This window comes from Vigna unguiculata, chromosome 3 (genome assembly GCF_004118075.2).
Source record: "Vigna unguiculata cultivar IT97K-499-35 chromosome 3, ASM411807v1, whole genome shotgun sequence".
NCBI lineage: Eukaryota > Viridiplantae > Streptophyta > Magnoliopsida > Fabales > Fabaceae > Vigna > Vigna unguiculata.
Window position 1 is genome coordinate 39,063,447 of NC_040281.1, and position 72,089 is coordinate 39,135,535.

Sequence of the window (72,089 nt, forward strand, 5' to 3'; positions counted from 1 at the left end):
TCGGGTCTTACATTGTCAAGCAGAAGTAAGAATATACAATTCGCAAGAAAAGAAACTGGATGAAAGAACAATCAGTGGATTTTTCATTGGTTATCTAGAAAAATCAAAAGGGTATATGTTTTATTGTCCTACCCATAGTACAAGAATCGTTGAAACTGGAAATGCTCGGTTCAATGAGAATGGTGAAACCAATGGGAGTGAAACTTCATGAAATGTGGAGATTAAGGAAGTTAGAGTACAAGTTCTTATACCTAGTACTTCTTTATCAAGAGTTGTTGTTCCACATGTTGTAGAAACTCACAACAATCAAGAAGAACAACAAATTAATGATTTCGAGGTTAACAATGAGCCAATAGTAGAACAACCATAAGAAATAGTATTAAGAAGATCTCACAAAGATAGAAAGTCTGCTATTTCGAATGACTATGTGGTTAATCTACAAGAGTTAGAAAATGACTTAAGTATTGATAATGATCCAATTTCTTTTTCAGAAGCCATTAATGGTGATAATTCTGATAAGTGGTTAGATTCCATGATAGATGAGCTTAAATCAGTGGTACATAATAACGTATGGGACCTTGTGGAATTGCCAGAAGGATGCAAGAGAGTTGGGTGTAAATGGGTCTTTAAGACTAAGCCTGACTCTCAAGGCAATATTGAACGTTATAAGGCTCGTCTTGTTGCCAAAGGTTTTACTCATAAAGATGGCATTGACTATAAGGAAACATTTTCGCCTGTTTATAAGAAAGATTCTTTTAGAATTATCATGGCATTAGTAGCTCATTATGATCTTGAGTTGCATCAAATGGATGTTAAAACTGCTTTTCTGAATGGGGATTTAGAAGAGGATGTCTATATGGACCAATCGGTGGGGTTCGCTGAAGAAGGAAAGGAACACATGGTGTGTAAACTTAAGAGATCGATATATGGACTTAAGCAAGCTTCTCGACAATGGTATCTAAAGTTTAATGATACTATTGTGTCCTTTGGATTTAAGGAAAACATTGTTGATCGGTGTATATATCTAAAGGTCAGTGGGAGTAAGTTTATATTTCTGATTTTGTATGTTGATGATATCTTGCTTGCGACTAATGATCTTGGTCTATTAAGTGAGACTAAGAGATTTCTCTCTAATAACTTTGAAATGAAAGATATGGATGAGGCATACTATGTGATAAGAATAGAAATATTTCATGACAGATCACAATGACTGTTAGGTTTGTCTCAGAATGCATATATTAATAAAGTTTTAGAGAGATTCAGAATGAATAAATGTTCAACATCTCCCATTCCAATACAGAAAGGAGACAAGTTCAGTCTCATGCAATGTCCAAAGAATGATTTGGAATGGAAACAGATGGAAAATATCCCTTATGCATCTGTTGTTGGAAGTTTGATGTATGCTCAAACATGTACAAGGCCAGATATTAGCTTTGCAATTGGTATGCCTGGTAAAGACCAAAGTAATCCAGGACTGGAGCATTGGAAAGCTGCAAAGAAAGTTTTAAGATACCTACAAGGAACAAAGAATCACATGCTTACTTATAGAAAATTTGATCACCTTGAGGTGATAGGTTATACAGATTCAGACTTTACCAGTTGTGTGGATACAAGAAAGTCTACATTTGGTTATGTGTATCTTTTAGTCGGAGGAGCGATTTCATGGAAAAGTGCGAAGCAGTCTGTCATTGTTGTATCCACCATGGAAGCTAAATTTGTGGCATGCTTTGAGGCCACAGTTCAAGCTAATTGGTTGCAAAATTTTATTTCAGGACTTGGAGTAGTCGACAGTATTTCCAAGCCACTGAAAATTTATTGTGATAATTCTGCAGCAGTCTTCTTTTCTAAAAACGACAAGTATTCCAAAGGTGCTAAGCATATGGAGTTGAAATACTTTGCCGTTAAAGAAGAAGTTCAGAAACGTATAGTGTCAATAGAATATATTAGCACATATCTTATGATTGTTGACCCTTTAACAAAAGGGTTACCGCCCAAATTGTATGTTGGTCATGTAAAGAATATGGGCATTATGTCTACTAGTGAATGTTAAATGTTGAATGTTAATGTTTTTAATGTTTATGTGACACTCTGAGCTCCCTAATATATAAATTTTTGAAATCTGTGTTTTCTTCTTTATGTTTATGCATGCAAATTATGAGGAAGAAAACAAATTATGTTATATTATTGCTTTGTAAAATGACATTATGTTTGAACCCATTATGGACTTCTCATTTTAAGGTCATATTAAGGAGAAAGGGATGATATAGTAGTACATGGAAGAGATCATGTCGACCGAATGATGTGTGACCGCCATGACTCTTATTATTTCTGTATCTTTAATTATGAATAATGATGGAACCAATTTATAAGGTCTTTTAATGCGCATTATGTTTATGTATTAAATCACATAATGTTATGACATCATATGAGTCAAGTGGGAGAATGCTAAAATTAATTGACGAATTAATTCTATTAGTGACTCATTTGAAATATTATGATGGGCTCAATTGTGATTTAATAAAATTTCAAGACCTATTGATTATTATTATGGGAAGTGATAATATAATAAAATAAAGATAAAGATAAAATAAAAACCAATTTGATGGATGTTGCTTTATAAAAGGGATTGGGATTTTGTCTCTAACCATAAGGTTTTTTTCACAGTAACCCATCAAGAAAGTGTGAGAAGAGAAAGAAAGACAAAGAGATAGATTGGGTAACGGTGGTTGAAGAACACACATGATTATAAATTGAAGAACGCATATTCACATAGGATCTCTCATGGATCAAGGTTAGTGTTCTATCATGTTTATCGTGTAAGAATCCTAAATTCTAAAGATCCTTAATTAATTTTACATTAAATTCTATTAGGACTAGTTATTATCATTTATATTTTAAAAAAAATATTTTCGGAAACAATTTTGAACCGATAATATTTTTTGCAATTGGAAAGGAGAAATTAAATCTCATATATACAAAATCTTAAAATATGTTGTGTTAGGTTTAATAACACATAGAAACTATACAATAATATTCTATCTATTTTATATTTTTTATGGTTAAAAATAATTTATATTGATTATTGATTATCCTAACAATTTACTCTTGTTTGAATAGACTCTATATGGAAACCTCCTATAACATGAGAATTTTCATATATTTTATCAAGTATCAATAACACTTAACTTTTGATTTGATGTTAAAATCTGTATAAACTCTCACTATTTTATATTTTTGGTATAGTGTATAAATGAAACTTGTAATATCACTAAACCTTTTAACTTAATAGTTAATACTTAATTTTACATGATCAACTCAATGCTAGCCATTTCCAGGTAGGGAAGTTATGGCTTACTCATGTTTTTCGTTTTTCCCTTTTGTTCAGCTGTTATTTGAGGTTATGTGGTTGGTGTGATGTTATGATAGCTGTGAACATATGAGCATGTTGGTTTGGACTGGTGTGGGTAACTGTTGCAGGAAAACAGTGGCGAGATCTGATAATCTCGCCCAAGCGAGCCAGTCTCGCCTAGGCGAGATAGGCAGGGGCTCGCCCAGACCCTTTTCACGCGAGGGGTCGCTCAGGCGACCAACTCAGTTTTTGACCGAGCGAGCATCTCGCTCAGGCGAGGAGAGGATCGCCTAAGCGAGAATGCGTGGAGGTTGCTATTTCTGGGTGTCGAACTCTCGCCTAGGCGAAGGGAGCTCGCCTGAGCGAGAGACCCTCTCGCTTGAGCGAGGCCCTTCAGCCTGAGCGAAGAGTTGGGCGAGTGCGCGTTATGGTGTGGTGTTTTACTTCTATTCTTGGATATTTGGCTTGTTTATGAGTGAATTATTATATATTGGTTTGAAGGGAAATGAATATGCATGTTTAGAAGGGTGCATGGGTTGTGAATGATGAATTTGAATGAATTTGACATGTTAAAATCATGAGATGGTTGGTTATGAAAGTGGCATGATAATGAGATGTGCTGGGATTCGGTATCCATGGATGGAGTATGATGAGTTGGTATGGGTTTGATCTGAAACATGAGAAGGACCAGTAACAAAGGTCGACATAATTTTGTACATGTATGATAAAAGCTTTATTGATTGTTTGGATATGATTGGTCTATGTCAGTGCGTAATTCCTTGAAATCTCTAGGTGAGATTTCAGGGGCGTGCTTCAGTGGTCGGGACGTAATTCCATTGCCCCCTGTTAGTGGGTGTCCATGGTGGTGCCCCATCTATATAGTCTGGTAAGGATTCAAGGTAAGGTTGCATCCTGACACTCTGAGGGGTCAGTTAGTCTCACTTAAAGCGGACTGACTCCTGTGATGAGAGTAGCAGGAGGCTTGAAACTCATTAAGCGCTAACCTTGTGTGTAGGGAAACTGATTCATTGTAACACTTATAACACATAGCTCGGGGGTGAGCAGAGGTATACACCACAAGTGCAAGCATCCGTTGAATTCGACCAGATTGTATGTATCCGGATGAGTCGAGTCGAGTCTTAGTGTATTGGTTTGAGAGTCATAACATGCTTGGGTGTTTTGTGTATTGTTGACTGTGAAAGTGTATTAGATTGCATGATGGAATTATTTTGTGCTCTAGCTTACCCTACTTTTATTGTTGTGTGTTCTGCTGTGTGGTACTCTCTTTTGCGATGATCATCAACTTGTTGATGTGAGCAGATGCGAGGAACACCCGTGGTCAACAGGGAGGTGATGGTTTCGCTGCTTAGCCTTTGGATTGGCTTCTGCCTTTGGACTTTTCATTTGGGGCTAAGGCCCATGTATTGTTTCCCCTGGGGATTTGTTTAAGTCTTTATCTCTCTTGCTTTACTTGGTACCTGACATCATGGTGTGCCAATTTTATTCGTCCTTTAAGTATGGGATATATGTATGAGTGACGTCATACTATTTTATTCTCGCTTCTTATATTATTCTATGTGACATATCCTTTATTTATCTTTATTAAATAAATGGGGTGTTATAATTCATCTGTGTGTCTTTGTACATGTTTAAAGCAACATTTCAGATAATGTGTTAAAAAACTAATATAAAAAAAAAAAGATGTAGAAGCTATAAAAAGCTGCTTCTAGTTGTGAAACACGTTACATAAGTAAAATCCAACATGCGCGTAATATTTGTAGGGGTTAGAGTGGTAGGGATGAATTTACATAGCAGCCGGAAAATAATCTAATTCTAATCTTCAAAATCACTTTTTGTTGGGAAAATGGTAAGTTGAACATTTTGGAGAGTGTTGTCACCTAACAAAACGGGAAGAGGCAGGAAATGATCTTGATAACCAAAAGTGCTTCATCCTTATTATTAAAACAAATACCCCATAGCATGGAAAGTGCATCAAAGCCACAGCCAAGTACCTGAAATTGAACCTCATGCATTACGTTAATGACTCTATTTTTCTCATATGTTCAATTTTTTTTAGGGTTAAATATGTTTTTGGTTCTCAAGTTTTAGTAAAATTTGAAATTAGTCACTCTTCAAAATTTTTGATCAATTTAGTCATTCATTGTGAATTTAGTTCTTTTAACTAAATTTTGTTAAGTTTATCTGACGTGTCAAGTGCATTCATGATAGTATTTGAATTGTTTTCCACCGTTTGACACATTTTCGCTTTAATGTTAACTCAAATATTATCATAAAATGTGTTTAAAATGTCAAATAAACTTAACAAAATTTGGTAAAAAGAACTAAATCCATGCATTTCTAAAAATGAAAGACTAAATTGGTATAAAATTTTGAAGAGAGACTAATTCAAAAATTCACTGAAAGTTGAAGGACAAAAACATATTTAACCCTTTTTTTTATTAACTATTTTAAGCTTTATGAAGCAATGAGAATAAAATTATTTGAACAATTGTAAAAAATAGATTTTGAGAACATACAATAAGGGTGCATACGAAGATGATAGATCAAGGAAGGGATAGGGCCACCTGTAACAGAGGTTGTTAAGTTATTATGAAAGGAACAATTAATTCTCTTGGACTAAAAAATGACTCATAAATGTTAACAAAAAGAATGATTCATAAAACAAGGTTTTACCAAAGTGTGACGCAAACATGGATGATCCACTGAAAAATCACAAAACTAGCCGTCCACAACACAAAATATGCAAATCGAAACATTGGAAATCTCTGCACTTGTTAACAATACAATACTTGTGTTATTCTTCAATTATATTTCAAGTTTTAAATCACATATATGTGTAATCAAGCATTACATAAATATATTCCTCATTCATACTCTAACATAAACGAGAGAATGATACAAACAAAAATTGTTTAAATTTTGTCCTAAACAGTATTAATAATTATTTTGGGTGATTAATTAATGGGGGTGGTTGAAAACATATTCAGAATCATTAATATTTACAGAACATTTTTTAAAAAGAGTAAAATTAACTTAATGATTTGATTCAAATAAAAGAAATGTGTATAAACCAAAAACTCACCATGCAATTCAATGATGTGTCACCGAGGAGGAAAAGCGCATTAATTGAGTGCATACAAAAAACCAACTGCAAAATGAGGAAAAAGCAAATTTTTTCAGATGAAAAAAAGACCAACTTAGCAGTTATAATTTAATATTTTATATGTTTGGACCATCTTCTTAATTAAAAAAAAATGAATTTTTGTATAGATAAAATTAATTTATGTATAAGTTAACTTATAAAAATTTCTTTATTTTTAACTTGTATATATGAGAAAACTAATTTCTTGAAAAAAAATCCTGCAAACAAATCCAATATTTATTTACCCTCAAAACCCATCGATTTATGCACCCTAATATGCTATAACATAAATAAAGTATTTCCACTAACACAATCATGGTGATCTTAACAATTAACATGATAAGAAAAGTATAAAAGGAAATTAATAATTAATTTAATTAATATTAAAAAATATCTTTATTTGTTTAGTATTGAAGGAGAAGTAATAATATTTATGTGAAGCAAGGTAAAGTTCAAACAATCTCCAACAATTTTTATGACATTTGAACAATTTGGAAGGAGAAAGGATAAATGAGAGAGAAAGAAGAATGTTGATTATACTTACAAAATCAACACTATAATCTTTGTAGGAGGACAAACGAGGATAAAGGATGAACCAGAACACTGAATCAGTTAACACTACAGCACCTGCACAAGTCTATATATTTAAAAGAAAATGAAAAACAAAATCAAATTAACCACACAACAAAACCAAATTTTGTTTCAGCATTCATAACTCATCCCCAGTTAAAGAAAAACAAGAAACAAATATTCTAAATTCTCCTCTGATATACAGTTTCCAAACTAATTTTCTGCCTGTAAAAGAATAAAAAGAAACATTTTTTAATTTTTGAGATATTATGTTTCTTTCATTTTTTCTTTTCTTTTTAGGTGTATTAATGATTAAAGAAAAATATAACTTTACCCTCAAACACATATGAGTTAAGCATTTCTTACCTACTATGGAGAAAAAAGGGAAAGAAAGGAAAATGAATATAAAATAAAGTGTTTTCATAATTTGTTTGATAAGGAAAAAAAAGATGAAAAAAAGGTTAAATATCAGTCCCCATTACCTGAAATATAATTTGAAAAACGTAACCCCATAAAGAAGCAATCTTTCTATCATGAGTACCAATGCCAACTTCTGCATCTAAAGAAGGACCATTCACTCTGATTTTTTCTTGTTTCAGGGAACATCCATATAAGGAGAAATATGATCCAAGCTGAAAATCAATTTCAGATAACAAATAACCCAATCACATAAGATATGAATTAAAGAGAAAAAAAAAAAAAAACAACTACATGCATTTTCAATTTTTCCTGCTAAAATTTTCTGCTACAATTTATCGGAGCCGAAAATGTAAAGCTTTACCCCAAAGTAAATAGTGACCAATGTAAAGGTCCATCTGCTCAGCACAAGAAATAAAAAAGATACCATTAGAATATTTATAAAAGCAACAGTTTATTACAACTAACAATAGTTTAATCCTTCTGGGTTCGAAAAAATTTAAATTTGGTTTTGGTTCTCTAAAGGGTATTTTGTAATAGTTTATAACCACTGTTAAATGTTAACTATGATTATTTTTAAACATAAAAAGTTACATCTTTTTTAAACCAGAGATGACAGATTTTGTGAGGAACATTTTCATGTTAAGAGATAAAATTAAAGTAGCTTACTGAGTGTAGAAGTAAAATATGCCTGCTCCATCAGAAGCAACACTGGCAATGATCAAAGCCAAAAGCACAATAAAGCAAATTACTCTATAAATTAGCAGCCATGAAGGATCAATTCCTATGAGACAAGTGTTCCATGCCTCATCTTCATGTAACAATCCAGCTTCTTCTCCTTCACTTTCTTCTCCACTGTTTGATCTTGATTTGTTGAATCCTTCATACTTGAATATCAAGAAAAATGCTAGAGCCATGGATCCTAAAATCCATAGAGCACAAAGTAAGAACCTCCAATTCAACCAGTAACTTAAGGCAGTGGTGTCTCTACTCATGGTGGGTTGCCATGAGTGGCTAGAAGGCCAGGATAAGAAACTCATTAGATATGTTCAATTGCTTCAGAAATAAATGTTTCTTCTTGATGAGTTTCTTAGAACACTAGGCACAGTGGTGGAGGCTCGTGCATTGGATCACCCTTTTCAACTATAACATTCAGTTCTAACTGCAACACTGCAACAACATTATAAAATGGATGAGAACTTCAAAAATTCTACAAAGAAATAAAAAAGATAATGATAGAGGACTAAAACTCATACATAAAGAATTCAAGGAGTCTATGTGTATCAGATAAAGCAGCATTGAACATGCATGCATGCAAACAGAAAATGGGAAATAAAAAACATGGATTGTGTACCTCTAGCACATTGTTAGAAAAGAATGTAGTATCAGGTACTTCACAAAGTAATGCTATGAGAACTGAAGCAGAAGTTTGACATGAGTATTGTTGTTGAGAAATTTGAAAGTGAGGTGGGATGAGAAAGAATGAGTGTAAGCTAAGGTGAGATAGATAAGAAGATTGATGATGAATTTTTTTGAAGGCAATAAAATGTAGATTCCTTACTTGAGATGGGTTCATCCCGGTGTCCCAAAAGTTCATTACTTGATCCAATTGAAGAAAGAACAAAATAAAATAGGTGTGGCACTCACTGTTTACAAGTAAAATTTGGAGGGCAGAAGATGCTTTGCTTTATTCTTTTATCTGAGTGCAGAAGGAATTTGATGACTGTGTAAGAAGAGCATATTACTTAACAGAGGAAGGGAAATAGAGCAGACAAAAACAATATACGCTTTTCATAGCATTTCCTACTTTTTCTTAAAGCTAAATTAAGTTTGAAGCTTCAGGTTTTTGTATTGAATCTTTGAGTCATTCATTGCGTATTTGTGAATGTGATGTGCCTATTTTATTCGTTTACGTGTGTTTGAGTTTGGTCAGTCTTTCATTCGGAACGAGTAAAGTTCTCGTGAAGAGAATAAACTGGTTAGTTTAGAACATCAATTTTGAATGACACAGTACAATTTTTTAACTAAAACTTCCTATGGGTTGAAATTCTTTCAAAGCCTTTGGGAATTAAAAGTTATTTACAAGTCTATTACAGCTACATAGTATTTTCTGGCCACTATTTCAGTGTATATAAAATTACTTGTTTCATCTTACCGAAATAAAAAAAAAAAAAATCATTTCGTTAGCTAAGAGCTTACTCAAATATTTAACACAATAAAAGTTTAAATAACTAATAAAGAAAAAAATTCATTTATATTTATACCCTCACATTTAAAATTTGAAATGCGTAGAAATATTGTTTTATAACGTTTTAATGCGCTCTCGTGTGGATTTTTTTGAGAAAAAGCCTTTTAATTTTTTAACCAGTATTCTTGAAGTATGGCGTATTGAGAAAAAAAAAAAAATATATATATATATATATATATATATATATATATATATATATATATATATATATATATATACTAACATAAACACAGGCGCTATCGTGCCTGTGTGTATATTTTTTAAATATACATGATATTATATTAGTAAGTGATAATATTGAAATATTATTAAGTTGTTATATAAACTAAAATGATATTTATTAAAACTAAAGTGAAATATATCATAACAGATGAAAGAATAACTATTGATAAATAAAAAAGAAAAAAAGAAGCAAAGATAACCAAATTTATAAAAAGCTTATGAAAATAACGGTCAATTTTTAAAAATTTAATAAATTATTATATTTAAAGGATAAAATTGGTATTTTAAAACGTGGACACAAAAAAGAAAATCTTCTTTATATATATATATATATATATATATATATATATATATATATATATATATATATATATATATATATATATATATATATATATATATATATATATATATATATATATATAGATGGCAAATAAACCCGTGCCCGTGGGTATCACCCGAACCCGTCCCCGTTTTGACGGGGAATCCCCGCTTTGACTGGTATGGGTATGGGTATGGGTAATACCCGAAGTTTTCAACTGGGGATGGGGATATATATATACCCGCCCAAATACCCATCCCCGCTTAAATTACTAAACTATTTATAATTTATTAAATAATCTAAAAAATATATATAAATAAATAATATATTTACACATAAAATATAATATAATATAATATAATATAATATAATATATATACATATAAATAAAATATACTTTATATATATATATATATATATATATATATATATATATATATATATATATATATATATATTTACACATATACATGTAATATAATATAATATAATATAATATAATATAATATATATACATAATAATATAATATAATATATATAATATATACGTATAAAACAAATTAATCATTTAACTAGTGAGATCTTTTATAAACAAATTTATAACATTACAAATTTATAAAAATTTAAAAGAAATATATATATATATATATATATATATATATATATATATATATATATAAAAGCATAAAATATCTACACATATACATGTAATATAATATAATATAATATAATATAATATAATATAATATACATATAATATATATACATAATAATATAATATAATATATATAATATATACGTATAAAACAAATTAATCATTTAACTAGTGAGATCTTTTATAAACAAATTTATAACATTACAAATTTATAAAAATTTAAAAGAAATATATATATATATATATATATATATATATATATATAAAAGCATAAAATATCTACGCATATACATATAATATATATACATAATAATATAATATATATTATTATATTTATATTATATATAATATAATATAATATATACTTAAAATAAATATATATCTATAAATATATATATATATATATATATATATATATATATATATATATATAAAAACATAAGATATCCACACATATAATATATATACATAGTAATAATAATATAATATATAATATAATATAATATATATAAATAATTATATATATATATATATATATATAAACATAAGATATCCACACATATAATATATATATACATAGTAATATAATATATAATATAATATAATATAATATAATATATATATATATATATATATATATATATAACATATTTCTCATTCTCTTTGTTTTTTGTTATACACTTTGTTTACTCTCTCAATTGTCTGGTTTGTTTTTCAAGATTTAATTTTGAAGGTAATTTTTCTTCTTCTTATTACATAATTTTTACTCTTTGTACATGGTTATGTTCAAATAGGTGTTCCTCAATTTCATTCTATGAAATAATTTTTAGGTTACACATTTGATTATCTTTATTTATTTATTTATTTTCATGAAAATGTTTGACTCTTATTTTGTAGCTCTTCTTTTTGTTACTTTGGTTATACACTTTTTTACTCTCTTTTAATTGTTTGGCTTGTTCTCTAAGGTTTAAGCAGATCTTCAAGGTACTTTTCTTTTTATCATAATCTTAATTATACATTTTTTTTTCCGTTATGTTATGTTCAAATGGATATTCTCAAATTTGGGTCACACATTTAATTATCTTTACTCCTTTATGATAATTTTATTTATTATTTATTTTTTGTTTCATGATAATGTTTAATTCTCAATTTTAAGTGCTCAATTGCATAAATCCTTAATTTAATTCAAGATCAAAAGATGAAGAATCTATGTTTAAATTTGAATTATTATTAATTTAATTTTGTTATTTGTGCTATTTCGTTTAAGTGGTATAATATAAATTTTTAATAGTATAAAAAATATTTGAAATATTTTTAAACTTGATTATTGTTTTTCCTTTTATATTTTGTTAAAAAAGAAATTAACCTTTTTACTTTGTTTGATTTTTTTTGTTACGTATGTTAGTTTCTAGAGAAAATGAGCACAGGAGATCAAGATTTGCAGGTACCAAGTCCACCACAGTGTTCACAACAACCAACTCCCTTTCAAAGTTCCAATAATGACAGTCAATCTCCATTGAATCCATCTACTCAAATTTATTAATATTTTTGTTAGTATTTTTTGTGAATTCTCATCTAATATTCTACATTTGGTGTTTGTAGGTGTTAAAAAATTAAAAGGAAAAGATGTTCTCATGAGTGAAAATGAATCTGATGAAGAAGGTACATTATATTCTAGTAATTAAAATTTTCAATTTCAATTATTATATCATATCTAATTTTTCATTTTTTTTCTATGTGTAGGTGGATCGAATGCAAATGAAACCACTGATCATTTGTAAAATTAATAAATATTTTGGTTATTATAAAATTTTAGTAATGTGTAATTTTTTAGCTTTTATATAATTATTTGAATTTTATTTAGTTGTTATTTGATACTTTAATTTGAGATTTATACTATTATAATATTTTTCTTAATATTTGACATCATGAAAATCAAAAAGAGTATGTTATTTTAATATTGAATATTTTGATAGTATCATGATTCCGTTGGTGTGATTTTTAAATTTTTTTATAAAAAATATTTAATTGATATATGGAACAATAAAAAAATGGGTATGGGTATAAGAAAATACCCGTTACCCGGTGGGGATGGGTCAAAAGTTGTATACCCGTTGGGTTTGGGGATGAATTTTTATTATGGGGATGAGATCATGATACCCGTACCCGCCCCGTTGCCATCCCTATATATATATATACCTATATATATATATAACCTTTTAATTAAAAGAATTTTAGAAATGATTAGATTTAAATGAATTAAACCACAGTATATCGTTTAATAAATTTAATCAAATTGAACTGCTCTGAATTGATATTTAATCACTTAAATTATCTAAATCATTCAAATTATTACAAAATAAATGTATTATTTTAAAATATATATTCAATTTCGTAAATTATAGTAAAACTTGAAAATTTCATTTAAGAACAACTCAGTTTTTTTAAAACAAAATCTAAATAACATTTTTTTTTCATGCAATTGCTTTTTTTAACAAAGCTAGTTTTTTTTTTTTCAGCAATAAAAGAACAAACCTAGTTATTTAGGGATAAGATAACTGATTTCTTTTTTTTACTCAATTTCATATTTCAAGCCTGCTATTTTTCTCAATACAAATGCTCTTGAAATTGCCATTTTTTTTATGTTGAATTAAGTATTTACTCAAATGGTCTTTGTTTTAGCTTTTTGACAATCATATCAATGCCTAATGATTCGGGTTCAGCTGACGTGTCCACTACATACGAGTTATCGTCTTCTTCATCATGGTAGTCATCATAGTCTTCTTCATCCTCCTCTTCAGCAGGAAATTCGTCACTAGAATAACTATTTTCAAAGTTTGCAGTTGAAGCTTCTTGGTCATTTTCTCTAAATGACAAACTAAATGCTGGATGGGAGTGATCCAACGCCTGTGAAGCAATCTCAAATTCCTCTACCTTCTCCAACAGACAATCAGGACCAAGATTAAATTCATCCAGCAACAAAGCTTTGCTTGACTCAATTGCACGTTTCCACAGAGACAACATTTTTGGGCTTGTGTTCACCACATTGTTGTCAACATGATTAGTTTGGTTGTCATCAGTCTCACCTGATTAACATTGTCAAAACATTACCATGTTGCTCAGCGCATATGTTCAACTGATATTTTACCAATATCAAACAAAGAGACAAAAATATTATATATAATTCATATATGCCACAAGATAGAACTTAACAATTCTTGAAGGCTGATATAATAGACAGCAGTTGAATAATTAACGAGCGGTAAGGAAAAGACCACCGAACATAGTATGTTTATCATCAAAGCTTCTTAGGAAAATGGTTATTGGGGTCATCACATTTGTAACTTAGAGGACAAAGAGAGAGAGAACTTAATCTCAATGCAATGAAAAATCATCCGGGTAAAATGAGTTACCTTCTCATATAAAATAACATAACAAAGGTAATTATAGAAGGAATTTCAAAGAACTTCAATAGAAAGATCGGAGGTGCCCAAGCATCCCATCCCTATAACATAAAATCTACTAAACTCGAGGTTAATTAAACTATACCCAAAACAAGCAATTAGCTCGACAAAATTCATGAAACCTCGAAGCAATGCCTTTCTAATATGTTTCTGTTAATAGTCATTCCTGAAATTTGCATAATAAACTCCATCGAAATACATAGAGAGAGAGAGAGAGAGAGATTTGAGTGCTTGTTGGAATATTATCAGCCGGGGAATTGCATTAAATGCATGCCCTAAACACATAATCTGTTTTAAGAACAACCCATTTCTTTCCAAGAGTCAGGATTGCTTACAATAACCCTACGTTTTATGTATCTATTTTAGGATTATATTGAAAACTCCCATTTTTGAACGTTTCTTACACTTCCCATTATAATTATACACAAACATGTCTTCATGTGGTTATTGATTACACAAGAGTTCAATTGGGACAGAACATCACAAAAATAATGGTTGAATTCAACCGAATTTACTTTCCGTAACACGTACCTGAATTTTCTGAATTCCCTGTAAAACCAGCTTTTGAAGGTGTAAAAACTGGAACAGGTTGCAGGTACCTTGATTTCCAATCTTTGCCCCTCCACATCAATATCTGTTCATCATCAAAAGACAACAGCACACAAGGTACCAAATCCTGCCAACACAAGACTATCAAAATGCATGCAGCACAGGATTCTACTTCAAATTATTGTGGCAACACCTAAACTGGACTTGACCTTGTATTATTATGAACAAATATATCAAAGACTTTAAAGAAAGTCCAACGCATAATTTATTGCAGTAACAAATCGTTATAAGACCCCTCATTCAGCCCAGAGCTGACACTGAAGGATGGGCCTGAACCCCAATTGAAAAAAAGATTAAATGACTGAGATTTTATCGGACTTGCCTAAGAAATTATCTTTTAATATTATTTAATTTCATTTTAAATTTCTTAAAATTAGTTGAAGGGACTTGTAAGGTTGTCATTCATTAAGTTATTGTATTTAATATATAAGATTTGTTGAAGATATAACTGTTGGAAATAATTAACAAATAGAATATATTAGATTTTCATGTTGTTTTATTTTAAATAAAAGTCATGTTGACTAATAGGATAAATCTGTTTTATCCCATATAGGTACTATCTTTCATCAGTTTATCAACTGATAGTTTCTGTTTTGCTCATGTTCTATAAATACGTTGATTTACACATGAATAAAAGTATGTCTTCTTCACATACAATTCCTGTGACCAGCTCGAACAGGTACAATGTGGAGTGGGTGAAAATGCTCTGCATACCTCAACAGATTGTTGAAGCAGCTCATTCAGGTATCTGTGACAGTCTGTTTAAAGAGGTTGTCCAGGATGCAATTGCATCAGGCGCTGATGGATATGATGCTGAAATCCAGAAAGCAGTAAGAAAAGCCACACATGGCCAGCAACCTACTAGGGAAGTTGCTATGTCTATTGCAAACAGGGCAGTGGTGAAGATATTTATTAATTACATAAAACGTGCCTGAGCAGCTGGAAATCGTAGAGTCTGTAAAAGAACAAAAGAATATGCTAGCTTTCAATACCTTAGTTGTAACTAAGTTGGCGGAGGACATTACAGGGTAGCCAAGTTAGATTTCAACTGAAAAACCCGTGAAAGAAGAGGACATTACAGAACTTCAGACACTCAAGAAAATAAGACCAATTGAAGATCTTACGGAAAAGTTGGGCAAACATGGTTAGATAGAAATTACTCTTAAAGATGATCTTCCTGAAAGGGATAGGCCTGACCTTTACAAAAAATACTTTTATGTATAACTGGGGAAGTGACAAAGGGTTCCCTTTGGTGCTCAGATCACTAAAAAGGATGATTCTGAGTATCTTCTTCCAAATCAGTTTGCTGGGATTCTGGGATTGAGTGATAATGAAAGTGTAAGTGCACAGAGGTCTAGCTGAGCAAGCTTTTAGGCGACAAGCTAAGTCATTTTAGTTATGGAAGATAGAAAAAGGCCAGGTTGGAGCAGCTCTGTAAACTCCAGAAGCAAGTAGGCTACCTCCAGAGTATGTTCAGAAAATGATCAAGATAAGACTGCTATAACTCAAGGTAGGCTCAATATGAACCAGATAAGTGAACTCAAGGATGCGGATGTTGATTTAGACAGTATGGTATCTGAGAACTTGAGAGAGATCCTCTTCGAAAGAACTGTTGATGATATTTTCCCATCTGGTACTGGAGAGTTTGGTGACGAGGAGTACGTGAAAAAATCCCATCAGATCTTAACATCAACAATCCGAAGCAAGATGGGTTGTTCACGAGCTTGCAAAAAGTAGACTGTCCAACTTGCTCGTTCAGGCAAGTGTCTCTACTGAGACAGAAATCACAAGGGAGTGGTTTCTTCACTGACTTGCTGGCTAGTCAAAATCATGGGAAGTGCCAGAATAGCTTACTGATACACTACATACATGGATAGCAATCCGGTTCCTGAGAATCTGTCTCGCTTGCAGTATCTGATGCGAATAATGATTCCGCAGCTGCTACTCTCGAGGAGATTTGGGACATTTAAGTCATGAACAAATGAGATTATGATACTACTTTCAACTCAAAACTTAACGCAATAAATATATGGATCTTTTCTTTTTATATGTTGTTTTTCTTGTCTAATTTTACCCAATGTGGACTCCAACTCTCACTCTCAGCATTTATCACTTCCTTCAACACTTTGAATTCATTTTATTGACTCGATACCCAGAAAAGATATCAATATTGTTTCTTATGAGCATAGCTAGTAAGGCACAAAAAGAACAAAGCAAGGCACCACAGCAAACAGGGAGGAACATGTTGATACCTTGAGTTTGGCACCAATTTTCTTGTAATCACTAGGGTCCAATCCCTTGCAGTTAACTTTCACCAAAATACTTCCTTCAAAAGCATCTCTGACATCCTTTACAAGGGATGTATACACTCCATTTTTTGCTGTAACATTATAGAAGTAAATTAGAAGTATAAATTTAGAAATAAAAGCCATAACTCATGCCTTAAATTAATGTGTAATCAGCTAATATCAAGAATGTAATATCAATAAAATCTCAAAATTGGAGAAAGTTGTTGAATAAATATACAGATCAGAAAAAAAAATCAAACATAATGACAGCTTATCCATTTTACTTTACTAGATTTTAATTGTCTTTCCTTCACTATGAGATTTTGGACTAATTCTATCTTCAACATCTTACATATTTACTCTACTGACCAGGAATATTTCATATTCAAAAGCCCATAGCATCCCATAGTCAAATATTTTATTTGAACATTGTGTGAACCGATGAAAGAGAAGAGAGAATTTAGAAATGCATTTATTGAACGACAACAAGAGAAAGAATTATCCTACAAGGATTTTCCCTTCTCGGAGAGTTGTTTCTTCTCCTAAAACTTTTTAATTATCTGAATAATTCCTTTCACACTTAATCATTTCCTCCGTACTTTACCTAACTGATTCCCACTAACCAAATGCTCTAACCGTCTCTAACTACTTTTCTTCCCCTATGTCCTAACAAGACCATGTTCTTTTTAAATTCAGCAATCATTATGGTTCAAATCCTGGAAAATGGAAATGAAATAGATACACGTCCAACAGATGTCCCACTGCCTTCTTCAGATGGAAGACACGAAAAACATAGTGAATCCAGGCTTGTTCTAGGGGCCAAAGCTGGACAGTAAATGTATCTATCTTTTGAGCCTGAAACAGAGACCATAAACTATTTTGTTTTCTTCTTTTTTTTGGTAATAAAACGTTTTGAGCAAGGAGATGGTGCCGCAACCCAAGCCAGAATATGTTCCTAAGCACAAAGCACTTACATTGAATTCATATTTTCCCCACTCAGAAAGGTGACGACTCAAACCTGCCACAAGTCAGATTTTTATTGTCAAATAATGTTTTGCCGATTCCGAGAGTCCAGGAAGGATTTGCGCATTATTCAAAAAATGACCTGAATGGACAGATTTGCAATGTCTCTATCTACTTTCTAAAGAATACAAATCCTAAGCGAAGCTTGGGCTAGGCCAATTTGGCAAAAAAGCTGCCCATTTTCTTGAATTCCATTATTGCACGTGTCCATAATAGAGTGCCACTGTTCTAATCCATATCTCATTTCAAGCAAATGTGGGCGAGTAATCCACAACACAACATACCCATTGTCTTTAAAATGCTGCTGAAGCAATCAATATGTTTGCATAAGAAATGAAAATTTAATGGATTTGAATTTGAACTAGTTTCTATAATTCTTCTATAGTCACAAAATCCAAGATTTGAGGACCCAGATTAAGTGTTGCATCTACCTATTCAACTTCTACTTCTATCACCTCTGCCACTGGTTCATTCTCTGTTCTGTCACTTATCCACATCTGCTTTTGTTTCTTGTTTTTCCAACAACCATTCCATTTTTGGTTTTGTTTCTTGCTGTTCTGACATCCAACTCAATGATACACCACTTCCGCTGAAACTAGGACCGTCTTCAACCAAAAACAACTTCGTCATTGGCAAACTCTGAACACCCTTCTTCCACATTTTCCCTCTTCTTGTTCAATTGTGATGAAGTAAAGCCCTAACCACGTTTGTGCTTTCCCACGTTCCTCCTTCAAGACCAATTCCATAATTCTTCAATTCCAGCAATACTCTTCTTAATCTTCGAAATTCTAGATGCTAATGAAAGAGGTTGTGGGCTTGATCTGTGGTAATTTCTTCGAGAGATCAAATTTTCCATTTATTCGCAATGAGGTCCAGAAGGTTGGACAAATTGTTAAAGAGCCATGAATGATTGATAGATATAAACAAAGAAAAAGAAAAAAAATTGCAGAACAGAGAAGAGGAGAAAGAGTTATCTTCAAAGTGTTTCCCCTACACATGCTCTAGTACTCTGGATAATCTTTTAATCTTCGTTCTCCATATTTACTTTACTGGTTCCCTTAACTAAGCAGTTGCACTAACCCTAATTACGTTCGCTTCTTTTTAGTCCTAATACGTAGTGTAGTGATACTCCAATATTATTGATAAATACACTTTATTAGTTTGTTACGTGTCTCTTAGGGAGTCAGTTAGGGTAGTTGGATGGGCTGAGATAGTAGAAGAAATATCACATGTTGCCTATAAATAAAGAGGGAAGGTTGATAGGGAAGTCATCTTATGATTTTGAAAAAGGATGAGAAGATTAAAGAATGGGGACCGGGGAAGAACCCTGAACTCTTGCATATCTAGGTAAATCATTCATTTGTTTTATCTTTTTATCCTAGCCAAAGGCTGCTACCACACTGGCACAACAATAAGGATCTGGGCTCAAAAAATTATTCTTTACTTTAGATTCTGAAGCATTGCTATCAATTATTAATCCTAATGAACTCTGAATTGCAGAACTCAGACAAATATTAATGGCACCAACTTATTCCATGACCATTAAAACATACATCAAAATAAAGACTTCAAGTTTAGACAAAGTCTTGCCTCGAGTTCTGTGACTTCAGTTGCTCCAGGCAAGAAAAATAAAAACAAAAGGGTACACTAAAATGTCAAATTTGTTCACGCTATGTGTGCATGTGCATGAGAAAGACAGAAATGAAACCCATTAGATGGTTACCTAATTTACAAATTGGCAAAAGGCTTTTTCCCTTCATCCGTAATTCATCAGCTTCAGCTTTTGTTAGTCCTCCTGGGGCATCTTCTATAAGTTTTGGGTAAACAGGAGCAGCTGGCTTCCAGAGCATCACTGGATACTGTGGACGAGTTCTATAGTTGTAATTTCTGCCACGGAAAAGGTACACTACACCACCAGTTCGATGAATTATTTTCCCCCCTGTTTTCTCCTGTTATGGCATACAAAGTTTGACTCAGAATAGACAAAGCATTGATGAAATTATTCTCAATATAACTATGAATAGAAGACTTTATTGAAGACAAGAAAATGCCTCAACTATGAAACAGAACCTGACAGAACAATTCAACTGAATATTGTTACCTTATTATTACTAAGATAAAAATTAAAAACAAGAATGTGAAGAGAGAAGAAAGGCCATAACAACTTTTAAAGCCAGTCGCCCTGTAAATGTAATCTCCTACTCACTCAAGTACAGCCAAATCATATGTACACCAGTGCTAAAAACAGTTATTTGCCATTGGTGAATTTTAAAAAACTATCTAAGATAACAATTTCAAAACCACTGAAAAAATATTTACAGCTAAGAGCATCCACAACGCAATGAGTGCATAAATGAGTTGCATATGTTAATTTTGTAGGCTCATGGATTTAAACACTTTATATAATAATTCACTCAGGTTGAGGTTGCTAAAGTAAGAGTTAACTTAATCATGTAAGTCTTACAATTGACCTCCTATTAATAGATAAAATATTTTCCCATTGATTTCTCTCTTTCAAAGCATATTTTTTCCTTAAGTAATGTCATGTCAATTACTCCAATTGCAAAGTTAGTATAAGCAATCTTTGTAAGCAATTGTGCATGTCACATGTGCATTGGAAACAGTCTTAAAGTTTTCTATCTAAGAGCATATTTCGATAACCTTATACAAGAATACCTGAAGGAGAAGAAAAAGCGAAAGCTTGTACCTAAGTTAAAATAATAAAAAATAATCTTTTGGAGAAACAGGCCATAACGTGTTGTCATTTCTTGGTCATAATCCATGTGAACATGCCCAGGAGGTGCAAATGTTGGTACTTGGTACCAATATGCTCAGAGATTAATCGGAAATACATTCTGGTGTAAGAAATTTGCACTCACAAAAATATGAATCAATCTTAAAGAAAAGAAAAGGGACACTGTACCTCAATATGATGACATACATTATCCATATCAACAGTTGGAACACCTAAACAACGAACTTTACAGACACGGCTACGCTTCCAATGTGAATGTACCAATTCCAGCATGTTATGCGTTAATCCATCCCTTCCAAGATTAACCTGGCGATTATCCGACATCATCGGCTTAACAAGCATTTGTATCTCCCACCTCTTCAGAGGCTCCCCGAGAATCTCTTCCCTCGTCTTACCCTCCTTCGGGAACTGCCCCAAGGGAAACGGCCCCGGCATTTCCACGTGCTTCACGCCCTTCGTGCCAGGCGGTGGAGGATTGAACGAGTCGAACAACGGAATCTTCTTCTTTTTGCTCTTCAGCGGCGCCTTCCCCGTCCAGGGCCGGGGCATAGTAGGCGGCGCGAACGGAAGAAACGCCGGCTCTCGAATCGCGATCGGCTTTGCCTTCGGCGTCTCCGAGTAGCTAAACTGGAACTCGAACGGCGCACCGGGGAGCAGGTATGACACGCCGGACTCACCAATAATGACGGACCGGTCCGCGTTGTCGGAGGCGAGTACACCATCATGTGGCACGCGTTTGTGATACTTGGAGTGGCGGTGGTATCTGAGGCCGGGATTCGGGGTCGGGGATTGAGGAGGAGGGTTTTGGGATTTGCGGGGCGGGGGATACTTGGGGACGGGGATTGGCGGCGGCGGAGTGGCGGAGACCGCAGGAGTGCGATCGGCGGGTGGCGGCGTTGATGGTAAGGAAGAGAAGAGGTTTCTCCCGACGGGAAGAGAGGAGGATAATGCAACTACGACCATTGGAGGTTGGGACTTGAAAGCGAGAAATTTTGAAAGTGTGATTTCGCAGTGTGGTAGAAATTGATTCGTTTCGTCAGTTGCACTAAGATTTTTCCATTGTCCACGTAGATGAGTTCCGTGCTATTCCCACCTCATTGCTTTCTGAAAATATCTAAGAGAAATAAAATTAATATATGCGTATGTCTATTAAAATACTCGTTCGTCCTATTTTTTCTCGTAAAATTTTAATTTGGTCTTCGTAATTTTATTAGTTTTAAGTAAGTTTTTATTTTTATAAATTAATATTAATTAGATTTTTTCTATTAGTAAAGAACTAAAACTGTTAAATAAAATAATTAAAAATAGAATCTAATTGATACTAATTTATAAAAATAAAACTTAATTGAGATTAATAAAAATATGAAAAGAATTAAATTGAAATTTTGCTAAAAAACAAAATTAATATAAATATTCAATTTAATATATATCTATATATATATATACACACGTATGAGTGTAATTAAAACTAATATTAAATATTTTATTTAATCTATTAAAATAAGATAATATAAGAAATTTATCATCATCAACAATGATAAAAGTTCAAAATATAAATGTGATGAAGTTAATAGGAAGATTTATTTGCCACTTTCAAATATTAGTAAAATAAATACTGATAAAAGATTTAAACTGATAATTAGATAAAATAAATTGCAAAATCTATTAATCAAGTTAATTGTTAAAAAAGTTAAATTGGATAATAAGATATCCATTTATTGTATTTAGATTCAATATATTACGTAACCTACTAAATCGGTAAATAAAATTAAAAATATTGAAAATTTTATTTTGCTAGCAAAACATTAAACGGGTAAATAAGATAAAATAGATTGTAAAGTTTATTAATATTCATATTCAGTAAAAAGAATTAGTAAAAGTATTAAATTGACTAATAAGATAAACCATCTATTTATATCACATTCAGATTAAATAAAAATAATATTAAAGTTAAATTGGAACATGATATAAAATATCTAAAAATATTATTTTGTTGTCCTGAGTAAGTAAAACAATATTTATAAAATTAAATTAGTAAATAAGCTAATATAAGTAGTGAATATATATTAATTATAGTTAGATATAATAAAATAAAATAAAAAGATTTAGTAAAAATATAAATATTAATTTAGTAAAGAGAAAAAATACACAAAAAATTTATTTATCATATTCAGATTCAATAACATAATATTGATTTTATGAAATTCGTACATAAGTTAAAATAAATTACACGGTCTATTTATTATTACTTCAAAAATTAATAAGATAATATTATAAAAAGATTAATTTGATAAATAAGATTAAATGGATACCAATATTTGGCTAGTGTTATATAGAATTCATGAAAATAAGCAATAACCTTGATTTTGAAATAGATAATATCTCATTTTATGTTTAGCAAAATAATATTTATATCTTTCTTATTTTTTAATAACCACACACATAATTACTATATTTGAAATATATAAGATTAGTAAAATAGTATATTAATAAATAAGATAAAGCAAAACTATAATCATATTTAGAGTAAATAAAATAAATTTGGTAAAGATTAAATTGGTTAAAAAGAAAAGATATATTGAGCATATATCTATCATATCTATTGATATATAAAATATTTCATATAAGTATTCTAACACATAATAAGACCTTTATATATATCACACACAATTAAATATTTTTCATCCTTAATCACATACAAATTTTGATTTTCAGCATTCATACTCAATATCACACAAAAATGGTTACTTCAGAATTGGTGAAGAAGACACGATATAACAAGAGGCTACACGACGAAAATAATGAATTTGTTTCTTTGATTCCAATGGAAGAATCACTTCACATAGACAACAAGAGGCAACGCATTGAACATGACAAATCTACTATGATTCCAATAAAATCACTTCCCACAGACTTGTTGGTCAATATGATTGCAAGGGTAAGTTCTGAATCTTGCATTGATCATTACAACATGAAAGTATGTTGTAGAGATTTTTTGGATGCTTCAAAAGATAACTATATGTGGCAACAAGTTTTTTTAGAAAAGTTCCCTTTACATTCATGGTTATCTAAAGAAAAAAGATTGGTGTTTGACTCTTTCATCAAAAGTTGTAAAGAAGGTGGCAATATTGAAGCTTTGTATAGGGAGGGATTGCAAGAAATAATTAGATATATGGGAAATGTAAAAAAAGGCATCAAAGACTTGAAGATGGCTGCTGAAATGGGTCACCTAGAAGGAAGATATGTGTACGGTTTGATCTTATTATGCTCCTATGAAGATGATTTGAGAAGAAAAGGAGTTGAATACATGCAATTTTTGAGAAATGCAAAGTGTGTTGTAAGTTGTAGAAATAAGGTAATAGCTTTATTGGGTAATATATGGAGAAGACCTTATGGAACGCTAGTGCGTAATCCAACTCCTTTATGTCGTGATAAGTTATGCAATGGATGGAGTATGAAGAAAAATCATTCTTGGAAAATGGTAAATAATGAAGATGATGATGTTACTATTAAGAATTCATGTGAATATTGTAGGTGGGATGTTGAACTTGATTTCCTTTATAATGTACTAGCGTAACACAGGCGCTATCGCGCCTGTATGTATGTATTTTTTAAAATGCGTGATATTATATTAGTAGGTGATAATATTATAATATTATTAAGTTAATATATATTTTAAAATTATATTTATTAAAAATAAAGTAAAATATATCAAAACAGATAAAAGAATAACCATTGATAAATAAAGAAGAAGAGAAGAAACAGAGACATCTGATTTTATAAAAAGTTTGTAAAAGTAACGGTCAATTTTTTAAAATTTAATAAATTGTTATATTTAAAGGGTAAAATCGGTATTTTGAAAAGTGGACACAAAAAGGGGAATCTCCTTTATATATTGTTATAGATTATTTCATCCTGTTTAGTTTAAATTATATTCAAATCATACAAATTATCAATTTTCTTAGGGTATGTATTTGTTATAGTTTGTTTTACATTGTATAAACGGGCCTTTGGAATATATACCTTAAATGAACATTTGAAAATCTAATTGTTAACTTTCTTGAACAAAAAAATTATTTAAATGAAAAAAATCAAGTTGATGTTGTTAAATCATTTTTTAATAAATTATTTGTCATAATCACAAACATATTTCTCAACCAATACAAACACACACATAAGAGAGAAGTGCAGATACATTATATTATATTTTTACTTTGATGGCGGGATACTATGTTTTCAAAGAAAAAGAAAATAAAAGAAAAAAATAATGAAAGAATGAAATTTGTTTCTTTTACTTTTAAACATAATCACTCTAATATATATATATATATATATATATATATATATATATATATATATATATATTGTAAAGCTCACTTCTATCTGTAAAAATTGTTTGGTCTGACTTTATTAGAGGGTCCAAGGTCAGTCCACTTGTTTTCTAGGACCCCTTTCAGCTGCTCATATACCCCTATTTTGCCTCCTCACCTAACAACAACTTACTCACCTTTTCTCCTTTTCTGAAACAAAAGCTCTGTTAGGGCTTGAGCTACGACCTCCTTCGATCTTACTTAACACTCTTCCTCCGTGTAATTGTAAGTTGAACAAAACCTTTGTCCCTTCTTTCGTTTTGTTTTTGTTTTGAAGTTTTTGCTTGATTTTGTTTGTGGTCATGGCCTCATTGTTCCTTTCTTGCTCTTGGTTGTCAGCTCCTTAAGTAGTAGTCTTGTTGTGGTGCTCTTTTGTTGGAGCTTGTTTGGTTGAGTTAATCTATGTCTAAGGTAAGGGAAGATAGAGTCTAAAGCTTTTAAGAGTATTGCATGTCTGTTGGTTACTGAATCATTTTTCTTAAATGCTTGTTGGTCGTTTGTGTTGATTGAAAATATGTTGGGTGATGTTGTGTTTGGGTTTCTGGATTTGCATGTGTGAGAGTAGGTGGGGATTTGTTGTTCTCGCTTAGGCGAATGATTTCTCGCCCAAACGAGATGCTCTCACCTAAGCAAGAATAGCATAAACTCGTCCTTGCTCTTTGTTTCAAGTTGTTGCCTGAGCGAGGGCCTTTCGCTTGAGTGAGAGTAATCTCTCGCAAAATGGGTTAGCTTAAGCAAGGACTCGTGGGTGATTCCAATGCTCACTGTTTGCAATCTCGCCCAGACAAGGATTTTTAGCTTGAGCGAGAGACTCTTGTCGCTTGAGCGAGAGCTTTGTAGCTTGAGCGAGATTGACAGCAAAATTATTGTAACTACTTGATTGCTTCCTTGGTTGAGTGATTTACCCTTAATAGCACCATGAATGATACCATGTATGTTTTATGTGATGTAATGAGACTGAAATTGATGTGTTTGGTATGAAATGAAACATGACTTGGTTAGCTAGTTGTGCATTGTCAAGAGATTATAATGTTATGAGATAACATGTGAATTTGGTGTGAGAACATGTATATGGTATGAGCTAGACGTAATTATATGAGTCTCTTGGGAAGATCTTATGGTGGTGGTGTAGTGTATGTGATTTGATAAGGCTTCAAGCAAGGTTGTATCCTGACAGTCTAAAGAATCAGTCAGACTCACATAGAGCATACTGATTCAAGTGGTAAGAGTAGCAGGAAGTCCTAGTCTTTGGCAGAATAATGGCCTTAGATGATCATGGACTAGCTTTGAGCGTGGTAGAGTGAAACCCATTGGCAATGGCTATGTCGAGCAGTAGAGGTCACCACAAGTGCAGACATTCAGTGAATCTGATCTCTTTACGTGTATTTGGATAATTGAGTTAGAGAGTCATGTATTGTTTGCTATCACATGCCTTGTTTACTGATTCATCTGTTTACAATTTGCTTACTCATTCCTATGTTAAAAAGGATTTTTCTCTAGCTTACTGTGTTAGCTAATGTTCCTTTGAGCACCTTTTCGTTGAACTGTTTTATTTTGTAATTTCTTGCTCTGCGACTAATCTTTTTGAAAAATTGTTTCATGTCTAATTTAAGTTTATGGCATTCATTTTGTGCCTTAGTTTTCCTTTCCAGTATACTTTGGTATAATTGTAATGGCTAATCCTTTATATTTTTGTTGTGTGCTCTATTTTATATTATAATATGTGATATTTTTATCTATTAAATGAGATGTCACACACATAATTAATATATATATATATATATATATATATTTCTTGTATATTTTCAAAGAAACTGATATTGTTTTATAATCTATCTATTTACAATAATTATTATGATAATTGATGATCAATATTTTATAATCCTTGTAAGAGAGAGTTTTAAAAAAGTGTATATATAGGCGGAAACACATTTGAAGTATAAGATAAACTCTAGATAATGGACAAACAAAGTGTTATGACTTTTTCTCATAAATTGCTAAATCATCTAATAATACAAAATAATACAACAAATTTATATTGGTTCATTCATAGTTCTTGAGATAAGGATAGTTCTTTCATAAGTTAAAATTTAAGAAGTTTCACTAATTACAACTTGATTACAAATAAGCATACAAGTCACTCTTAATTATCACAAGTGCATAAATAACTCATGGTAATCTTTTTCTAATATGCTCTTAAGATTAAAAACTCAATATTCTAATTGCAGCTTCTAGTTACAAAACAAAGAGTGTTCGGTCAAAGAAAAATAACTCTCCAAGAGAGAATAAGAAAATGGTCTCACACTCCCATAGAAAATTGATTAAAATGATTGTTGTTTTGTAGTTTTCGAGAGAAGATAATCTATTTATGTTTGTTAGTGTAATTCTTTGAATCTCAGTATAAATATCTCTTTATTTACTCTTTTTGAGAGGTTAGTCGATGTAAAAATGAAAATATTACAAGTATTTTTAGGAAATTTATTTTATTTTATTTTTTAATTATGTTGCTCGCACTTCTGATTGATTTTATGACCGATATCACCTTTATATATAACTTTTTGTGAATGATAATAAAATCAATATATATATATATATATATATATATATATATATATATATTAGGTATTTTTTAATTTTTTAAATATATATTGAAAATTAATAGAAATTAAATTAGGTATATTTTAATTTATTATATGTTAATAAATAATAAAACATAAAATCAAATGTAACGAAGAATAAAAATATTTATTAAAATATCTTTTATTTTCTTTTTATTGTGTTTTTGAGTTTTTCACAATTTATACATTTTTTTTTGTTTTAGAAAAAAAAAGTTAAATATCAACTCATTATTTTCGGTTTCATTTCTCAATTGTTCCATTCATTAAAAAAAGGTATCTCTCTCGTCCACTTGATATGAGAATATTTGTTTAATAGTTAACATTATTTTTTATCTCATGAACCTTATATTCATTTTGTATGGATATGGAAGTAAAAATATTGTAGTATGGGTTTATTCATAAACATATTTTCATTGGGACTTGATTATTATAGATTTTTCTTTTAATAATTCTTAATTTTTTATTTTTGATTAAATTATGATAAATTATTTTTCCATCTTAAACTTAAAAAAAGTATCTTGATAAAGAATAAAAAAATATATTCATTTTTTTTTAAAAGTGATAAAAAGGAACAATGAAAATAAGACAAAATCAACTTTATGTCCTTGGAAGCATGATACAAATGATCATATTGTTCAATTAGATGAACACTTTCTTAAGAAAGTTCAACGAATTACATGTTAGGAGTTTCATATTAAATTTTAGTTCTGATACAACTATTGATAAGTTAAAAGATCTAAAGGAAGGAAGGAGAATTGTTTTTATATGTGTGATTCTTTTTGTAGTTACAGTTCTATTAAATTATATATTCATTTTTATTGTGTTAGTGACAATAATTAAATATATAAATTTTGAATATATTATTTTGACTCTCTCAAGATTATTGGTCAAGATCCGTCACTGATTATGGTGTTATTTATTTTAAAGGATTGAGAGGTGAGAGTGAATGGATTTGAAGAGAAAATTTCAAAAATATTTGATGAATGTAATAAATGACAGAAAGTTATAATAGATAAAAATAGAAAATTACACAATTGTCTTTATGATTAAAAGTAATATAAAATAAAGATTTGATGAGTTAAAATTAATTCTAAAAATACTTTAATATATTAATTTAAAATTAAATGTTGAAATTAAATTAAAATAAAATTTTAACGATTAGTTTTGTAACTAAAAAATTATTAAAAAAAAAAGACAAATATATGCTTTGCTTAGCTGCACACAGGCACGAATCTATACTTAGAAATCCAAGCAGCGTAAAAAGGAAGAGAATGCAGTTTGTAATTACGAAAAAGTTGTAGCACATTTAAGTAAAAACATCTAATATGAACAATGATTTTTCACAAATCTCCTCTCCACACGGGAGATTCCGTGTCTCGCAAATCCTTGCTTTCAAATACTCCTAATTGAATGAAACGAGCACGCATGACCCTTGTCATTACATTCGCATGAATAGGAAATATGTTGAAGCGAACACTGAATTTTTTTGTTTGATAAATTTATTGTTCATGTAAAATGGGAAGAGAAGATTAACGGGTGATATTTTAACTTTTTGGAGGTAATAGAAAATGATGTCAAGGATTAAAGAAATTAATTCCAAATGCAATCTATTTATACATAGTGAGATTAGAGGAGGACAAATTCTAATTTATGAAATTATTTCTCATATTTCAATTTTTCTGCATGTAATTTATTTATTTCTCCTTTTTATAAAAATACCATAACAAAAATTAATAACACAAATAAAAAATTATTATGGCTATAATAAAAATTTATTATTTCTAAAATTACTATTAAAAATAAAACAAAATCTTCATATAAATAAATTATTTATCACCTTATATATTAAATTTATTTTCATACCAAATATATTGTATTATTCATTTCTTTATAAATAGTTTTTCTTATAATTTCAATAATTCAATAAAATTTGTAAAAATAATTCTAAATCATTTATATATCGTTTTATACTATTTTTAATAATAGAGACATTTTGGTAATCTAACTTTTTTATCTATTAAATTTTTTTTATATGTCACATCAGTCAATTCAGTCACAAACTTCACTTTCTAATTCACTTCAAAATCATTTCCAAATCCCTTCAAAGAAACAACACCAATTTCATTCTCTAATCCTTTCAATCTCTTCCTCTCCCTCAAATTATTCATTCCAAAAGAGCACAATCAAGAGAAACCTTTATGTTGTGTTTGGATCTACATGAGTACTATTCATGCAGATGAAAAGTGAGTTGTGGATATGTTTGGTTCCACTGATTTGCACTGATTTGAGAAGACGGAATTGTACATGAATTGCAGATTTTACCACTTTCTAAGATGAAGATAAATATGAGGAAAGACAACTCATCACGTTTAAATTACTTCATTGTCCTTGTGTTTAACAATTTAATTTCCTTATATTTATTATTTTCTTTTATATTTATAAATAAATACACACACACACACACACACACACACATATATATATATATATATATATATATATATATATATATATATATATATATATATATATATATATATATATATATATATACACACACACAATGGCGGAACTAGGTGATCATTTTTTTTTGAATTTTTTTATATATATTTATATATTTTTTAAAATTATATTATATATTATTTATATTAAGATTATATTATGAAAAATTATAATAAAAGATAAAATAAAAATTTTAATAGAGACATTAATTTATAAAAGAGATTAAGGTTTTTTTTTCTGACTATAAGATCTTTTCAGCATGTAAATTATCATGAAAGTGTGTGAAGAGAGATAAATACAAAGAGATAGATTGGAAAATAGAGGTTGGAAACACATAGATTGAGATTGATGTATACATTCTTGCATGATCTCTCACAAATCAAGTCAAGGTTAGTATCTTATTATGATTTATGTATGTTAGTTTATGATTCTTTTTAGGATGTTTCTTCTAAATTAAGTTTATCCCAAATTAATATAAACCCTAATTATGATTTTAGGGACTCTTTTATGAAATTGGTATGAATCCTAATTATAATTTTTCCTAAATTATTATAACCCTTAATTATGAAATTTAGGGATTTTGTATTTTTCGCTACCTATGATAATTTTTTTTTTTAAGTTTTGAATTTATACAGTATTGCTTATTTAATTAAAGTAGTATGAGTTTTGTTATGTTTTGCATTGTGATAATTGTGATTTGTGAATATAAATTTTATTTTTTCTAAATAGGTGAGAGGTGATAAATTTATATTAGAAAGATTATGATAAAAAGTAAAAAAATTGATTTGTTTCTTTCAAAGAGGAAGGTTTGTGATAAAGATGAAAAAGAAATGCATTTAGTTAACTAAACTTGAGAAATTTATTAAGAACCAAGAATTTAAGACAATATAAAACAAATATCTAAAGTTTTCAGAGTTACATATAATGAATTTAAAAATTCATTAGAACGTGATATAGGAAAAACGACATCAAATTTGACAATACCACCAAATCAAATTGATGAGATACGAATGACTTATCTAAAATGGTATTCATGAATTGGTATCATGATATAATAACATGATATAATAGCGAATGGTAGTAATATTTTTTTGAATTCTACTATTATGTGTGTTTATTTTAAGGAGAGGAAATAAAGAAAAAAATGAATAGTTTTTCTTCTAAAGAAAAATTATATATAACAAATCTAATTTGGCCCCCTACATTTTTAGTTCAAGTTCTGTCACTATATATATATATATATATATATATATATATATATATATATATATATATATTAATAAATACTATAGTTATAATTATTATAATAATTAGTATTATGTAATAGAATATGTATAATAATTATATATTAATGACTTTTTTTTAAATATTAATAATAATAATTATTATAATAATATAATAATTATTATAATAATAAAAATAATTAGTATTATATAGTAATAATATTATTATCATTCAAATAAATATCTTTTTTAAATGAATTAATTATATAAAATAAAATAAATTTAAATGGAGATATAAATTGAATAGTTTATATTATAAATTATTTCAAGTTATCATTGAGAATAATAATTTATTTTAATTTATTAATGATAATATCAATAAATTATATTTTTCTAATTTTAAATAATATTTAACATTTTATTTTAATATATTTCTTCTATTTATTTACATTGAATGGTAAAATGGTAATCATACAATTTATATTAAAAAAATATAATTTATTAATCAAATCATACACAAATTTTCATAAAATTTCCATTTATATCCACTGAAATCACATTATCTTTCCCTTAATCCAAACAAACCCATTTTTACTTGCAAATCAACTCAAATCAACACAAATTCACTCTCTCAAATCTATAACTCAATCCAAACACAATATTAGGAAACATGGATAGATCTTCATGTAATTTTTTTTCTATAATATAAGGCAAATTATTTATAGAAATTATTATCTACTTTGAATTATGAAATTTGTTATATATTTTTCATAGCATTAGTTTTTATGTACACCCAATTGAAAATAGGAATTACTAATTAATTAAAAGAATCTTAAAAAGTACTCCAACTTAACTTTGTTCCCAATTAATTAGTACACCTAATTAATTATGTGAATTTATTATTTCCAAACTAAAATATAATCTTCAATTAATTACCAGAATTTTCATTCAATACTCGTGTATTGAAGATACTTTAATCATAGTACCGAAATTTTATTCTGTTTTTTGAAAATCCAATATTAGGAATTATGATTTAACTCTTGGAAGATAATTTTACCAAAAATAATTTTTGGAGAGAATTTTTTTGTTATGATTTTCACAAAATTATTTTCATGGAGATAAAATTGAAACTTTTCCAATCCAAATTAAATAGAAGCTATTCACACAAATGATTGAATTCCATCCACTTGAATTCGCATTAAAGAGTACCTACCATTCGTAGTTTGTGTGCAATTTTGGTTATAGGATATGGTTTTGAGGCACCTATAAAATGTATATTCTAGCGACCAAATTCAAACACGCACTTCCATTGCATTTCACATCTTTTACCTCTTTTATATATATTTTCAATACATGATTTTCCCTTAATTGTAGTAGCATGAGAGGTCAGGTAATCATATTCCTCAAACTTTTTTCTTTTGTTTTGTTGTTTTCCACTCTGACGTTGATTTGAATCTAGCGTTTCCACTTTTTTCTTTTGTTTTTTTCCCTTTTGTCGTGATTTGCATCTCTATTGTTTCATTCACGCCGAAGCAAGTGGCATCTATGCATGAGAAGAGGACCACATATTTCAAGATCGTAGGACCTTCAAATGTTGCCGCAACAAATGAGGCATTTACTTTCACTCTTAATCTGTTTTTCTTTTTCTGTCACCAGTTTTTTCAGCTTATTACTGCATAATATATGTTAGTCTCACTTCTAATTCTGGTTCAATGAGTTCTTATATATAACAGGGTGAGCATAGAACATGAGATTCTTCTTTAAATAGAAAATGGAGACATCATTATATACAATATACATGTTTGGTCACTACTTCAATAATCGAATTTTGAGGTTGGGAGTTTAAGTGGTGATTGGCATGTACACATTTTTGTCGTAAATAGCACACATTTCACTATTCACTCTTTTAAGAAAAAAAGAAGAAAAGAGAGAAAAAGAGTGGAAGACGGGGGAACACCACTCCTCTTATCCCTTTAAAGATGAGGTAGGATTTCTCGAGCTATTTTGGCCCTTCACTCAAGATATGTGTGGATAAGACAATGTTACACTAATTTGAATGTTCTCCACTATATAAAACCACCCCTCAAAATATCTTAACTCTTGTGTACTTTTGCCCTTTGTTTTCTTTCTTCTATTCCTTTCTTTATTCTCTTTGTTTTTTCCACAACTAGCTACAATGCATCACAGTCACCGATACCCGCTTCCTTGTTTGTATTGCCACCCACATAGCTATATTAGGATGGTAATATATTCATACCTGCTTCCCTTTTGCGATATAATATTATATATAGAACTGACAAAGTTTACTTTAAAGACTATTATTGCCTTGATTGCTTATTTATATTATTATAAGCTACATGTAATAACCTTCGTGCATGAAAAATAATGCAGGTTCAGAATCTCATCGAGAGGTGCATGCTGTTTCACATGAGTCAAGAACAGTGCATAAGGGCTCTGGCAGAACATGCAGGGATTAAACCACTTGTTACTGTTACAGGTCATTCATTATCTTCACTTGAGTTTGTTTGAGGATCGGTGGCTCTCAATACAGAAGAAAGTAGCACTTGTGTATTGAAGTCTGTGTTACACTTGGTGTTTCTTCTACAACTTGATCATGTGGATTAAACTGTGTTATTTTGTGCAGTGTGGAAAGAGTTGCAAAAGGAGAACAGGGAATTCTTTAGAGCATATTTGCAGGTTGTCACTCCCAGACCATTCATAAGTAAGATCCTTTGAACTAAGATGTGTTTGATCTTTTGAACTGAGACGTGTAAGAACATATGATTAGGCTGCAATAGTTATCACCAGTATAATGATATCAGTTCTGGTTTTTTTCCTTTCAGATAGATATTTTCAAAGGGCATCAAGATTGGCTAGAAGAAAACACTGGAAACGATAAAGTGAATTGAGGCTCATGAGTAATCCTACAAGGGAAAAGTGTGCTGGATTTCTCTGTTACCATTTAGTGAAAGATGGATCATGGAAATATTAGCAATGACTAATCATTGCAATAAAGTTACTACTTAGCCTAATTTTGTGGGCTTCCTTCTCTAATGGTTTGTGGGTGCAGACTCTCCTTCCTGCCACATATAGCGTGTAGTTCTTTAATACAAGATGCTTTTCTGGGAAGCATTAAAGAATAAAAATTGTACCATAGTCGCATTAGCTTTAAATTTTGGTGTGTAAGAATGCAATATGTGATTAAAGTCTTTTAGATTTATTTTTGTGTAATTTTCCAATTTCAGGTTAGATTTCTTTGTTTTATTGTTTCTTTTTTTGGTGTCTGTGTTATCCTTATTTCTAGCATTTTGATTACCAGAAAGCTGTTATTGCTACTTGTATAAATTTGACAGTTAATTCAGATGTACCAAACTTAAGGATAAGACCTTTATAGCTGACTTGGTAAAAGTTGGAAGTAATATTTTTCGTGCTTTTCTGCCAGTTTTGCACTCAAACAAACCAGCTGATTGTGTTACTGCAGATTTGGTAACACTGTTGACATCACAGTGATTTTCTAAAGCAACAAATACTTGTTTTTATGGTAATCTCACCTTAATTTTATTCTCAGACAGATTCAAACCACCAATCCAAATACTATTAGAATGGAGAAATTTTCAATTGACCAATAAATAAACATTGTATGATCCTGAAAAATAATGAAGCCGATATGTTGGATCACAAAAGGGTGTCAGTCAAAACTATCAATCAGTACTCCAAGACACTTTGTAAAGGTTAAAGTCTCAAAGATAATGAATGTTTTATATTCACACTCTTTTGGGAACTATACTCCATCATTTACACCCATGTAAATGAGTTAAATGTAAAGTCACAATAAGATACGCAATGGGAAAGAAAGAGAGATAGGCAAAGGTGTAAAGTGAGTTTGAAATTTAGAGTGAAAAGAAAAATAATTGAAGTTTCAGGTTTCAAATTGTTAGCTATGTAGATTACTCAACTCGTTTTCATTGGCAAGAGCTGTCTTTTTTGAGAAGGCAAACGATGCAGTGGAAACTTCAGAGTTAAGACAGAAAACAGATTGTTGTGATGTGTGCTGAGCCTTCACTTGAAAGGTGTCCTTGATCAGACAGAATTCCTTGGAACCTTTCTTCCACGGAAACCTTGGCCTTCTTTGTGTACCTTAAAGTTTCATAAATGAAGTTAAGTCATATACACTCTGCCAAAGTACTGTATTATAAACAGGGTAGGCTTACATTACCTTAGAAATTCACTACATTTCATATACAACACAGTGTGGGGACAGTGTCTAGTCACAGTACGAAAATGGCAGTTTTTTTATTTACAATATTGCTATTCTTTTTTAGCTAGCAAAAGTTATTATTTCTTGGTTGAAGATTTTCTTTCAGTACTAAGATAAGCATTGTAAATCAATTGCGTGCATAAATCTTTTTAATAATAATATTGGTAAAAACATGTTTTTGTTGCCTGTACTTTCACTTAAATTGGTCTTAAATATTAAATATTGAGTAAGAAAGTAATACTTAAAGAACTCAACTAAAATAAAAAGATGAAGAGAGAGAAGAAAATGCAATAGACTATAATATAGACTATAATGTAATTTTATTAAAAGAAAGAAAATTATTATATATTTCTCTCTAACTCCAAAAAGAAAACATTAACCTTTTCTCTTGAAATTAGAAAAAACAATTATAAGAAAACATTTAATGGGAAAACTTATTTTGGTAAAATTAGTCTATCTTGATACCATGTTTTATTTTTGTCATTATGCTGTTTATTTTTTCGATACACCATGATAGGATCGAACTTATAAAGTTGTTGATGTTAATTACTTTGTCATAACATCTGGTAGGTTTTTATTAGTGTGAATCTTTTGCATATCCACACTTCACTCGTCTACTACTTTTCAAATAAAGTAGTAATGTATACATGTGTTTTATTCTAGAATACAAGTATTCCGGAATACAAGCTAGGATTTCTTGTAATGTGCAAGACACTCCAACTATCACAATATACACCAAGTTTTTGTTGCTAGTGCTTGAGTTCCTCCTTTAACATTTGAATCCATATAACTTTCTTGCATTCTTGAGTAGTTGCCATGTACCAAACTTCTGTAATAGACAAAGCTACCACATCCTATAAAGTGGATAGTCAACTTATTGTCCCTTCTATAAGTGTAAACACATAGCCAATAGTAGATCTCCTTTTATCAAGGTCACTTGCAAAATCTAAATCAACATAGCATTTGACAACTAATTTTGACCATTCGAAACATAATGCAACACTTGAGGTTCCTTTGACGTATATAAGGACTCTCTTAATAGCACTCCAATGCTCTCTAGTAAGATTTGCAATGAACTTACCAACCACTCTCACTATAGCACTCCAACATCGTTCCACTTGATCATTGTTATCTTGTTCGATCTTATATGCCCATTTGCAACTAATAACTTTTCAACCTTTTGGAAGCTTAATAAGCTTCCCTGTCTTGTTTCCATAAAGAGACTCTATGAAGAGCCTAAATTTTTTTCTTGCATCATTGTCAATAGTAAATAAGCACATGAACCACTTACACCTCTTTAAAAGTTAAAGACTCTCATTCATTTAGAAGACAATACAAATCATAGCTTGTTATAACATATTGTGAGTGCTAAGATAGTTTAACCTTTCCTCTGGTTGATCATCAAAATCCTCCATTACTAACCTCATCTGAGTCTTTTTCTTCATGCTCTTGTTCCGATAAGAAGAATCATCCAAAGGCTTATTCCTTGTATATGCTATGGTGGGGTCCTTTTTAAAGATGTAATTTATTTGCTTATTTTGCAATTTATTTTATCAAAAACTACATCTTTAACAACCACCTTAAGGGTAGTGGATCCTATAGGTGATACTCCTTTGTATTGTCATCATAGTCCAAAAATATACGTTTTCTAGATTTTGGGTCCAACTTTGCTCTTTCTTGCGAGTTATACATCACATACACAAGAAAACCTAATACATGTAAGGAGGAACAATTAGTTGGTTTGCCATTTGAGCTTTCCATCAGTGATTTCAAAATTATGGATAGTTATCAATTTATTACGTAATAAATAGTTTTAACTACCTATAAAGAATTAGCCACTAATGTTGTTGTCAATATAATTCTTATTCTAGCATTAAAAGTTTTGTTCATATGCTCTACCACACCGTTTCTTTGAGGTGTATATGAAATAAAAAATGGTCTTGTAATACCTTTTTGTTTCTAGAATGCTAAAAAATCTCCATCTACGTATTTTCCTCCATTATTTTTCCTCAAGCACTTAATTATTTTCTCAATTTCAAGCTTTACTCATGCTTTGAATTCCTTAAATATTATAGACACATCGAACTTCCTCTTGATAGGGTACATCCAAAATCTCATAGAGTAATAATCAATAAATGATACAAAATATTTTTCTCCTTCAAGGGATTTTGCACCAATGATTTCCAAATATCAATGAATTAAGTATGATATGTATTTGCTTTTGGTATCCATGCTAGCAAGCTTTAATCTACGTTGCTTGCTTATCACACAATGCTCGCAAGAGGGTAAAACAACCTTTTTTTGCCTAGTTAAGACATTATGTTCTACAAGTATTTTCATACCTCGCTCTAACATATGACAAAGTCTATAATGTCACATCATCACCACTTCCTTTTGACTTGTTGATATAATTGGTTGTATTTGCTTCTTAAAATGGTTCTCTCAAAAGCACATGCAAATTTGTTATGATCTTCTCTTCTTTCAACACTATCAATTAAGATCTCACCTTTAGTATGGATCTTACGCTTGAGGTTATCTAATTGCCAATAAATAATATATTCTTCTTAAAGTTCATCACATGGCATACCCCTTAAACTGTGTGTACAATATCATCTTACCATTTTTATTTTGACAGCATTGACTTAGTGGGTTCTAAGGCATGATCATCTTCCATGGACACCGATCCACCTGAGATTGGTTTATAAGTGTAAAACCAATATCAATGTGAAGTCATATGCCAAGTTGCACCTAAATCCATATCCATCTATCATGTAATTGTTTTCCACTATTAGAACTAATTACTACATCACTCACTAAAATATCTCCATCTTCTGAGGTACTTACAACACAACCTTGTGAACTTGATGCTTCAGAGTTCTTTTCTCCATTCTTCATATGGCAACAATCTTCCTCTACAAGTTCTCTTTTGCCATAATTCTAGCATTTGGTATACTTCTTACTTAGAGACTTTGATTTATCATAAGTAAGACTCCCACTAATCACATTTTGTTGATCTACCTTGAATCATCGTCAAAGCCTTTGCTTGCTTTGAACTCTCTTTCCCTTCTTCCTTACTTTTTCACTTGGATTCTTTTTCAAGAATAGTTCTGGCAACATCTTCAAAGTGTAGTGAGTTAATCATATGACTATGGTAAATTTTGAAGTAGAAGTTATGCATGTTCATTTAAATAACGTATTCAAATTGTTGATGTGATAGAGTTTCATGAGAGTATATAGCATAAAGTTTTTTCTTCTAGAATATTCTTATGTGAAGTAACTTAACCTCATAGAAATTGATGAGAGTGTCCATAATCTCCTTTGTATTAGTCTTCTTCACAATACTAGATAAAATTGTAACCCATAAGAGATCACTATGTCACTGACCTCATTCTTCCTCTCCCATTTCCCCTCCAATCACGAAGAATACGAGATGTGGCGAATCTTTCAGAGGTGGGGGAAGGTTCAAGAGGTATTCATATCAAAGAGACTAAATCAGAAAGGCCAGAGATTTGGGTTTGTAAGATTTTTCGGAATTTCTAATCCGGAGGCTCTTGAAAAGCAGCTGGATAACATTTGGATTGGCAATATGAAGATTCATGTAAACATGCAAAAGTATCGAAGAAACACAAATCTATCAAAACCAGTAGGAAACACAACCAGAGAAGCTGACCAACCTAAAAGAAGGGAGCAACTGAGATATAAGAAAATGTGAGTAAAGAAAATTGATAAAACATATGCTCAAGTGGTAAAAGGGAGAGCAGTTAGCGAGCATTGTAAGCAAATATGGAAGGGTATGGAAATCCAAGTGAAGGAAGAGGCAAAGGAATGGCTTCAACGAAGTTATGTTGGGAGGCTCAACAAATTTTGTAACATAGAGGATATAAAAGAAAGCTTCATTCTTAATGATTTGAATTTCATTAGGTTGAGGTATTTGGGTGACAATGTTATGCTCTTAACTGCCAAAGGGGAACAAAGTATTGAAAAGGCTATTATTGATAATCAGGAGCGACTCTCAAATACATTCGAATCACTTTTAGCCTGGACCAATCAAACCAGTATTGGGTATAGAAGAGCATGGGTTAGATGCAGGGGAATCCCAATATATCTTTGGGGTTGGGAATGCTTTGAAAAAGTTTCCGCTGCCATTGACACATTGATATCAATCGATAAAGCAACTGAGGAATGGGACGAAATAGAGTATGCCAGACTAAACGTACGCCTGCCAATTGAAACAATAGCAACAAAGGGATTTCAGATGAAAATCAATGGTAAAATCTATCAGATTTCATTTGAAGAAGAATCAACTTTATTCACGATCCCGAAGTGCAGTTGTGAGTCCTGGGAGAAGCTGGAAGAGGATCACTCCTACTCACAATCATGCATAGGAGATGACCCACAACAATCTTCTGATTCAGAGTGTGGGAGCATTAATGAGTATATCCGTTCACAATCAAATATGGTTGGCCGAGCGATTTTCTCTTCAGAGGTGGTGCCGGTGGGGGAGGATTTGCCGGAGGGGCTGGATTGTACACATCATCAATCGTCGGATTGGCTTGGAGCAGCTACACATCACAAAATCGGTAAGCAATCATGAGAGAAATTGGAGATCAATGACGTTCACCATGATGTTACACGAGAACGGGAAGCCTGTCAGTACGACATCAATGAAGGCAGAAAAGGGGTTCAGATTAATAAAACTATGGTTTTGGAAGTGTCAGGGAAGGTACAGTGTTCAACGTTGGAACCAAATGGTCAAGGGGTAACGGCTATATCACACGTCAGTGATTCACTTGAGACATGTCAATCAATCACTAACAGTGTGGACCAACACTTGGGCTCATTCCCCATCACAGAACATTTGGGCCTAGCCCAATTTTACAATTTGGATTATAATCCATACCCCCCGATTGTGACCAATTCCTTAGCTCTGAATGGTATAACCCATTCTGATGTTCACCAACAGGGGCTAGGGATTCAGCATGCAATGGAAGTAGCTTTTGTGGCCTTGCATAGTGACAACACAAATTGCAACCTTCATAATGGTTTGGAAGAATATCTCGAAAGCAACACACACCATGCCGAAAAAGGAACCATTCAAAACAAAAATATGGCAAAGGAAAAACAACAACTTCTTGAACGACCAAATATGACTCTGGTTAAATCAACGTGAATCAACCCCAACATTATGCTGAGACGTTTTAATCTGTTAATTGGGGAATCCAGCCTCAATAGGAAGAAGAAACAAAGCGAATACCCTTTAACCAATTTATCCATGAATTCTAATAAAAGGCTACAGTTCAGGTTAGTATCTCATTCTTCTAGCAGTTCTGTATCTGATTCTGATATTATTAACTGCAATAGACTGTTTTGGCTTAGAAATAACTCTACTGAGGCTATTAATATGTGGAATATATGTAAAAGCGTAGGATTCTCTTATTCTGGTGAAGAACAAGATATAATACAACGTATAAATGATTTGGAAGAAAGGGATAATAATAGGAGAGGAAACAAAGAAGGGAATAACAATAATGATAAATGAGGATCTTATCTTTTAATAGTAGAGGATTGGGAGGCCCGGAGAAAGGAAGATATCTAAGGGATATAATCGCAAAGGAATCGATAGATATGGCATGTATTCAAGAGACAAAAATGGTAAACATAACTAATGAGAAATGTATATCTATATGGGGCGATAATAATATAGAATGGGTGCATTACGGGGCAGAGAATGGAGCGGGAGGTATTCTTAGTGTTTGGAGTAAAAGTAAATTCTCAATGTTGAAATCAAAAACAGGTAGAGGCTTTATTTTATTGGATGGGATATGGGGGGACAAGAAACAACAAGTAACAATGGTGAATTTATATTCTTCATGTGCGCATAATGATAAGAAGGAAATGTGGGAAGAATTAACTAAGTGTAGGAGGGACTGTGTTAATAAGGTCTGGTGCATGGTTGGAGATTTTAATGCTATCAGGAACAAAGAGGAAAGGAGAGGTGTGTCTCTAAGAGGATGTCAAACAAATGATATAAGAGAATTTAATGCTTTCATACAGAATGTAGACCTCTTAAACATACCTATGGTAGGTAGAAAGTTCACTTGGTATAAAGCTAATGGGACTGCTAAAAGTAGATTGGACAGAATTCTTGTTTCACAAGAGTGGCTAGATTTATGACCAGAAAGCAAATTATACATCCTAGATAGAACTGTTTCTGATCATTGTGCTATGATTGTTAAACATTCTTCTTTAGATTGGGGACCCAAACCATTTAGGTATATGGATGTGTGGCACACAGAAAATAGTTTTAAGGAATTTGTGAAGAATTGTTGGGAAAAGTATAATGTGCACGGAAACGAAATTTGGATTATGAAAGAAAAGTTAAAAGCTTTAAAACATGATCTAAAGGTCTGGAACATGGATGTTTTTGGTCAACTGTATAGATGCAAAGAAGGGTTAGTTTCTAAAATATCTGATTTGGACAAAAAGGATGAAGTGTATAGGTTGAATGATGAAGGTAGGATAGAGAGAAAACAAATTTTTGCAGATTTGAAAAAGGTTAACTTTAGGATATAGGCATTAGAAAGTCAAAAGTCCAGATGTAGATGGTTGAAGGCTGGTGATCTGAACTTTAAATTTTTTCACAGGACAATCAGATGGAGAAGAATGAAAAATACATTTAATGGTGTTAAAGTTGGAAACGAATGGTGTGAAGAACCAAGTAAGGTCAAAGAGGTGGTTAAGGATTTTTTCGAAAACAGATTTACTGGAGGCACAAATGTGAATCTTAGATTGGATAATGTTGTCTTTCCAACTATTAATAGGGAGGATAATGATTTACTTATCAATCATTTTTCTGATGAGGAGATTAAGGCTGCAGTATGGGACTGTGAAAATAGTAAAAGTCCGGGCCCAAATGGTTTCAATTTTAATTTCTTTAAACAATTCTGGGATATTATCAAAACAGATTTAATAAAGGTTGTTAAATGCTTTCATAGTTGTGGGAGGTGGCCTAAAGGTTGTAATGCTTCTTTTATTAGCCTAATTCCTAAGGTTGACAATCCACAAGGTTTAGAAGAATATAGGCCAATATCTCTAGTGGAGAGTTTGTACAAGATAATATCCAAAATCTTATCAAAAAGAATGCAGAAAGTTCTTCATAAAATTATAGATAAAAAGCAATCTGCATTTATCAAGGATAGGAGTATTTTGGATAGTGTGGTAGTGATTAATGAAGTCATTGAGGAAGTAAGGAGGAAAAAAGGAAAATGTATTATCATAAAGGCAGATTTTGAGAAAGCTTATGATTCAGTTAATTGGGAATTTTTGCTGTATATGTTGGAAAGGATGGGATTTTGTCCTAAATGGGTTAAATGGATTAGGAGTTGTTTAGAATCGTTTGACATTTCTATCCTCATAAATGGTAGTCCAACAGGGCAATTTACACCAACCAAGGGGCTAAGGCAAGGTGATCCCTTAGTCCCGTTTTTGTTTCTTATTGTAGCACAAGGGTTAGCAGGAGTGGTTACACAGGCTGAGTCTATGGGGCTGATCAAAGGCATTAGGGTGGGTCATAAACAAATTCCGATTAGTATGTTGCAATTTGTAGATGATACTATTTTTGTATGCAATGAGGAAATTCAAAACATAATGGTCATAAAGAGCATTCTTAGATGTTTTGAAATTGCATCTGGTTTAAAAGTTAATTTTCATAAAAGCAAGATAGGAAGCATAGGAATCCACCTTAGGAAGGTTGAAAGGTTCTCAGCCATTCTGAATTGCAGCATCATGAAGGTACCTTTCAAATACTTGGGTATTCCGGTGGGGGCAAATCATAGAAGAATAGAATTTTGGCAAGATATGATCCAAAAAATACAGAAAAGTCTTGCACTGTGGAAAGGAAAGTATCTATCTTTTGCAGGTAGGGTAACCTTAATAAAATCTGTCTTATCCACAATCCCACTATATTATTTATCATTGTTTAAATTGCCTATATGTGTGGAGAAAATGATAAGGAAAATTCAAAGTGACTTTTTATGGGGTTGGGGTCATGATGGAAGAAAAATTGCATGGATAAAATGGGATCATATTGTAAAACTAAGGAAGATGGTGGTTTAGGCGTTAAGGACTTGAATCTTTTTAACATGGCCCTTTTAGGCAAGTGGAAGTGGAGACTTGGAAAGGAGGATCCTAGATTATGGAAAGAGATTCTTGATTCAAAGTATGGATCATGGAGAGCTTTAGATGAGGCAAAAGGCTCAAAACTTGAGTCTTGGTGGTGGAGGGATATCAAGAAACTTTGTGGGAAAGGACAAAAAATAACTGGTTTAATAAGAACTTAAGATGGAACAAGGGCAAAGGAAATAAAATAAAGTTTTGGGATGATATCTGGCTTGGCGAAATGTCATTAAAGGAAAGATTCCCGAGGTTGTATACAAATGCAATTCTTAAGGAATGAACTTTAGGGGAATATGGTTTTTGGAACGGTGATCAGTGGCAATGATGTCTACCTTGGAGAAGAAGTTGGTTTGAGTGGGAAAAAACAATGGTAAATGTTCTGATGAACGAGATAGAGGGTATATCTTTAAGTAGAGAAATGGAGGATGAGTGGCAATGGAGGGATGATAAAACACAAGTTTATACTGTCAACTCTGCTTATACAAAGCTTAAAAACGATAACTTTGTTCAAGATGGCTTTAGCTATAGTGAATTTTGGAAAATCAAAGCACTTCCTTCTGCTCAATTTTTTGCATGGCAAGTTATTATAAATGAAGTAGCCACACGAGACAATTTGGAAAGGAGGGGAATAGATGTTGGTAGCATAGAAATGGTGTTATATTTAAAAATACATTAATAGACATGGAGGAAGTTTTTATGTTGGCTCAAACTAAAGCATGGACTTGGATCACCAATAAGTATCCATCAGCAACATTCTCTTATTCTGACTGGTGTTTGAGTCCAATTACATGTCTCCTCGCGATCTAAAAGTTTCATTTTTTTTTTGTGGTTTATCATCTTTTGGCTCATCATGATATACCTTCTGTGATTGTTGCATGTAGTTTCCATTCACTGTTATTTGTAGTCTTGGTTTGGTTTACATCAAAAGTCTTGTGAAATTAGCTCTTTGCATTGTCTCTGTGTGTATTTGTGGCTTCATATTTTGCAGGATAATTGATGTTATTGGGGGAGGACGTTTAAACTTTCTATTCAAGGCAAAGTCATGAAGGATATGCTTTTTACTTGTAATCTTTGTGTCTTTTCTTTTGTGATGATTGTGAGATACTATGCTATGTGAAGAATGATGAAGGAAAGTCATAGTTTTTTATTTTTTTTATTTTTTTATTTTTATTGTTTATGGGTTGAGGTAACCCAATTACCTCCTATTAATATATGTGTTCTTGCTGATAAAAAAAAAAATTAGATAAAATTGTATATGCAATGTTTAAGTGAAAATTTGCTATAACATTATCATTAATTTTTTTTTTACCTTTGATCTATGATATTCAAAAAATTTTCTTTAATTGCATACGCACAATTGTCCTTTCTCAAATTTGTCTTTATGTTTAGTTTCCATAACAAATAAATTATCCCCGGTTAAACTTTTCTATCTCATATTTTACTATCATGGCTTTAAAACTAACTTATGTCCTTCTCATTATGAATTATATTGTCTACTGGAACAATGACAATACATAATGAACCGATTCATCATTAAATTTCCAACAAAGATAAATGAGTCACTAATTAGATACCAAAATCTTTATTTAGACAAAACCTTCCTAGAAATATGCATGGTTACACTGTCACACTAGGAATGTCAAAAAAATCTGTACCCGCGGGTATCTGCAGACAAAACCCGCAACGAGTAAGAAATGGATATTGTAAATGGATATCCACGGGTAACGGGTACAAGTATTTTTTATATCTATACCGCATGTTAATAGGACATATACGGGTATCATAATATCCGTACCTGTGGATACCCGTATCCGCTATACTCTAATTTAAATTAAAAAAAGGTAAAAAAATGATTAAAATATTAACATTATTGATTTTAAATGAGTTATTTTTTATCAATTTCTTCAAAAATAAAATCATTTCTTTATAAACTGTCATTCAATACTATTTAAATGAGTTATTTGTACTTTGTTTGAGATTTATGAAAGTTATGTATTATATTTTATTTGAATTTATCATTAAAATATGTTGTTAAATATTTATTTTTACTTTTTTTGTAAATACCTGCGGGTACCCGTGGATATTCGTGGATATTAAAAAATTATACGGGTACCCGCATGATGGATACCTGACAGATATAAGTACATGTATGAGGCGAATATTTATCCAGCATGTAAGGTATAGAAGAACTACTATCCGTATTCTATCCGCCACATTGACATCCATATGTAACACTCTGTATCTAGTAAAAAAATCATTATATTTTTTTATTGTAAAAATCAAATTGTAAAAATAAAAAAATCACATAATATATTCATATTTTTCTACAACACTTTTTTTTTTCTGTAATGTAATAACCATGTAGAATGCTTTTGTAATAAATAAACGGTTCCATGTGACGTTGATACATGAGTTTGAGGAGGATAAGTCTTTTCTACTGAAATAATTAAGAAGTCTTGTTGAGTAATTGTACTATTTCACTGTTGGATAAATTGACACTACGATACCACCTAAACAAATCAGTTCCTACTCAAACACACTCAGCATGCATTTGGACCGAATGAAAAAAAGAAGTCATTTGAATAAGAAAAAAATAAAGAAAATTAGAAAAATGCATTTTTATTTACATATTATATTTTACTTAATAATTATAGACATATATACACCTTTATTTTACCTACATTTATTAAATACTTACATTCTTTTATCTCTCTTTTCCTATCGCATATATATCTTATAAATTTATAACTTCTCTTCCTTTTATATATATATATATATATATATATATATAGAGGATGTCAAAAAAATTCGTACCCGCAGGTATTCACGAATAAAATTCGCAACAGGTAGGAAATGGATATTGTAAATTGATACCCACGGATAACGGGTACGGGTATTTGTAATACCTGCATGTTAACGGAGCGGATATGGATATTATAGTATTCGTACCCGTGGATACCGTATCCGCTGTACTCTAATTTAAATTAAAAAAACATGATTAAAATATTAACATATTGATTTTGAATGAGTTATTTCTTTATCAATTAGTTTAAAAAAAATTATTTGTAAATTGTCATTCAACACTATTTAAACGAGTTATTTGGACTTTATTTAAAATTTATGAATGTTATGTCTTGTATTTTATTTGAATTTACGATTAAAATATGTTGATAAATATTTATTTTTATTATTTTTTTATTCTTTTTGTAAATACCTGCAAGTATCCATAGATATTAAAAAATTATGTGGGTACCTACATAACGAATACTCAACGGATATGGGTACGGATACGGAATGAATGTTTATCCAGCAAGTATGATACGAGGAAATTACTACCTGTAACCTATCCACCCTGTTAACATCCCTATATATATATATATATATATATATATATATATATATATATATATGATTTTCATGAATATTTTTCCTTTTTATTATCACTAAACTGCATGTTAACAAACAAAACAAAAAAATCACTTAGTTTTTATTACCTGGGAAGCATCGGGAGACTCTACATGGCAATCCAGATCCACAATTTTACAGCTGGTTGCTTCTCCTTTGCAGTGAGAAGGGGGGAAATTGGCCCACTAAAAATCACCAAAAACAAACATAAAAAAAAAGAAGTACCTTTCTTCACCACAAGTTACTATGCACTTCAAAAGCCTTACATTTTTTGCAGCAGTGCTGAAAGCTTCTCTGTGGGCCATTTTAGGGTTTTCAGCTTTTAGCCTTTTAATCTCTTCTCTGCATTTAACTAATATTAGCGTTAGAATTATCCAAAGTTTTAAATTTATGGTTTCTTTTGTAGTCTATGCACACAACTTTGTGCTGTTAAAACATTACTTGATGAAGCGGTTATAAGCAGATGGTGTCCTCTGTCTCTTCTCTGGGGCTGAAAACATTCAACCATGAAAAATCAATAAATTTAAGAGGGAACACAACAAAACTTGCTTCAAGTTTAGTGATATTATAAAACTTTTTACTCTACGTTTATTCACAACACTGGAAATTTGAGTCATGTTCTCTTCCTCACAATCAGAACTGGTTACTATGGATGCACTATAGCTCTTCAAAGTCTTGTCTGCACCATCTTCTGAACTAACTTCGTTTGGCTGCAGAATGAGGATATTCACATGTCATGGCATTATTTGACAACGTTTTTTGAAGTTAAAAAAGTAAATATGTGGGTCAATGGAGTCACCAAAAGTGGTAGTAGTAGAAATAAAGAATTGAGAGAGAGTTGAAAGGGAACGAAGATGACCTCAAGATGAGAAAGAGAAGCAAGAAGGTGAAAAGGGAGAAATGAAGCTTTGTTCATATTAACAGAGAGAAGGCTTGTGCAGTGGCCGCATCTGACTGTCACCACCATTGATAAACTGCTGCATGGGACGCTTACCTGCACCTCACAACATTGAATTGGAAACAGAAATATGATAAAGAAGAATTAAAAGCAACACATGAATCATGCAGCAAGTTCTTTAGAGAACTCGTTACCATTAATATTGTGGTACAGAATCCACATTCTACATAACATATCTGTTCTGGAAGATCCAAAAGATGGTTCAGTGTTGACATGGCTTTCAAGTTTATGACAGAGAGAGAGAGAGAGAGATTGAAGATGTAGCTCATTGTACACAAGAATTTATAGCTGAAAGTGATAATTTCTCTCTCCCTTTAATGATTGGAGGTAGGGGTGCTTAACGGTGATTTTTATTGCCGGAATGCACTCCAACATTGATGCTAAGAACCACGTTTACGTTTTTCAACCCTTTCGTGATATTTAGATCCCTTAAGATGGTTAATGAATTTACCTTTTGCCAATTTTAATTTAAAGCTGATATTTAAATTTGAAAATTATATATTTATTGAAAGGTGGATTGAATAATCAATTCAAAACAAGGTTAACCAACTCTAAAACCCATTAAAGAACGATGATAATTTGTACCTCGTCTTTTAGACATGAATATGAAATTTGTCTCCCTTTTAAATTTTGACATTTTAATCTTCAAACTTTAAAAATTAATACATACAGTCTTTTTATGCTAACTAGGTTAACTTGTTTGAATTTGTCAAACATCATCTTAAAACACAATTTACATTTCAAATACAAATGGATTAGGAACACTATATTTGTTCATTTTTAAAATTTAAAAACCAAACTATCAAAATTTGAAATAAAAATGAATTTTAATTTTGTATCAAAATTTATGGAATAAAAATATATTTAATTTTAAAATATATGTACGATAAAAAGAGTAGTCACTTGAATAAACTCGTACAAATAAGAATTAATACAATAATTTTATACTCTCAAGATATTCAAGAAAATCTATATATAAATAATATTTCTTTCTTTCGGATGTACCTTACGAGAGAGACATGATCATCCTTTTAAAGACTGGTTTGAGCAAAGGTAGATTAAAAATGAGATTCAGACAATATGAATACAGGAAAATATATTCTAAGTGTGAATACAAAGTAATAAAGACACCTAGTATGAACACATTCCAAATAATGTCTCACTAATTCTATGGTACAATACAAAGTTGTCTCCTTAATTTTGGTTTAGCACATGAATGACCTTTAAAAGGTAGAAAGGCACATGGGCATCAGGGAAAGACACATGAAGGAATTTCAACCTTCACATACACTTAAAAGTGACATCTACGTCTCATGTAATCTTTTAAAGTTTGTATTGTATTCTTTGATTTTCTCAGGATATTATATAACTTTTAAACAACTTACATTTTATTTTGTCACTTATTTCTTTCTGCATTTCGTTAAGTTTTTTTTTTTTCATGTAAATCTTTTTTGAAACTTTTTTTTTTATCATTCTTCTCTTTGAAACTTTGATTATTCTTTAACTTTATTTTTACTTCTTCATTTGATTCTTCTCTTCTTCTAATTACCCAAAGTGAAAAGTGAGTATTTCACTGAAAAGAGAAATATTTCCAACATCACTCATATTTGGCTGCGTGAATGTGATCATTTGTAGCCAATCTCTCTTATGTTTAGTTTTTTACATTGGTGCTTGATTTGCATTCCTTCCAAGCAATAAAAAGTAACTAATTTTGTATATCTTTCGTCAGATAAAGTTTTTAACGTTATTATTTTTGTTATATAGTTGTTTTGTAAGTATGTAGAGTCATGTTTATCATTGGGTAAAAAGTATATAAATACTCTCATTTATTCAAGAGGTAATAATGTTGGTAAAAGAAAATGCAGAGAAATAAAGAGTAAATTATAGGTATTCTATCAGAAATAACTTCTTAGTTTCATTAAATGGTTTGATTTGTTGTAATAGCTACTAAAATATATTCAATTTTAGTTGTAGGTTGAGAAATTACATATTGCACTTTTAGTACTCATAGAAAATTCCTCTCTCAAGTGAAAGGACAGTGGTAGTTTGACACCAATACTAACATTTGACACTCATATAAATTAATATTTTATTCAAATAATAATATTTTATTAAGAAAAGTGAGTGTCAAATGGTAGTTATTTGGGAATGGTAGTGTCAAAGTAACTTTTTCCCAAAATAAAAATATATACCTTGTTGTACTTTCTCATTTGAGTTTCCTATCCTATCACTGTTAGAGTAGTCTTGAAAATTGTTTGTTTCACTTTCCGTGAACTTGACTTGGAAAATACATGAATCTTGATATCAAGATCACAAGCACAGTATTTGGTCTATTACAAATAGATACAACAAACTTTCTAGTGTTGCATTCTTTTGACTTTATTCCCTTTTTATCATGAACATACTGCTTTGCATTGTTCAATTTTTACCTTATGCACACCACCCATACTCTTCTTCATCCTTCAATATTTTGTGGAGCATTCATCATCTTTATCATGGTTTCAAGAAATTATTTTTCACTTATACTAGGATGTTTTTCCACCACGCATTGCTTAACAAAACAATTTGACATAACAACCAATGAAAGTTGATTAGTAAACTCTTCGATTAATTCATTGTCCTTTATTATGCATTCTCTACATTTTATCACTTCCTTGGTAGTTTCTAAGGTAACAATGTTGATGAAATATCATACAAATTTACTTGTACAATAATAAGTGTTTTTTCCTTTGTCGTAATTTCATTATTGTAACTTTTTATAGTTGTGCTACTCTATAGTATTTAAACCGAGTTTGAATACTACAATTTTCCACATCACACATTTTGAGCTCTTAAATAATTTCCCATCTTTGCAATGCAAAAATGAATTATCACCGGAAAAAAAAATGAGAGTTTTTTGTGTGATTTTTTTTTCACTGCTCTTCTCTCTTATTTTTCTCTTACAATCCACAAAGGAATACTTAAACTTTTGGTACCCAGTCAAAGTGTTAACAACGAAGGAAATTATAAATGTAGGTTGTCGGAACACATATATGGTAAAAATGGGAAAGAAATATCTAAGAAAAATCTAAGACGGTAACTTCATCTTCATGGTAGTGAAGAAATATTTTACGTATAAAAGTAATGACTATGGTTGATTTTCCCATCATTTGCTCCTTAAAATGTGAGTCAAATGCACGGATTATTACCACTGGTAAATTACTCCTTATTGCATTTGGCCCAAAGTTCTACGTTGCTGAGTGACTTAAAATAACTTGTTTGTTTCATGTGTTGTTTTCTCTTTTATTCATCCTCGTACCTCGAGCCCTCTCCCTGTCCTAGATCAAATTCAAAGTGTAGAAAGATCTCCCCAAGGAGGAAAGGAAAGGTTTCAGAAGGGTACATGTCAAACAGTACAAGGTAAATAGACATCTTAGGATTTGTCTTTCGTGAAACACAGATAAAATAATTGACCATTCGAAAAGGTATCTCCTCGCTTTCGGTGCTCTCAACCATTTATCTGTTCTTTCTTTCTTATGTTTTTGCTTCACAGTGGTGGAGTTTATTACCAACTTGTCACTATTTCTTAACAAAATGAAAAACTGGTGCAAACACAGTACGTAGGTATGAAAACAGCAACGTGTATTATGGGAAAGCTTGATATCAGGGATTTGATGAAGATCTTAGTGACAACATATTTGAAATGCTTAGCTTTCGTTTCATGAACTTGATACACATTACAGAGAAAATTCAATACGAAAGTTGGCCTTGTTTTCTTTACTGCAGACAAGGCTCATGGACATAACCCTGTTGAAGGAAGCGCATTCCCATGATCCAGAATGCATGGGACCATGTTGTTATCAGAAAAGAGAAAATTATGTAAAAGGAATCTTTATGAGTCGTGTTAATGGCCACTTCCAACAAATAAAATGAATGAAAGGTGCATGGTTGGTGGGAATCAAGAGCCGCTATTTGCTTCTCTTGTTGATTTGTTTGGTAAGTGTATCTTATCTGACTAACACACATGTATCTTATCTTTGTTATTTCTAAGTACTGCATGCCTTCAAAAGTTTCTTCGTTTCACTTTTTTCCAATTTGACGATTTTGGCTTTACACTGAAGGCTGGTCCCTCTATTTACCTGTTCATTTATTGCATGTGCTTGTATCGATCCCAATCTTGTAAAAGCCGCGTGTCCCAGAGAAAAAGAAAGAAAAGAACAACCTTGTAAGCGCCAAAAGACAGGTCTCTTTTTCTACTTTCGTGGTCATTCAGAACTCACGCGGTGTGAAATCACCTATTTTATGGAAATGAAAAGAATCCACGTTGAAATTAAAAACAAAATTTATGAACGTGTCTGATACACTGATTTTAAACAATATACACTACAATATTATATATATATATATATATATATATATATATATATATATATATATATATATTCATGGCAATTGTTTAATGTTTCAGCAGTTCGAAGAAACAATTCTCGACAAAAATTGTGTCCTTTCAACACTTCTGATAGAATTTCACTAAAAAAATACTTTTTGGAAGCTACTTTATTTTTAGAGGTTATAATAAATCGTTAAAAATGTTATAGTTTCTGATTTTTTTAATTATCATAATTTTTTATATTTTTAATAATTTTAAATTTAGTTGAGATTTAAATGTTTTATAGCTCATCAGACTTCTACTTGAAAGAAAAAGGTGATTTAGGTTATGTATTAATTGATGAACTTGATGAATGAGATTGGTGTGTAAGGAATATAGATACATTGAATAGAAAGAGAAAATGAACTTATATATAAGAAAGTAATATCCATAAAATCTTAAGATTTTATGTTGAAATTGGTATCAAATTTTCAAATTTTTATACAAGAGTTCATATTTTAGAGGTGATGATCAATATCCACTAGTGTAAAATAGGCTTTTTATACCGGTTAAAAAAGGCTTTTTATCATCAGCACTGTAACGTGCATGGCAACGGAAAATTGAGTTTAATCTTTTACAACTAGAAAAGAAGAATCACCAGCACCATCTTTGTTCTGAAATGGGAAAGAAAAGCTACATGTCTTATTCACTTACTATAAGAAATATCACATTCTAAGTGAACCATGAAACAAGATTCTCTACTGATAATTGATACTTACCTTCTCATACACACTACAAATTACCACCAGAATGAGAAACAACGACAAGACCATCACCTCCAGGGACACAAGCAATGCATGTACAACTACTGTTCAATTCAAAATACACCAATTAAGAGTTTCAATCGGCATCTTTGGCATAACGTTCCAACACATTAAATTAAAGCTCTAGAAGTTAGCCATATACTTATAAAAACACACAATTCATATATCTAACTTCTCTGCCACTCAATGTAAAGCATTACAACCACTGATAACAACATTCACATAATTTACCGAGTTAATGAATAGATTTAACACAAATCTCAAGCAACAGAATTCCAATTTCGATCGACCAGCAGCATTCAGTACCCTAACCATCACATTAACAACCATCCATTAAAATTCTACCGTGGTTTCCTAGGGTTTTGAGGCAGAGAGAATTGTGAACTGAAAACCTAAACTTAAACCTAATGACAAATCTTGATAGAGGTACTAATCCGTTGTGACTGGGCTGTTTTTCTGCACGGTAATCGGTGAATCTCAAAAAGGGCGTTGAAGTAAATGATAGATTGGTCGGGCTCAAGCGCATCAATGACAACGAAGCTCGTGACGACGAAGTCGCAAGGCGCGATTATGGAGAACAGGGGAGTCGTCATCATCATCCTTGAGAAGAAAAGGAAATGTCATCGTCGTCCTTGAGAAAAAAGAGACGAAGCGCCAGGCATCATTGTCGTTGAGAGAAGGGAAGCATCATCATCGTAATAGAATTGAATTTGGGTCGATGTTATCTTAAAATCAACTTAACCTTTCTAGCGGTTAAGAAAATTAACACAAAGTAGAATTATTTCTAGCGGCTTACTTTAACCGCTAAAAAGTCATAATCACTAAAAAATATTTTTTTTAGTGTATAATATTTCTTTTAAAAATTAAAAAAGAAATATATATATATATATATATATATATACGAAATTTATACCAATTCTAGCTATAATTGGTATAAAAAGTTGTTTTCAATATTGTAAAAAATGTTATCGCATTAATTTTTATACCTATTGAAAGTATAATTGGGATAAAAGATCTCACATTATTTACAAAATTATCATCCGTCTCTTATTTTATACCTGGTGGATTTGAACAGGTATAATAATGTAGGTATAAAAAGCTTATTTTGCACTAGTGATCACAAGTTTATCCCAAAAAAAAAAAAATTCTAATTGCCTAATAAAAGTTGATGGTTTGGTAAGACATCTTTACTGAAAAAGTTTTACCAACGAAAATAAAATCATCGGTATAACAATAATCACCGAGTTATTTTATCGATGAAAATAAATTTATTTTCAAAATCTATGGATAAATTAGTTTTTGAAATACTGATACAAATATTTGTCGATAAACATTTTTCAATAAATTTTGTTAATAAAATTTGCAGAAAATCTAGAATTTTTATTGCTGGCGGATTTATCCGTTAATAAAATATACCAGTAAAATGGTGCTATATTTTTACTTTTAGCTTTAACTATTTTGCGATAAAATTCGTTGATAAAATAGAATTTTGACTATTGATGAAAATAAATTGAAAATTTGAATGTTAAATTTCTCGTTCAATCTAACGAAATACGTTTATAAATTAATTACATATGTGTGAAAAAAAAAGGAATAGAAAGAATAGAAGTAGAAAAATCTTAAGGATTTTGGAAGAAAAATACCCACCACTTTTTACTTTTAAAAATTATTTAAATATTTAAAACATATTTAATTATATAAATATTTTTTAAATTTTTAATTGATTAATAAAAGTTGTAGTTAAATAAATTAAAATAATTATTACATTTACATATTAAATTACTTTATAGTTAATAATTATAGTTTAATTTGTAAGTGTTAATAATTTAAATTATAATAATATTATATATTATCATATTTATAAAAATTTAGTATAAAAGATTTAATCTTTTAATTATTTTAATTTTGATTTTTGAATTTAAAAATAAAAACAAAAAAATAAAAAACAAAATGTCTAGACAGATTAAAAATTACACGATAAATTGTTATTGTTATTATAAAACAATATAATATAACCTCTATATGTGTAATTGTCTATTTGGTCACTTAACATAAAAACCTATTCAATCAATTTTGTATGAGTAAAACACTATCAATTTATTTAATTTTACCGTTACTTTCTTATGATTTTTAATCTGATCGAAACATGTGACATCCTTAATTTGATTTTTATAAATGAAACCTTTTGAATTTAGGTGTGATGGCTCATCATGCGAAAAAGGTGGGTGGGGAAGTGGATTTGTTCGCCAAGATCAGAGACAAGATGGGGAACGCTGCGAAGGGTGAGGGATAATCGCAGGCTCCGAATCTTGCAGGCCCCGTTGTGAATACTTACCGGCCTCCGGTTGCGAAGAGGCCGACACCCTCGAAAATGAAGGGTGTCGGGAAGGACCGCAAAAGGTTAAGGGCCCTTGCGAAAACTGGTGGGGTTGGGTCCAGCGGGTCGAGTAATCTTGACCTTGGTGGTTTCGAAAAGTCGAAAATCCAGATGAGGAAAGGCTTGGAGCTTAAACTGAGCGATGAGGAGGTGGTTGTTGTGGAGGCTGCGGATCCGGGGCTGACTATGCGGGCCATGAGTGAGTACTTGGCTCGTGGCATGGTATTGAGCAGGCGAGTTGCTACGATGTTGCAGGAGGAGTTGGCTGCAGGTGATAAGAAGAAGTTATCCGAGGAGATTGCTGCGTTAAAGGGCTAGAGGGACCGTGAACAGGCCGCTTAGGCGGATGAGAAGAAGAAATTGGAGGCCGAGGTGAAGAGGTTAAAAGGGAGTGTTGTGGGATAGAAAGAAATTGAAGGCGAAGCAAGCGGAGTTGGATGGGGTGAATGTTGCCAAAGATGTTGCGGCTGAAGAGGCTGCCAGTGAAGTTTTTGGTCTTCAACAGGCCGTGTACAACGAGCATGTTAACGACTTTCAGAAGGCTCTTAGGCAAGCCGAGTTTCTGTACAGGGAAGTTTCCGTGACCGATTGTCATTTTAATATTAACTTGGATGTGTATGACAATCGCATGTTGGACGTCGCGGAGATTAGCCGACTCAAGGCCGAGCAGGAGACGGCTGCCGTAGTGAATGAAGATACCGTGGTGGCGACTCCACCGGCCACTATTAATGGGGTGGCGGGGGAGGGTGAGGATGTCGATGAGGAGGCTGACGGGGCAGAGGAAGTCGTGGTTGGTGAGGAGGCGAATGACGCTGAAGAGTAATTTAGTGTAGGTATTAGGGGCGAGGATGCCGAAACTTTTCCTTTTCTATGTAAATGGGGGACTGGAATTTTTTTTGTTTGGGTATGCCTGTCTGTTTCCGGCTTCTTTTGGGGGCGAGTGTGCCTTTAGTTTTTTGGTGCTGGGGTGTCGTTGTATTGTGAAAAATTTGTACCGAGTAACTTTAAGAATTTATGAAAGATGAAAGTAATTGCTTGCTTGTTACTTTGATTCGTTTAGTTGGTGTTTGCAGGCTCGGTCCTTATTCGCGTTATTGGCTAAGTAAGGCGTGATTCATTTGGTTGCTTGTCGTTTGTGATGGGTTTAAGTTATCAATTTAAAATCGACATTGCTGTATGCTTATTTAGCTCGTTGGAGGGTTATTTGCTCGACCAACCGGCACCTAGATCGGTGGTTGGGAGTGATATTTGTTATTCGACCAGCGGCACTTAGTAGTGGCTGGGAGCGTTTATTTTGTTCGACCAGCGACACTTAGATTAGTGGCTGGGAATGTTTATTATTGTTTGACCAGCGACACTTAGAGTAGTGGCTGGGGGTTAAGATTGTTCGACCAACGGCACTTAGATTAGTGGTTGGGAGTTAGCTTGTTCCACCAGCGACACTTAGAGTAGTGGTTGGGAGTGAATGTAGACAAGATGTTAGTGATGAATTTGCAATTTATTGATGGGTGGATGCCTTGTTAAAACCTTCCTGGCCAAAACCCTCCTTAGGGAAAAAATTCCAGGGTAGGAAAGAGTACATTCGATTACAAGTGACGGTTAACTGAAATAAAATTTAAAGTGGGAGATGTTCCAAGTGTTGGGTAAGGGTTCCCCGGATAATTTCTCTAGGCGATACGCGCCATTGCCGACTTCTTTAAGTACACGGAACGGGCCCTCCCAATTTGGCGAGAACTTTCCTTCGTGTTTGCGAGCTTTACTGGCCATCCTCCAGACGAGGTCTCCCTTGTGAAAAGAACGCGGCTTCAGCTTAGAGTTGTATCGTCTAGCTGCTCTCAACTTGGTCGCCAGATCCTGAATACGTGCTTTCTCTCTTGTTTCGTACAGGAGGTCGAGATGAGTACTCATGCAGTTGCCATTTAATTGTGTGTCGTGGTGTCGTTGTCGCATGGAAGGTTCCCCGATTTCTACTGGAATGACGACATTTGTTCCATAGACTAGTGTGTATGGCGCCTCATGGGTTGAAGATTGGGGGGTGCACCTGTATGCCCACAGTACCTCGAGTAGCTCGTCTGGCCATTTTCCTTTTGCCTCATCTAATTGTTTCTTGAGTTGGCCGAGGAGGACTTTGTTGGCGGCCTCGGCTTGCCCATTCGTCTGCGGGTGTTCGACGGAGCTCGTGATATGTGTAATTTTCAAATTGTGGTAGAAGTCGGCGAGACCTTTGTCTATGAATTGGCGACCGTTGTCGGTTATGATTGTGTAGGGAATACCGTAGCGGCAGATGATGTTCTTCCAAACGAATTGCAACATCCCGACCGGATATTACGAATTTAAATAGTAAAATAAAGAAGTAAATAATAAAACTTCATTTATTATAACTGATATTCCCAAAACGCGGGAAAATTAAAATAAACTTTTATTACTTTATTTGAAAGCAAAAAGAAACTTTATAAAAGTTCTCATAAAACCTTCTCCCAAAACTAGCCCTGCTCCGTCTCTAGGCCTCACCAGATCCACCTACAATAACATCTGCTCTCGTGTACCACGTACACGATCATCGCCAAACACAAGCAGATAGGGTGAGTTAACATATTACACATACATATAAATATTGCATAGTTATATATATATCACACTATCACACCAATACTGCTGCAGTAAAATCGCTTGGCGGGGGACACGTACCGCCAAGCGCTGCCCGCTTCCAAACCGCGTGGAAGTTATTATGAGTCGAACCTTGACTCACATTCAATAATTAAATTTTGGGAATTTAGTATTATTTTTGCGCTTAAAAATCGTATTTAGCTGCATGCTAAATTTATTATTAGATATTCTTGAGTTTAATAATGCAACTGTAATTTAATTTAGGTCCTCAAGGGTGTAAATAATGAATATTTTAATTCATAAATTAAGTCCCAAAATAGGAATTTTGGAGAGAAATAGTTCAAATACTAAATGTACCCCCAATTCTCATGTTTACACCCCCTTTTTTCCAATTGGAATATCTATTTTTTAAAAAAAACATTTCTGGAGCTAGTTGCACTCACTGTTTTCAAGTTTACACCCCCTTTTGTAATAGTAATTCACTTATGTTCTGCACCCCTCCTTTTTACTAAGCTGCACCCCTAATGTCACTTAAACTCTAGTCCACCAGATTTTGTCACGTGGCAATCCTCCACTTACTAAATTAACCAATGACAGTTTGCCACATCATCAATCCTCCACTAACTCATATCACTAATCAATGTTTGCCACGTCATCATCTCCTTACCAACACAAACCCTAACCCTAATCTCTCTTTCTCTCTCTTCCGCACCAACCCACTCTGCAGCCGCCACGACCATGTCCGATCACCACTGCCCACGCCGGAAAGCCACCGCCCGTCGTGCCCTCGTCAGAAACCTCGCCCGTCGCTGCAACTCGTCGGAGTTCGTGAGCGTCATCTTCTTCGTGCATCCCGCTGCCTGAACCACCATTCTCGAACCAGCCTCGCCGCCATTCACTACGTCGACCACGCTCACTCCTGCGCCATCGTCGACATACATGTGAGATCCAGAAAATTCATAAAAATTAATAATTAATAGAATATAAGAGATGAGGGGTTGAGACTACCTTAGGAGAGTTCTTTGATAAATCCTAGACAAGAAACAATGTGAACCTAAGTGGTTTAAAGCACTTAATTATGTTGAAGGAACTTGGGTTCAAGTCCCGAGCATGTCATTAGTATTTAATTTTGTTTTATTTTGCTACTATATTGTGAATATGAAAGCATGATTTAAGTTCATACAGGGGCGTCAGTTAGGTGCAGTAACCAAGAGTAATGACCATTAAACTTAAAAATATAAATTAATTTCGTTTTCCCTTTTATTATATGAAAGCATGATTTAAGTTCATACGAATGGGTAACTGGGAAATCAGAGGGGCGTCAGTTAGGTGCAGTAACCAAGAGTAATGACCATTAAACTTAAAAATATAAATTAATTTCGTTTTCCCTTTTATTTTTATTTAATTCGGGTTGAATTGGTGAGAGGGAAGGGAGTGTGTGAGAAAACAAAGGGTTAGAGAGTGTGACAGCCAGAAGAAACAGAGAGGGGACTGGAAATTTACGTGGTTTAGAGGGAGAGAGTGAGGGTGAAGGGAGTTGAAGAAGATACCCTTAGAGGAGGCTTTGGATAGCAAGCACAAATCATTTAGTTGCAATTGGAACAAGAAAATCAGGTAAGGGGAGCTAACCTTATATTATGGTTTTGTTTGATTTTTTTTTTATTCGTTGGCATTGAAAAATAATTGGATGGAGAAGAATTGTGAAAAAAATCAATTTTCGTGACGTCTTGAAATTGAGGTTCAAGGTCTTGTATTTCATGATGGATTTGATGTGCTGTTTGGATAATTACTTAGTTGGGTGGGGGATTTTGTTGAGACGGGTTCCAATTTGTGCTATTGAGTTTTGGGTTTCCTTTCCAATTACATATTGCTCATAATAAAAGAAAATTGGTTGGACTATTAAGCATAAATAACATATTTTGTTTATGATGCATTTTTTTAGCCAGTTGAAATTTTGATTGAAATTATAAAGATAATCATGGTTAGGTATGACCATGATAAAATAATTATCAAAGATCTTTGAGTTTAATTTTGCATCAGTAGGTACAATTTCTATTTTTAAATTATTGTATTATAATCTGGAATTAGAAAGAGATTGCAGTAGTAATCGATGGAAATCATAAGAATATGTATAAATATAGGAAAACTTGATAGTTTTGGAAATTGGTTTGGTCTCTCCTCAATTTATGCATAATTGGCATTGGTGGATATGGAAATATTTGATTTCATGTATATGTTGCCTGGTGAGTTAGTATTGATTTGTGATGTTGGTATCAATTAACATATAGTATATAATATGAATATTCTATAAGATATTATTATTATTTTTAACTCACAGGTCTAATGTAGTATTGTGCCATATTGGTTTCTTATTATTATATAAAGTTCATGGATGTTAAAAAGCATGGGTTGAATTCTTATAAAGTGGCAAAAGCATTACGTTGGGAATATTTTTTAGTGTTTTTTTATTTATTATGAGTTAAAGTTTGGCTAAAAAGGGTTTTCATAGATTTAGTCTTTGTTTTTACTATGATTCATGAATTGGTAGTTGAATTTTATATAAAAATTAATTATAATAAAATAAATGTGCTTATAGGTGGTTGACGTATGCAGGGGTGATGATGTAAATTGGGGCTTGATAAATTATATGGATATCCAATTAGTTATATTATGTTAGTATTTTAGGAAAAGAAAAAAAAAAGGGAAAAATGGATTGTTGTGAATAAAGTTTTACTGACGAGGATGAAATCCTTTTATGGGTTAGTTGTAGTTTTGATTTTTTTTATAGACTTTTAACATTAAGTAAATAAGGATCGGGTGGGAAATAAAATGTTGGGGTTGTGGATTGTTAAACTGTTTTTTGAAGTATTAGTATTAAAATAGTATATTAGAAAAATGGAGGCAAGATTTTGTTTCAATGGTTCACTTCAGTATACCAAAGTGGGGTCTTGGAATTCTACCATGGAAGTTGCAGTGCGTATGTGTTCTTTGAGTGGCCATGTATACAAATTCTTCCTTTTATTTTAGCCACGGGTGCCAGTGGTGGTTAATATGCATTAAGTGTTAATATGATATCCTTGATATGTGTGCTGTTTATAACCTTTGAAATGCCTAATAAACAATAGCATATATTGTTTTACGTGATGAGTTACGGGAATTCAAGTTTGAATTCATGGTCCGCTTTAATTAACATTTATATTATAGATATTAATATAATGGTAAGAAAATCATGATTGGTTGTTTTGTTTTAACTTATATGTGCAATGTATATTATTAACCAAAATTCAAGTGATGTAATGGGTTTAAATTTATGAATGTATAAGTGTTTGTTCATGTTATGAATATGATCTATGAGGTGCGATAGGAATTTAATGGAAGTGCTTGTATTTTCCGTTGGGTGTTTTACGGTTGCACATGATGATTGGAGTATGTTAGAATCTGGTACAACCAGTCAATTTATGCTACTAGAGTAGTGTCTAGTGGTGTGGGTTGGACCGCCAGGTGGTCTACAGGCACCGCCAGGCGATAGTGCATGGGCATGGGTCCATTGCAGATGGATTTGCATGGATGGGTTTGATAGCTTGGTCAGGGATATGCCGGATTAGTTACGAGCGGAGAGGTTCGTAACGGAGATTTGAGATGCGTGATTGATGCGGGCGGGGAGGTCCGTATCTATTGTACTCTTGTGTGGGGATACGAGCGGGGAGGTTCGTATGTTCCATGCTCACACTTGAGGCTACTATGAGCGGGGAGGTTCATAGTAGGTGTTAACACATGTTGGACTACGAGCGGGCAGGTTCGTAGAGTTGGACTACGGGCGGGGAGGTCCGTAGAGTTGGACCACGAGCGGGTAGGTTCGTGGGAGCATGATAATCCCTATGGACCAAAGCTGTGAATGGATCTTTCTCATATAGGTTATGAGATTGGGGATATAATGTTATAAAAGATCACTAAACTAAAATTAACTAAGTTAGATTGGGTGAGGGTCAATTCTTATTATCTTATTGTTTATATTATTTTTATTTTTCAGCTCACCCTTTCTTGTTTGTGTGTTTGTGTTTGGCGATGATCACGTGACTTGTTACGTGGGAGCAGATGTGACTTCAGGTGAGAATGCTGAAGCATAGCGACGGAGCGAGGGCTTACGATGGGAGATTTTTCCTATATTTTCATTTCATGCATTTTGTAATAGATTTTATGACGTTTTTCACTATTATGAACTTGTAATAAAGATAAAGTACTATGATTGGATTATCGCGATAAAAGTTTTTTTTTTTAATTTTCCCGCGCTTGGGAACTTTATATAATGTTTGGATTTCCAAAAGAAAATTCATGATTTATGCTGTATCTAGTAATATCCATCTGGGGTGTTACATACATCGCAACAAGAATAAACGAGACGCCGAACGAGTCCTCTATCAGAGAACTAGTGGCCCCAAATGGAATCTGTGAAACGCCCCTTGCGGCAACCCTCACGGCAGCCAAACCCTAATTGCGGGAAGAGAACTCTGGCTTGTGAGGGAGACTGCTCTGACATGTGGCAGTCTCTCACTGGTCAGTCAACGAGTCAACACTGGTCAACTCTGGCAAAGATTTGGTCAACAGTGGTCCAACAGGCTATTTTACCCTATTTCTGGCAGGTGGTTCCTCTATAGGAACCCTAAATTACCTACAAGAGGAAGAATCGTTTGGCGGCAGTTCATCGCTGACCAGACAATTTCTGGAAATTTCCCAGAACCATAAATTAAAAGGGAAATAAAATATCAAGCATGATATCACCAAATTCATACCTCATCATACCATTCTTAGCATGCCAATCAGACTTAAGTTAATCAACACTTGAAATTATCCTATTTAGCATATCATTCCAATTTAAATTAAAGGTAACACATAAGGTTACTCTTTTTAGCATGTGAATCAACTAAAATAAGATTAGCACGTAAAAGCTCCCCTAACCTAGTCTCCTTTGCTTAGAACTTTGAAAATTCTCCCTTGATCACCAATGGCCCTCTTTGGTTCTTCTCAACACTCTCAATCCTCACAAACACTAAACTTTCGTTCTCCCTTCTGCAACCACAATAACAGCCCACCAAAAAAACCCTCTTTCTTACCTCTAATTAGCCTTTTAAAAGTGCTCTTAATGTGGTTTAATGGTCTAAAACGAAAATCCAATTAAATTATGGTTAATGTCCTTTAATTGGTTGTCTTATGATGGTTTTCCAACCCTCTTTTGGCTGCTAGGGTTTTCCTCTACCCTTTCATATTCAATCCAAAACTAAGTTTGGCAAAAATAAAGTTTAATTTAGGTTCTCCAGGACTTGAACCCACACCCGTGCCAATACCAAATCAATGTTAAACCATCAAGCCAATTCATGTTTCTTGTTAATTAACATAATTACACATATTATTAAAACATTAATAATTAATTAATACATTAATAACATACATAAGACTTAAACCCAAGTCCTCTCACACAATTAAATACTCTCAACCATTTAAGCTAGTACTTGTCCACGTTATACAAACGAGAATTAAATACCATAAATGTTCTTCCTACCTGCATTTATTAATTAATTATTTATTTAATTATTTAATTTTCACGGGTCTTACATTCTCCCCACCTTAAAAAAATTTTCATCCTCAAAAATTGAGGTCACTCATCAAAAATGCAAATAGGATTGTCTCAACTCGCTTTATCTTGAAATTTTCCCTTCCTGGTCCCTACCTTTTTTTTTAGCCTTCACCTCATACGTTTCCCCACTTTTCCTTATGCGTACTCGCATCTTTGATCAAAAGATTTTCTCAAAGGTCCTACTCAACCCTTGCAAAAACAAAATATCAAGTTTGACCTTGATTCTGTAGTCAGCCACTACAGATAACACACACATATCACAAAACAAACGCAAACCTAATAAGAAAGATATAGGAGACAAACTCAACCTATCACTTTTCTTCCTTTTTACCAAAACCTTTAGAATTAAGAAAGGAAACTATCTCAAATATAGTCATGAGTGTGCACCCTCATCACTCTACCAAGACATTTTCTGTTCTTAATACTTTCAGTTCACAAGTTCCTTTCCCTGCGCACCAATGCTTCTTGGAAGGAACCTCTCCCCTTGCGTACCAACGCATCGGAAAGGACAAGTAATACCTCTTACCTGCTCGCCAAAACCCAGTAAGAGCATTACTTTTCTTAGGTTTTATAAGCAACTACCCTTGCCTGCTCACCAAAACCCAACAAGAGTACCACTCTTACCTGCTCACCAAAACCCGGTAAGAGTGCTGCTTCTACTAAGACCCGTAAGCAACAACTCTTGCCTGCTCATCAAAACCCAGCAAGAGTATCACCTTTACCTGCTCACCAAAACCGGGTAAGAGCGTTGCCTACCCTGAGACTCACAAACAACAACCCTTGCCTGCTCATCAAAACCCAGCAAGAGCCCACCACTTACCTGTTCACCAAAACCCGGTAAGAGTGTTATTTTCCCTGAGTCTTACAATCACAACTCTTGTCTGTTCAACAAAACCCGACAAGAGTCCCACCCTTACCTGTTCACCAAAACCCAGTAAGGGTACCACTATTACCTGCTCACCAAAACCCGGTAAGAGTGTTGCTTCCACTAAGAATTATAAACAACAACTCTTGCCTACTCACCAAAACCTAGTAAGAGTATCACCCTTACATGCTCACCAAAACCCGGTAAGGACATTGCTTACCCTGAGACTCACAATAAACACCCTTGCTTGCTCATCAAAACCCAGCAAGAGCCCACCACTTACTTGTTCACCAAAACCCGGTATGAGTGTTGCTTTCCCTGAGTTTCACAAACACAACTCTTGTCTGTTCAACAAAACCCGACAAGAGTCCCACCCTTACCTGTTCACCAAAACCCAATAATAGCATAACTTTCCCTAAGCCTCACAAGAAACATTCATTGCCTGCTCAACAAAACCTAGCAAGGACATTGTTACTGAGCTTAGATCAAAGTCTTACAGTAACCCAAAACTCCATTTTACCCGACTCTCCAAAGTCCTAAGGGTAAAATAACTACTCCTTTCACTCGACCCTTCCTAGCTTCTGAGTAAAAGTATAACCTGGTTTCAAAGGTATGAACGAATTTCGAGCATACATCACACAAGCTAGAATAACATGCTTCACTACTCTAAAAACAAATAATTCAAACTTTACCTTATTGTTGTCATGGCACTTCAAACTCCCCCCGTTCAGGGCAAGATTTCGCGTAATGACCTGGCTTACGACAATTGTAACACTTCTTCTTTTCCGGTTCTACTCTCAAAAGTTCTGGACAAACTCGCCGAAAATGGTCTCCCCTGCACTCAAAACACTTCACTGTCCCTCGTCCTTCACGTTGAGGTCTGGTGTAGGGTTTCTCTTGCCGTTTCTCATTGATGCTAATGTAATTAGGATGTGCCCTCATGACTCGACTTGGACCCCTCTCCAGTTGTTCCACCATATTTGCCTATTCCACCAAAACAGGGAACTTTCGGATCCTTAGAGGTACGAGGAATCGACGCAACTCATGGTTCAGACCGCCCTCAAATTTTTTGCAGCGCCATTCTTCGGTGACAGCCTGCGAGTAGAACCTCGCCAAGTACTCGAACCTGTCAGTATAGGCCTGCACCGTCATAGTCCCTTGTTGCAAAGTAAGGAACTCCGCTCCCCTCTCATATCTGGCACTGTCTGGAAAGTATTTCTCCAAAAATCATGCCCTAAAGTTGGCCCAAGTCACCTGCTCTTCGTGGGTCTGCATCAGTTGCTGCATCCCCACCCACCAGTACTCAGCGTCTGTCACATGAAGGAATGTGACGAAGGTCAACTTTTGTGCATTAGTGCACCCAATCGCTCGACATATCTTCTCACACACCCTCAGCCATGCATCTGCCTCATTTGGAGTGGCCTTACCAGTGAACTTAGCTGGCCTAAGCCTTATAAAATCTGCCATAATCACAAGACGAGTAGGTGCGACTTTGGCTCTGGGTTGCGCTTCATTAGGCTGCATCGCGTCCACCATCCGATGAATCGCATGTGCAATCTCATCAACCCCAGTATTATCCATTCTTCTCCTATTTGTCAAAGCTTGTGCACGCCACATTTCAGCTGGATGAAACCACACAACTTAAGTCGTGACTATGCAAAGAAAAGGATTAATACAAAAGAATTAATACACTGACTCATAAGCGGAACACGATAAACTCACTCCCCATAGACCCCAAAAATCTTTTGAAAACCATGCTCTGATACCAAATGTAACATCCCGACCGGATATTACGAATTTAAATAATAAAATAAAGAAGTAAATAATTAAACTTCATTTATTATAACTGATATTCCCAAAACGTGGCAAAATTAAAATAAACTTTTATTACTTTCATAATAAACCAAAATTCATAAGTATAAATAAGATTGTAATTATCCAAAGGTCCAGAATATTTATAATTACAATTTATTTGAAAGCATAAAATTTTTTTATAAAAGTTCTCATAAAACCTTCTCCCAAAACTAGCCCCGCTCCGTCTCTAGGCCTAACCAGATCCACCTGCAATAACATCTACTCCCGTGTACCGCGTACACGATCATCGCCAAACACAAGCAGATAGGGTGAGCTAACATATAAATATTGCATAGTTATATATATCACACAATCACACCAATACTGTTGCAGTAAAATCGCTTGGCGGGGGACACGTACCGCCAAGCGCTGCCCGCTTCCAATCCGCGTGGAAGTTATGATGAGTCGAACCTTGACTCACATTCAATAATTAAATTTTGGGAATTTAGTCTTATTTTTGCGCTTAAAAATCGTATTTAGTTGCATGCTAAATTTATTATTAGATATTCTTGAGTTTAATAATGCAACTGTAATTTAATTTAGGTCCTCAAAGGTGTAAATAATGAATATTTTAATTCATAAATTAAGTCCCAAAATATGAATTTTAGAGAGAAATAGGTCAGGTACTAAATGCACCCCCAATTCTCATGTTTACACCCCCTTTTTTCCAATTGGAATATCTATTTTTTAAATAAAACATTTCTGGAGCGAGTTGCACTCCCTTTTTTCAGGTTTACACCCCTTTTGTAATAGTAATTCATTTCTGTTCTGCACCCCTCCTTTTTACTAAGCTGCACCCCTAATGTCACTTAAACTCTAGTCCACCAGATTTCGCCACGTAGCAATCCTCCACTTACTATATTAACCAATGACAGTTTGCCACATCATCAATCCTCCACTAACTCATATCACCAATCAATGTTTGCCATGTCATCATCTCCTTTCCAACACAAACCCTAACCCTAATCTCTCTTTCTCTCTCTTCTGCACCAACCCACTCCGCAACCGCCACACTCCGCAGCCGCCACGACCATGTCTGGTCACCACTGCCCACGTCGGAAAGCCACCGCCCGTCGCGCCCTCGTCGGAAACCTTGCCACCGTTGCTGCACCAATGGTCCGCGACAGCTGCGTCTTCTCTGCACGTCCCGCAGCCACCACCACCCTCATCCGCGCCTGCAACTCACGTGAACAGCCTGCACACCACACGCAGCCACCTTTCGCAGCCCTGCTCGACGCCGTCGCTACCCGAAGCCACCACCTCTGCACCAGCACTAGTCGGAAAATCCACCATTGCAGCACTACTCATGGCCTGCAACAACCACCGCGCCTCGCTGCAGTTCGCCTCTTCCCCTCGCGCCACCACCGTCGTGATCTCATCGTCAACAACATCCCCGTCGTCGCTCGCACATCGAACCACCACTGCCACACCAAGACAGCCCGCGCTGTACAACACCATTGCGACATCGCTACAACTCGTCGGAGTTCGCGAGCGTCATCTTCTTTGTGCGTCCCGCTGCCTGAACCACCATTCTCGAACCAGCCTCGCCGCCATTCACTGCGTCGACCACACTCACTCCCGCGCCATCGTCGACATACATCACAACAGGAATAAACGAGACGCCGAACGGGTCCTCTATCGGAGAACTAGTGACCCTAAACAGAATCTGTGAAACGCCCCTTGCGGCAACCCTCATGGCAGCCAAACCCTAATTGCGGGAAGAGAACTCTGGCTTGTGAGGGAGACTGCTCTGACACGTGGCAGTCTCCACTGGTCAGTCAACGAGTCAACACTGGTCAACTCTGGCAAAGATTTGGTCAACAGTGGTCCAACAAGCTATTTTACCCTATTTCTGGCAGGTGATTCCTCTATAGAAACCCTAAATTACCTACAAGAGGAAGAATCGTTTGGCGGCAGTTCATCGCCGACCAAACAATTTCTGAAAATTTCTCAGAACAATAAATTAAAAGGGAAATAAAATATCAAGCATGATATCATCAAATTCATACCTCATCATACCATTCTTAGCATGCCAATCAGACTTAAGTTAATCAACACATGAAATTATCCTATTTAGCATATCATTCCAATTTAAATTATAGGTAACGCATAAGGTTACTCTTTTTAGCATGTGAATCAATTAAAATAAGATTAGCACGTAAAAGCTCCCCTAACCTAGTCTTCTTTGCTTAGAACTTTGAAAATTCTCCCTTGATCACCAATGGCCCTCTTTGGTTCTTCTCAACACTCTCAATCCTCACAAACACTAAACTTCGTTCTCCCTTCTGCAACCATTATAACAGCCCACCAAAAAACCCTCTTTCTTACTTCTAATTAGCCTTTTAAAAGTGCTCTTAATGTGGTTTAATGGTCTAAAACGAAAATCCAATTAAATTATGGTTAATGTCCTTTAATTGGTTGTCTTATGATGGTTTTCCAACCGTCTTTGGCTGCTAGGGTTTTCTTCTACCCTTTCATATTCAATCCAAAACTAAGTTTGGCAAAAATAAAGTTTAATTTGGGTTCTCCAAAACTTGAACCCACAACCATGCCAATACCAAGTCAATGTTAAACCATCAAGCCAATTCATGTTTCTTGCTAACTAATATAATTCACATATTATATTATTCCACAACATAATTACACATATTATTAAAACAATAATAATTAATTAATACCCAAGTCCTCTCACACAATTAAAGTACTCTCAACCACTTGAGCTAATACTTTTCCACGTCATACAAACGAGAATTAAATACCATAAATGTTCTTCCTACCCACATTTATTAATTATTTATTTATTTAATTATTTAATTTTTACGGGTCTTACACGAATCGCTGCACTTGGTTGGCTGTTATGGTGGCTAGCGGTTCTGCCTCGATCCACTTGGAGAAGTAGTCGACGGTGACAAGAAGGAATTTGACCTGCCCCTTTCCTGGCGCGAAAGGGCCGATTATATCCATTCCCCACTTGGAGAACGACCATGGTGATGAGACGTGGTGGAGCTCCTCCTGATGCATGTGTGTTATGGGGCTGTGCTTTTGACATTGGATAAACTTCTTGACATATACGGTGCAATCTTCTTCAATTGTAGGCCAATAATAGCCGACACGTAGTATCCTTGTAGCCATGGTTTTGGGGCCTGAGTGGTAGCCACAGATGCCTTGGTGTATCTCTTGCATGACATAGTTGGCCTTTTCACGGGTTATGCACTTTAGCAAAGGTCTACTGAAACCTCTTCTAAACAATTCCCCCCAATTAAGGTGTAACGTGCTGTTTTCCGAGCACATCCCTTTTCTTCGTTTGCTGGGGCGGCTCCCTCTTCTAAGTATTTGATGAAAGGTTCCATCCAGGTGTCGGTGGTGGTTGTGTTTAAGCATTGGTTATGTTGTTCGATGGAAGGTGTGGTTAGGATGTGCTGTAGGAGTGACTTGTATCGCCCCTTCTTTTTGGTACTGGCAAGCTTGGAGAGGATGTCAGCTCTGATGTTGTTGCTTCGTGGGACGTGTTCGATTTGGAAGGTTTCGAAATACTCGATCAACGACATTACTATGTGGTAATATTGTGAGAGCGTGGGGTCCTTAATTTGGTATTCACCGTTGAGGTGCCCTATTGTGAGCTTGTAGTCTGTTTTGAACAGGAGTGTTTAGGCGCCGACGTCTCGTGCCAGGTTGAGGCCGGCTATTATGGCTTCGTACTCAGCTTGGTTGTTAGACGTTTTAATGCTGAAGCGTAGAGGTTGCTCTATGAGGACATTGCCGGGTCCTTCGAGTACTACTCCTGCACTGGCACGTAACGGGTTTGAGGAGTCGTCCACATGCATGGTCCACCAGGTGTCTTGGATGGGGGATTGCTCTTGGAGGTCGTTAGCGAAATCCGCTAGACATTGTCTTTGATGGGCCCATGTGGTTCATATCGGATATTAAATTCTGACAGCTCGATGGCCCAGGAGGATAATCGGCCTACTAGATCTGGTTTTTGTAGGATTTTCTGTATGGGGTGGTCCGTTCTGATGATGATTGTGTGTGATTGAAAGTATGGGTGTAACTGACGTGCTGTCGTTATTATCGCAAGAGCCACTTTCTCCACCATTTGGTACTGCGTTTCTGGGTCTTGGAGGATGTGGCTGGTGAAGTATATAGGCTGTTGGTTATTGTCTTTCTCTTGGACGAGTGCGGAGCTGACTGCGTTTGTTGATGCGGCTATATACATTACGAGGGGGAGGTTGAGATCTGGTTTAGCTAGGACCGGGGGGGTGGTGAGCAGCTGCTTCAAAGTATTGAAATTTTGTTCGCAGGTGTCATCCCAGACGAACTTGGTTGATTTTTTCAGGAGCTTGATCATAGGTTTGGTTTTATCTGCCAACTTGGGGAGGAAACCTGAGATGGCAGTTAGCCTGCCAACTAGCCGCTATACCTCCTTGATGTTTGTGGGACTTCTCATATCAATTATAGTCTGGCATTTTTCAGGATTGGCCTCGATCCCACGTTGTGTGAGCATGAAGCCCAGAAATTTCCCGTCGTCCACTCTGAATGTACACTTTTCGGGGTTGAGCCTAATGTTGTATGTGTGCAGCGCCTTAAAGACCTCTGCCAGATCTGCCGAGTGTTGCCTTGCGTTTGGGGATTTGATGATGATGTCGTCCACATACACCGCCACCGACTTGCCAAGGAGCGGTTGAAATACTCTATCCATCAAGCGTTGGTATGTAGCGCCGACGTTTTTTAGGCCAAAGGGCATGACCTTGTAGTAAAGGTTGGCCTCCTCTGTTATAAACGCAATTTTGATCTTGTCTTCGTCGGCTATGGGTATCTAATTATAGCCGGAGTACGCATCAAGGAAACTGAGTATCGCGTGTCCTACGGCTCCATCGACAAGTCTGTCTATGTTGGGTAGTGGGTAGGCGTCTCGTGGGCAGGCTTTATTCAAGTCTGTATAATCTACGCACATGCGCCATTTGTCGTTGGATTTCTTGACTAACACTACA

At 33.2% G+C, this 72,089-nt stretch overlaps 4 protein-coding genes, 1 long non-coding RNA gene and 1 pseudogene across 6 annotated transcripts; 3 read left to right on the forward strand and 3 right to left on the reverse strand.

Moving 5' to 3' along the window:
* Nucleotides 1-4,992: 4,992 nt before the first annotated feature.
* Nucleotides 4,993-9,078, reverse strand: LOC114179368. 2 transcript variants are annotated; one of them, XM_028065692.1, is made up of 9 exons: nt 8,854-9,078; nt 8,169-8,669; nt 7,864-7,897; nt 7,565-7,714; nt 7,057-7,149; nt 6,453-6,518; nt 6,044-6,135; nt 5,887-5,934; nt 4,995-5,361 (listed from the first exon to the last, which is right to left on the reverse strand). In XM_028065692.1, the coding sequence occupies exons 2-9, from the start codon at nt 8,537-8,539 to the stop codon at nt 5,244-5,246; spliced, it is 972 nt and encodes a 323-aa protein (XP_027921493.1). In that variant the 5' UTR covers nt 8,540-8,669; nt 8,854-9,078; the 3' UTR covers nt 4,995-5,243. The 2 variants fall into 2 exon arrangements, with proteins under 2 accessions (XP_027921494.1, XP_027921493.1); XM_028065693.1 differs by lacking the exons at nt 5,887-5,934; nt 6,044-6,135 and having other exon boundaries at nt 4,993-5,361.
* Nucleotides 9,079-13,508: 4,430 nt separating this feature from the next.
* On the reverse strand, nt 13,509-22,167 carry LOC114179630 (CRS2-associated factor 2, chloroplastic). Its single transcript, XM_028066044.1, has 5 exons — nt 21,254-22,167; nt 20,054-20,279; nt 17,272-17,399; nt 14,942-15,086; nt 13,509-14,032 (listed from the first exon to the last, which is right to left on the reverse strand). Exons 1-5 carry the CDS (start codon nt 22,046-22,048, stop codon nt 13,605-13,607), a joined length of 1,722 nt encoding a protein of 573 aa, XP_027921845.1. The 5' UTR covers nt 22,049-22,167; the 3' UTR covers nt 13,509-13,604.
* LOC114179631 lies at nt 15,104-17,258 on the forward strand (annotated as a pseudogene).
* An 11,739-nt stretch (nt 22,168-33,906) lies between the features above and the next one.
* LOC114179369 lies at nt 33,907-35,181 on the forward strand. Its single transcript, XM_028065694.1, has 4 exons — nt 33,907-34,040; nt 34,190-34,295; nt 34,443-34,520; nt 34,642-35,181. The coding sequence occupies exons 1-4, from the start codon at nt 33,975-33,977 to the stop codon at nt 34,695-34,697; spliced, it is 306 nt and encodes a 101-aa protein (XP_027921495.1). The 5' UTR covers nt 33,907-33,974; the 3' UTR covers nt 34,698-35,181.
* A 367-nt stretch (nt 35,182-35,548) lies between these two features.
* Nucleotides 35,549-48,813, reverse strand: LOC114178905 (axial regulator YABBY 4-like). The gene is made up of 7 exons (XM_028065052.1): nt 48,729-48,813; nt 48,496-48,630; nt 48,223-48,346; nt 48,078-48,126; nt 47,903-47,978; nt 47,726-47,821; nt 35,549-35,935 (listed from the first exon to the last, which is right to left on the reverse strand). Exons 1-7 carry the CDS (start codon nt 48,807-48,809, stop codon nt 35,879-35,881), a joined length of 618 nt encoding a protein of 205 aa, XP_027920853.1. The 5' UTR covers nt 48,810-48,813; the 3' UTR covers nt 35,549-35,878.
* LOC114178906 lies at nt 40,935-45,462 on the forward strand. Its single transcript, XR_003603398.1, has 2 exons — nt 40,935-41,357; nt 45,220-45,462. It is a non-coding gene; the product is annotated as an uncharacterized LOC114178906 (long non-coding RNA).
* Nucleotides 48,814-72,089: the final 23,276 nt, after the last annotated feature.

Coding starts and splice junctions, on each gene's coding strand:
- LOC114179630 (XM_028066044.1), bottom strand. CDS start 22,048: ATGGTCGTAGTTGCATTATCCTCCTCTCTTCCCGTCGGGAGAAACCTC. Junction 20,280..21,253: donor ATGTATGTCATCATATTGAG/GTACAGTGTCCC, acceptor ATGCCATAACAG/GAGAAAACAGGGGGGAAAAT. Junction 17,400..20,053: donor TTTGCCAATTTGTAAATTAG/GTAACCATCTAA, acceptor ATAATGTTACAG/CAAAAAATGGAGTGTATACA.
- LOC114179369 (XM_028065694.1), top strand. CDS start 33,975: ATGCATCACAGTCACCGATACCCGCTTCCTTGTTTGTATTGCCACCCA. Junction 34,041..34,189: donor CACATAGCTATATTAGGATG/GTAATATATTCA, acceptor AAAATAATGCAG/GTTCAGAATCTCATCGAGAG. Junction 34,296..34,442: donor ACCACTTGTTACTGTTACAG/GTCATTCATTAT, acceptor TATTTTGTGCAG/TGTGGAAAGAGTTGCAAAAG.
- LOC114178905 (XM_028065052.1), bottom strand. CDS start 48,809: ATGTCAACACTGAACCATCTTTTGGATCTTCCAGAACAGATATGTTAT. Junction 48,127..48,222: donor TTCCAGTGTTGTGAATAAAC/GTAGAGTAAAAA, acceptor GAATGTTTTCAG/CCCCAGAGAAGAGACAGAGG. Junction 47,822..47,902: donor TCAGCACTGCTGCAAAAAAT/GTAAGGCTTTTG, acceptor GGTGATTTTTAG/TGGGCCAATTTCCCCCCTTC.
- LOC114179368 (XM_028065692.1), bottom strand. CDS start 8,539: ATGAGTTTCTTATCCTGGCCTTCTAGCCACTCATGGCAACCCACCATG. Junction 5,935..6,043: donor CATGTTTGCGTCACACTTTG/GTAAAACCTTGT, acceptor CCTCTGTTACAG/GTGGCCCTATCCCTTCCTTG. Junction 5,362..5,886: donor TCTTCGTATGCACCCTTATT/GTATGTTCTCAA, acceptor GTTCAATTTCAG/GTACTTGGCTGTGGCTTTGA.